The 72,089-nt window shown below is 40.7% G+C and overlaps 2 protein-coding genes across 7 annotated transcripts; both read left to right on the top strand.

Moving 5' to 3' along the window:
- The first annotated feature begins 19,396 nt into the window (after positions 1-19,396).
- On the top strand, positions 19,397-48,688 carry LOC131463682 (far upstream element-binding protein 3-like). 6 transcript variants are annotated; one of them, XM_058635566.1, is made up of 19 exons: positions 19,397-19,548; positions 34,892-35,000; positions 36,738-36,768; positions 37,013-37,059; positions 37,535-37,606; positions 38,025-38,082; positions 38,239-38,395; positions 38,483-38,581; positions 39,978-40,079; positions 40,200-40,302; positions 42,038-42,138; positions 42,506-42,644; positions 44,986-45,146; positions 45,461-45,531; positions 46,273-46,358; positions 46,830-46,898; positions 47,345-47,416; positions 47,731-47,828; positions 47,967-48,688. In XM_058635566.1, exons 1-19 carry the CDS (start codon positions 19,456-19,458, stop codon positions 47,973-47,975), a joined length of 1,677 nt encoding a protein of 558 aa, XP_058491549.1. In that variant the 5' UTR covers positions 19,397-19,455; the 3' UTR covers positions 47,976-48,688. The 6 variants fall into 6 exon arrangements, with proteins under 6 accessions (XP_058491549.1, XP_058491548.1, XP_058491547.1 ...); XM_058635565.1 differs by having other exon boundaries at positions 37,010-37,059; XM_058635564.1 differs by having other exon boundaries at positions 36,735-36,768.
- A 14,476-nt stretch (positions 48,689-63,164) lies between these two features.
- Positions 63,165-69,963, top strand: prdm12b (PR domain containing 12b). Its single transcript, XM_058636098.1, has 6 exons — positions 63,165-63,794; positions 65,096-65,161; positions 65,763-65,887; positions 66,779-66,934; positions 67,712-67,826; positions 68,312-69,963. The coding sequence occupies exons 1-6, from the start codon at positions 63,515-63,517 to the stop codon at positions 68,782-68,784; spliced, it is 1,215 nt and encodes a 404-aa protein (XP_058492081.1). The 5' UTR covers positions 63,165-63,514; the 3' UTR covers positions 68,785-69,963.
- Positions 69,964-72,089: the final 2,126 nt, after the last annotated feature.

Raw genomic sequence — 72,089 nt, 5'->3', positions numbered from 1 at the left:
TATCTGGGACAGTAGGCTAAATATTTGAAGGTTGGAAAACAGGACACTTGTGTAAGAGACTATAACGGGAATAACATTTAAACAACCATTGCTCCCAAAGATGAAAGCGTAAGAACTGACGTATTGTATGTGTGAGAACTCATTTTCCATGTCTGCTTCTGTTGTGCATTCAGTCAAGAAGAGCATCATCCGGGCGAATATGCTGCACAGGTCCAAATGCTCAAATGTGCATTTGGACATGTGGAAATGTGCTTCATGCCTTCAACCTTCTAAAATGATCTCCTTTTATTTCACAACCTAATGTAAGGCAGGTTTAAATGTTCATGTTTGACAAGTGGGACCTGAAATCATTTCAGCAAAGCACTTACATTTATTTCGGAAGGTAAATTATACATTGCACTAAAATAAATTTGGAAATTTGCTTCCATAATTACATTTTTGTTGTTACAATTGCACCTAGTAGCAAGTTAGGATCAAATCAAATTAAGTAATTTGTTAATTAAAGTCTCTCTCTATATAAAGTCTCTCTCTATATAAAGTCCTCACCAGGTTATAAAAACAAGAAACATACAGTCAGGTAACACACTGAGTGTATAATGATGGCAGGATGACAGCTCAGTGCCATGAATGATTTCCTCAGCCATTATCCTGTCTCACTTTCTTTATAGAAATACCTCCCCACGCGCACATGCACGCACACGCACGCACGCGCACGCACACGCACGCACACACACACACGCGCAGACAAAGCCTTTGTTGTTAGCAGCAGTTATTTATGTAATTTTCTTCCCCAGGATTCTTCTGTCATCAACACTCCTTTGTGATTCTAAACTCTCATTGACAGAAGAGACACACATTTTCAGAAGATGTTTATCAGACAGAACCATCCATCCAAGAAAGATTCAAACAACAACAACAATTACTGGCAGATTTTTTTAAATCATCAGTTAAAAGCCATGATCAGAAAACAAACATCACTCTTATAAGAGCTTCTTAAATCTGTCCATAGGCTACCATCGAGGGGGCGGAGCCCAGATGTTTAGGCTTCACCTTTAAGGAAGTTGTTTTTGGACATGAAGAATTGAGTCTGGACATGTTCCTCTGTTTCCAGTTCACTGATGACGTGAGAATGTGTCTGTCAGATTCAGGAGAATGTCTGGAACACCCAGGTGAAGTGGAGGAGCCTGGGTCAAGACTGCAGGAGGCTGGACGCTACCTCACTGTCAATTGCTGACTGGTTGGAGAAGTTTGATAGAATGTCCAGAGCAACTTTTGAGGACTTTTGTGTCCTCACATAACAATCTCAGGAAAATGTCGGGACTTGAGTTCAGGTGTAAAAGCACCTCTGTCTTCATCTTCACATGCTGGCTATGCTGGCTATGGCCCCTCACCATGTTATAGCACTTTATAGTTTGGCTTACTGGAAGCACTTACTGACTTCTAGCGTTTGTTTGTACCCAAATGTTGAAATGCACTTATTGTAAGTCTCTTTGGATAAAAGCGTCTGCTAAATGACATGTAAAAGACCATGTTGGGTCCACAGTGACTTACCTCAACGTGTCCCCTTCTCTCCTGACTGGCTGGTCCCATCTACTTACACCTGTGTACCTGCTCTGAACATACAACAGATTTTGAACACAGGGCGTGACAGTGACGTGTGAGAACAACAGGGTTTCATAAAAATGTGAGATTATTCTGTGATACACTTCGAATGATGCTGTGCGGCATTTCAATTATACTCTCCACATAACTGCAGCTTTTTTTCTCTCCGCTCCATGAAAAAGATGTAATTCACTGGCTCTGAGTGTTTCCGCTGTAAAACGGAGCTGTCATGTTACAACCTGCTGCTCAAATGAAGCACAAAGAATTCATTCACATTTAGAAAGGGAACAGCGACAAAATGATCCCCCTTCAGGCTGACAAGTACCCCTGTGGTTCACACACACACAGAGTGAGAGAGAGAAAGGTAACCTCCCCTCTCAGTGCAGCATTAAAAGGCAGCTGTCATTAAAGCCTACTGCGATGTGTAACTTTGTATAACAGTGTGTGAACATGTGTGTGTGTGTGTGTGTGTGTGCGTGTGATGCCATTAGGCACCCACCGTGGTGAGGCTCGGTCCACTTTGGCCCATGGCATGCTGGGAAAATCTTCAGCTTCCCTACCAGTCTCAGCCCAGAGCCAGAGAGCTAAATGACAGGGTTGACTCCTCCTGGACGCCCCGCACCGCAAATCCAACGCTCCTTCCACTGCTACCCTGCAATTAACGCACTGCTGAGAGGAGTCTTAAAGGTCTTCAAGACGATAATGAAGATTCACCGTGTACCTGTGTGTACCTGTGTAGACACATTCATACAGGGTAATGACGGGGTCTTAGGGTTAGTACTTACATTTAATACTGTTAAAGTCCTCAAAAGAACAACATTTTGTAAAAAAAACTATTAATCTTTATTATTTATTTACAGAGGTCTTATATCTCCAGTGCGGAACTTCTGTTGCCCCCATGAGGAAGTCTGAGTAATTACCAAAACACGGGCACCCCTCCCAATGAGGAGAAAGAGACAGCGAGAGAAGTAAAGACATTTTTCTGATATTTTCTCAGCAGACTCAAAAACATGCTGCTGGAAATAAAAATAGACATAAAGTAAGCTTCTGCAGTGAGTGACAGAGACACGCCTCCTGCAGCTCTGTGACACACACGACAGATGCTCTCTGCAGGAGTCAGCTCTTCATTAGGGCATTCACACCAGCATGGCTCCACAACAAATATCTTAGGTGGTGATTTGGGCAGCCCCTCAATTCTCGGACAATGAAGAAAAATAATCTCGCAAAAGCTCAACACGATCTGCCATGTTGCCACTGACGTGTTTACTTCTACTCACGTTGTGCACTGAGTGATGTCCCTGGAGGAAAAGCAGAGTGTAGAGTGAACACGGCCTGGTTCACCGAGTGCATCAGGGTTACTAGAGCTTAACCATGCTGGTTCTTGCCAGTGTAAAAGCACTAAATATGAGAATTAGGAGGAAACTTTCCAAACTGTCAATTTTTAGGTTGAAGGGATAGTACCCAGTAGCTGGTACTTTTTTAGTCCCTGCTCTGGCGAGGTTCCAAGTGAGCTGAGCCGATACTAAAACGTGATGACAACAGACTGATTGGTAAGAGTCGTCACTGGAGTCATGAGCATGACGTCCGACACAGCTGTGCTATGATGAACCCCCCCCACGCTGAGGAGGTACAATAGTAGAGCTAATATAGAGCTATTTATTTATTGTTAGTATTTAGTGCTGTTTAGTTTAGTATTTTGTTTTGTGAGTATTTAGTTGTGGTTATTCTTAATTATCTTTAATCAATTTTTTTGATTTAATTATAATTACCTTTTTGTTATTACATTACATGTTGTTTAGCAGACACTTTTATCCAAAGCGACTTACAAGGGAATTGAATACAACCTGCCAGGGGTGGAGTTGAACTTGCAACCATGAAGTCTTTGCACACAGGGTCTTAACCACAGGTGGTCTTAACCACTGAGCCACTACACCAAGAGTAGCACACTTTTTATTAGTATTCTAGTTTATTATTTGGGTTTTAGTTTCATTTGGGCACGTTAGAGTGGGACCTGTCGGTAAGGGACCAGCATGCACCTGGGTGGAATGATGGTTTTTTAGCATGGGACTTTCTTTTGTTCTTTGTTTGCTTGCACTTTTGGTTAAATAAACCACCTTTTTTGTTGACTTTGGATATTTGTTTGGACCTCATGTTTTTTCCGATGCGAGTACACCACAACCCATGCTGCATCAGTGGCCTTTTGATTGGGATAATTTGAAGTTAGATTTGATTTTCATTTGTTTGACAAACGGCTACTACAGTTGCCATTTAGATCAGTGGTCTCAAAGTTGCGGCCCGGGGGCCATATGTGGCCCTCCAATCAATTTCATGTCCAGTTGTAACGAGTCATTTCTGTATGTTTTTTTTTAATGCATCATAAATATGTTTTTTTTTTATTGTGAATATTGTTGCATATTAAAACAAGCACTTTTATTTTGAAATGATACAATCCAACTTTATTTGTAAAGCACTTCAAAACAAACACAGTGGACCAAAGTGCTGTAAGGAATAATGGATAAAAGACAGAATAAGTAAAAGACAGAAAAGGCAATGGAGTACATATAAAAAAGTTATCCATAAGGCATATTTATATATCATTTTGAGCTCATATCGTCCACCGTGACTGTTGCTTTTCCCAAAAAAAGTTGGCCCTTTTTTTTTACTTGACTGGCCCCCGACTGACCAGACGAGACACTCAGTGGCCCACGCGTCATTCGAGTTTGAGACCCCAGATTTAGATGTAATAGATACCAAACCAAGTAAAGTAGAGACAAGCCGAGCCATGTGTGTTTCAAAGGATTAAATAAGTAGCACTATAATCACTATAATCATTGTCTAGCATTTTTGAAATGTTCTGTGACTTTACTGTACATGGAAACTGTTGTTATATCCAAGCCACTATGTTCCTGTGCACAGTAAAGTGGAGCTACAGCTCATTCCCAACTGTATCTCTGTGTTTTCATTTGAATTTCAATATATGAATTTATATTTACATACATTTATTTTAAGTTTTAAATGGATTGATTTGTTACTTCATGTAAACATACTGATGTTGTTACATATTTTTAGGTGGTTGTATGGAAATATTTCTGTGAGGGTTTACAGCATATACTTGAGTTGTACCCTGTATGTAGCTGTTGTGTACCAAGTGTGTGCTTCTTATGTGTAATAGACCGAGCTTGAACTGGTTGTGAATTTGTTGGCTCTCTTGAGTGTGGGGTTTACCTGGTTTATACCTAAAAGGGCAGACAGACTGACATCATTAGATAATTATCCGATCAAACACGAACACTTGTCCATCAATTAGCTGTTAAGTGGCCTAAAAAGGCTGAGAGAGAGAGAACACGTCCACCCCCACCACACCAGCGGTGTGTGTGTGTGTGTGTGTGTGTGAGTGAGTGCGTGTGTGTGTCTCAGTAGGGGTTACTAATGGAGCAGGTAGGCAGTGAATTCATTACTGTGTCATTTATAAGGCGGTCGTTTAAATGACCGAACCCCACAGAGCAAAATTACTGCTCTCAGTCTGTCTGTCTCGCTGTCACAGTCTCTGAGTCTGTCTGTCTGACTCTCTGTCTATAAGATTGTTTTCCACTGGTCAAAAAAGCCTCACTAACACCTACTAACATCTGGCTTTTATGTGCAACAGCAGCATATAAAATCAGCTTTTACTTCCATGTCAAATGAATGTGTAAAAGACGCAGGTTCTTCAAACATAATACATCTGCAGGTCAGAGGGGTTTGCTCTTTGCTCGGGTGACAAAAATTGTGTGTGTGTTTTTTTTTTTAACCAATGGAAAAGGTTTAACTGCACAGTGAACACTAAGTTAAAAAACAAACAGACCGAGTACAAACACAATTGAATTTCTGAAGGCAGAGCATCGTTTCTCTTTCTCTCACACGCTCACACAATGGACTCAAATCACGACAGAAACAAAACATTCAATATGGCACCTTACTAAACCTCTGAGGGGGTGGGGGATTGCTGATGTGCTGAGTGCACATGTGTGTTTCAGACTTCACCCACATCCTGTTCTGATTGACAGGTGACCGCTCTCAGCCAATCATAGGCCTTGGTAAGATCACTGTCACAGCTGAACACTGAGGTCAAAAACACTACCTGTCACAGTGCAGCAGGGAGAAGTGTGTGTGTGTGTGTTCAGCTCTATGACTCACTGAACTGATCTTTCAATCTGGTTTTAAACCTGTAGGTTGATCAGAACTAACCCAGACTAACAAACCTTATTATATAAACCTTATGTAGTTTACCTGACACGTGTGTTTGTACTAAAGGGATACTGGTTCCTTATTGGTCAGTACTGGAGTATGACAAGTATCTGAACATACAATGCTGCTGTTATTTATATTATGTTTATTCTATCTTTGTGAGCATTTCCTTAATTATGATGAAGCTGCCAGCATCAGCTGATACCGTATACTCTATGTCTCTAACATTTATGTTGCTCTTTCAAAAGTGCATAATAAAATGTGACATGTGAATTTAAAACAGCACATTGTAATTTCTACATTGATTATAAGTATAAGTATATATAAGTAAGATCTCCATGCTGATTCTGTCAGGAGTAGGTGGAGACCAAACACTGATATAAAAGAAAAAAGACACTGGAAACAAACAAGAACCATAAAAAGGATCTGTAACTGAGGGATGTCTATCATGAAGGTGAGTCAAATGGTCAGTTAAATTTAAAAAACTTAACTTAACTTTGAGATATAGGCTACATCCACACGATACTGTTCTTTTTTTTTTATTGAGAAACACATTTACTCTGCTCTGTATATGCCTGGCATCCACACAACCTGGGGTTTTAGAGTCAGGCAAAAACAAGGGTCTTTAAAAATGTGAAGGTACCACCAGTCACTTCCTGTTGTTTGACCTTATCTAACCCTGAAACATCGAAACATAACAAACAACTCCATTTTGAAATGTCCTTCACAAAAAATGCCACAGAATCTGTTTCTGTTGTCAGATGATCAGTTCTGATGTTGGAGCAAAACAACAGGATGAGTTGCTGCAACAAACAAACAAAGAAGCATTTTCTGTTTTGTACCTTTCAATTCAAGTGATAATCACCTGACCATTATCACAAGATGCTAAAACTACCTCTGCTGTTTGTCGTCATTGTCATTTAGTCACATTCACAATGAAAATCAGACACAAACACACTCATTATCTCTGAAAAGATGTTTTTTTTCATGTATTCATGCCACTGCGACAAAAACAGTAGAAAATAAGCAATAAACAGATTAAGCCACACAAAACATGTCTGTATGAAACACAAGCAGGTCTTGTTATGTTAATGACAGCAGCTCTGAGTGATTCAAGTGGAGGAGATGAGAAGAAAAGAACAGATGCAGAAGAATTAGAGAAAGAGTTTCTGTTCAGGGTCTTTTCATTGAGAAACTGCAGCAAAATGAAGAAAAGCACACAACAAATGAAACAACAACATTTCATCATCTTAACAAAAGGCTTGACACAAAAAAAGCTTACACCAAAACACACACACACACACACAGAGAGAGAGAGAGAGAAAGAAAGAGGGAGAAGGAGGATGTGATGATGCCATCATCCAGACATTTGTCCACAGACTGTTTTGAGACAAAGTTTGCCCCATGTGTCCTACAATAGACTGAGAGGTTTACTGGTTTGTTGGTTCTTCTTGAAGTTGTCTGTGTGTATATGACATCACATGCACATAATTCCATCCATCCATTTTCTACCACTTTATCTTCCACAGGAGGGCCGCGGGGGCCGCTGTGGCAGTCTCAGCTGACATAGGTGATAGGCGGGGTTACACCAACTCCATCCCAGGGCCAAACAACCATTCACTCTCACTCTGACACCTACGGTCAATTTAGAGTGTCCAATTGACCTAATCCCCGTATTGCATGTTTTTTGTGTTTGTGGCAGGAAGTCAGAGAACCCAGAGAAAACCCATGCATACACGGGGAGAACATGCAAACTCCATGCAGAAAGGCCTTTGTTCCAACCTGGGCACAAACCCGATTCTTTTGGCTGCAAAACAAGAATTCTAACCACTACACCAATGTGGCCCTATGCACACAAACATCAAACAAATGAACACATGTTTAAACTAAACAAACGAAACCTTAAGGAGATATTTCAGGTTTTTAAAAGTGAGGTTGCATGAGGTACTGTCTCACAGTCAGTGCTCCCTGAGCTCCACACGCCCCTTCTGCCCTCATGTGCTGAGGCAACCATTATGAGATGCATGGTCACTCTCACTGAAAACATGGCTGCGAGGAAAGACACAAGGAAAGAACAGATTTTAGCCACAGAACAAAAACACACAACACATGTCTGCTTAAGAAGATGTTGAATATGTTTGCTACTTTGTCTCTGGATTTGTTGGTCAGCTGCTGCCTTGTTTGGCAAGTTTGTGTCACTTAGGTTAATCAGAATGAAGGATTTCAAATACCGAAGATACAAAACAATACATTTGAATGTACCAATGGAGGCGGAAGTGGATCAACAACTCCTGTGTGCTGGGATGTAAATTTGCTGATTTTCTCGGTAGACTTTGGTACAGATGAGTGAGTGTTTTACAGTGACACAAACTTCAGTTTACAGTCACAAAAGCTGTCTGACAGTAAGGTAAATTGAACATATTAATATATTGTAAACTTAAGACCATCAATTTCATTTGATGAGCCTCTTGTTAATTGGCCACAATATGTTTTCCTTGTTTGTCATGTTTTCAGTGAGAGAGAGCATAAGTCAGTCCAAGTCCCGATAATGTGACTGCGTAAACAGGTTTAGGTCCCCACAACATTAGTAATACCTGGACACACACACACACACGTACACACACACGCACATGCACACGCACCCCCCCCCCCCCCCCACACACACACACACACACACACTTCATGGTAACTCCTAATTGACTAATGCACATGAATACAAAACACATTAATTTGTCAAAAGTCACATAGACACATGGACACTCCAAATTGACCGTAGGAGTGAGTGTGAGAGTGAATGGTTGTTTGTCTCTATCTGTGTGTGGCCCTGCGATGGACTGGCGAACTGTCCAGGGTGTACCCCGCCTATCGCCCGATGTAGCTGAGATTGGCACAGCACCCCCCGCGACCCTCTGGCAGAGGATAAAGCGGTAGATGATGACTGACTGACTGACATAGACACATTCACACACATGTGAAGCTATCCATTGCATTAAATTCAATTTATTTGAACAGCCGAAGCAGAGCGTTATCTCTAAACTTAACCAGCTCGCTAGGACCAGGTTTTGGTTTCTGTGAGGACTACTGGTCCTGACAAAGAAAGGCTTTATTCCAGAAAAGGTTTTAAAGCGGTAACAAATGCAAGTACATTCACACACACACACACACACACACACACACACACATCCCCTCTGAGGCCACAGCTGTGGGAGTTCTTGCAAACAGATGGACACATTTTTACTGTCTGACCCTCAACACACACACACACACACACACACATGCGCGCACACCCTCACACACCCCCACGCACACGCATACACACACGTACCCACAGTCACAGGACCACAGGACAGACAGCAGCTGGTACTTGCTGCTGTGTTGTTAGACACGTCCTGATAGAAGTCACACAGAAGTAAAGGAGAAGTTGGAACAATGGGAGGAGGAGGAGGAGAACAGATGAATACACACTAATTAGTCAAGAGCTAACAAGGCTCTTGACATAACACTTCCACTGACAGACAAGCAAATGAAACACACATCAAAACTATACATCTCTGTATATTTGAACTCCCACTATAACAACACAGGTCTTTAAATCCTGTGATTGCATCATACATAAAACCAATTTTCTTGCATGACTGCAATTGTTGGATCATTTACTCACATTAGTAGTGCAAGTAAAGACAAACTGCAACGACTCTCCTGGGGTGACTGCTTGAGTCAACCAACCTACAGCAACAGTGCGACCTATATCTTGGATGAAGTGACACACACACTTATCTTGTTGTACAACTTCCTAGCTCATTTTCTGCCTTGCCCTCTTTCCCGATCTCGTTCCTCAACGCGCACACACTCAGCAACTGTCTTTCATTTCCGATATAACATTTGGACCGTCAGCACTGACAGTACACATATGTTTCACTTGACTTCAGTGGTTGAAGCAACTCAAGTGAATGACGCTAATTTCATGTCCTTACATGATTTGTATTGGCATGGCTGATGCAAAGTTCACGCATCTTTGCAGTGACTGTGCATGTGTATGTGTATGTGACTGTGTGTTGCCTTCAGTGTAAATCTACCACAAGTATTGTTTTCATTATATTATTCCCTTGGCCACCAGGACAGGGCTTTCTCAGATATCTGAATGACTAATAATTATAATGTTACTGTTAGGGTCATAAGGTCAACAATTTTCCATTAAGCGGCACACACACACACACACACACACACACACACATTCTGGTTTGTTCAGCAATCCTTTTAAGGACTCTACATTGACATTAGGACCAGGTTTTGGTCTCTATGAGGACTACTGGTCCTGACAAGGTCAGTGATTATACCAGAAAAACTACTAAAGAGGTAACAAATACAAGTACACACACGCACACACGCACACACTGGTGGTTCAATTCAGAAACTGATAATTGAATTTCATGGCCTGTCTTTGTACCAGACTCTCCACCTTCTGTTACTGTTATAGCACTCTAAGTGTGTGTTTTGTGTGTGTGTGTGTGCGTTGGGGGGGTGGGGGTTGCCCTCTATGAAATGGTTCTTTTGCAACAAATGGTTCTTTTCACTGGCTGTGTGTGTGCGTGTGCGTGTGCATGCAGGTAATAGACAAGCCTATATACTCTCAAACAATACCCCCCCTCCCCTGGTGGCAGTGGGGGGGTGGCGGAGGATCAAGGCCCTTACAGCCCATGAATTCATTACGGCTGCTCTCTGGCTGAGGAGGCGCGTTGCCTCGTCTTTATCACACTGAAATGAGCAATAAAAGAGGCTTAGGGAGGTGTTGTGAGGAGGAGGGGGGAGGCGGCTGTGGTGGGTGAGTAGAGTCGGTGGGGGGGGGCAGAGAGTGGATTTACAGAAACAAGAGAGAAACTTTTGTGGGAGAAGAAAGGCGAGGAGTGTGGAGAATGGGAAGTGACGGGTGGGCTAATCTGGCATCCATCTGCTGCTGCTGCCCCTTTCATGAATGCTACCCACCCTTAACCCCCCAAACGCATTTAAATGACACCAAAACATTGGACTAAATGTTTGTGGACAGGGGGCTTTGTCAATAACACCCCCTCACCACCCAGCCTGCTGGGACACAAAGAGCACCATCCCAATATACTTAGTGATTAGATTAAAACTTGAAAAAAATTAACTGTGTGAGTGAATGGAGGCAGTGAGCTGTCTGTCTGTCTGCCAGAGGTCAGAGGTCACACTGTCCACACTCATGTGTCTTTCTTTCCATTGTGACAAGAGAAAATGTGGAAATGGGACTGTGTTGGTAACCACTCTGTTTGTCGATGGCAGACAAATGAGTTTCATGGTAATGTTAGAAATAACAACAACTCTCACTAGATAACTTTTCATCATCAAACAAAAAAGTAAACACACTCATTCACCCAGTCATTAACCTCATAGAGTTCCTGAGTATTTAGAGTTTAAATAGCAAACTCATTTCTACATTGTTGAATGTAATGTACACCTCTGACTGTCACTGGAACAAACATCAGAGTTCCTTTTCATATTATATAAAGTCATATAAAGTACTCTGCTTTATTGTTGATGTTATAATTAATGATTCTTAGTTGAATAAACAAGATGACAACAAGCTTTGCAGTACAGATTAGTCAGATGGTCGACATTTGTTCAACATCATGAGGGAGTTGATTATTATATTCATATAACATAAATTCATTAATTTGTAACTATATTGATTCAACACACCATTCAGCACTTTTTTAATGTAACCTTTATTTAATCAAGACCCTCCTTTTCTAAGGGGTCCTGGTCATCATGACGGACACAAAACAAAACACTGAAAAGTTTGATCATTCATAGATTCATGTTAATACATTAGCCCGACCTTTTGCCTGAGCTGGGTCATACTTTCTGGGTTCTGCATCTGTGGACAGGCGCTTCGCATGGGACCCACTGCCTGTTTTAGACGTTGCCCTGCTCCAACACACCTGATGTAGACCTGATGTGGAGAAACACTTCACTTCTACATCACTCTAGCATTCCATTCATGCTTACTTGGTACCAGCAATTTTTCTCTACCTGTTATAATACAGGTAAAGGTATTTTCTTTACCTGTATTATTTGAGCCTGGTGTTGTAAATGTGGGGGTCCCACCGTCCCAGTAGGACCTGGCCCAAAGTTCTGTTCTGTTCAGTTTCTGTTGAATTCACGTGGATCCAGACAAATGATGAGGGCCACAGTCCTCAGTACTGAGTGAAGCCTGTGAGTCTCAGATTCGTTTACGCCAAACTGTCATGTGGTCAAACTGTGTCTCACGATAATCTGATGATCTGAACACAATGTCAATCACTCACATTATTGAGTCTCCCACAGATGAAGGTGTTTGTCTGATAAATACAGCTGAAATTTAGAAGCACAGAGCTCTGTCTGAAGGCTGTAATCGTGTTGTTGTTGTTGTTTTTGTTGTTGTTGTTGTTATGAGACTCAAAGATGATCGGCTGCAGTGGAAGATCGAAAAGGCAGAGCAGACAGAGCAGAAGTGAGTTTTCTCAGTGGGAGGTAAAGACTCTGATACGACCCAGACAGGAGGTGAAATCAGGCTGTTTGTATTCAGTCTATCAGATAAACATGACTCCTCTTCATCCTCGTCTCCTCATCCTCACACACACACACACTCTCTCTCTTAGATTGCGTCTTGTTTGTCTCCCTGTTGTCTTCTTCTTCTTCTTCTTCTTCTTCTTCTTCCCAGAGGGTGGAAACTGTAGAACATGTGAGTGCAACTGAACATATATACATCCATGCAGTTGGATTTTTGACTCCTAATCGCATTATCTAGGTGACTTTAAGGAATATGATTTTGTACAATTTCAGTCAGACTAACATGTTTACAGATAGTTGGGCAAACATGAACCAGATCTGATTGTTCATTTGTCATTATACATAAAGGAAAGGATCTCTATTTTCATTATGCAACTGTGATTGCAGAACGAAATTGCGAGGTCAGAGCTGCTGCCACAAGGGACCAACCTGAGCAAATGTGTCTAACATTCTAACTTTCATAAATACAAACTGGAGAGCCCATGCAAGAACATACAAACTCCACACAGAAAGGTCCCACCTTCTTGCTGTGAGGCAGCAGTGCTAACCACTACTCCACTGTGCCGGTAGAAAAAATACATTGGAGGAAATAAGTATTTGATCCCTCACTGTTTTTGTAAGTTCACCCACTGACAAACAATACTTTTAATTGTAGGTTTGTTTTAACAGGGAGAGACAGAATATCACAATTATTTTGCAATTCACTGAGTGAAATAAGTATTTGATCCCCTATCAAAACATTACTAAGTTCTTGGTGGAGAAACCCTTGTTGGCAAGTACAGAGGTCAGACGTTTCTTGTAGTTGATCACCAGGTTTGCACACATCTCAAGAGGAATTTTGGACCACTCCTCTTTGCAGATCCTCTCCAAATCCTTAAGGTTTTGAGGCTGTCACTTGGCAACTTGAGGCTTCATCTCCCTCCACAGATTTTCTATAGAATTTAGGTCTGGATACTGGCTAGGCCTCTCCATGACCTTAATGTGCTTCATCTTAAGCCACCCCTTTGTTATGCCGTGGCTGTATGTTTTGCTGGAAGACCCATCCACTACCCATTTTATGTTTCCTAGCTGAGAGAAGGAGTTTGTCACCCATGATTTCACGGTACAAGGCCCCATCTATCTTTCCCTCGATGTGGTGAAGTTGACCTGTCCCCTTAGCAGAGAAACATCCCCAAAGCATAATGCTTCCACCTCCATGCTTGACAGTGGGGATGATGTTCCTGGGGTCACAGTCTGAACTCCTCTTCCTCCAAACACAGTGAGTCAAATTGATTCCAAAGAGCTCGATTTTGATCTCACTTGACCACATCACATTCTTTATTGTTGGTAGGGGATCAAATATGTATTTCACTCAATGAAATGCAAATAAATTAAACACATTTTTTTTAAAATATGATTTTCTGGATCTCTCACTGTTAATAAACCTACCATTAAAACTATAGACTGTTAATGTGTTTGTTAGTGTAGTGGGCAAACTTACAAAATCAGTGAGGGATCAAATAATGATTTCCCCCACTGTATATATAATACATATTTCCTGTTCAAACGATATGGCCTGTTCTAATACTTATAACCAAACATGGCTCAGATCAGAGCAAATCCCAACACAGCTGATTTATTATTTCCACAAATGGAAAAAAAAAAAATCTATTATGTGAGGTCAAAAAGTGTACTGATACTGCCTGTTCCACACTTGCTTGCTTGATACACAAAAGACTCTCTCCCACCTGATAATCATTCGGTCAATTACACCTGAGGACTTGGACATGTCAAACACTTCAACTACACTGTTTATAAATGTTAAAAAAAGACAACAGAATAAGAGAAGAATGGTAAGGTGACAACAACATGACCCCTTACCCCAGGCTCTCTCTTCCTTGACTTTCAGGTGCGGCTGATAGTGAGGTCAAAATAAAAGTCTATGTTTCTAGTATCAGCTGATGTGATGTGACGAGAGACATGACAGACGACATGTTAGGGCCAGGTCATACTGATGTACATGATTATGCATCTGTGGACAGTGTTGCTTTAATGTGATCTCAATCTCCCATATTTAGTTTTTAGTAGAACTGATTTCTGATCTGTTTGCTTGCATTCTTTGAGCACTGGGTTGTACATGTGGCCACTGAAAGGCTTCCCCATATAACCTCTAGCATGTTTCCATGGTTACCATCTTCTCTATTGTGTTTTTTGACCGAAAACAGAGCGTACCACCAACTGGACTGGTGAGTGTTGTGCTACAGGGAGCATGTACAGTCGCACAGACTCAAACTGGAGGTGTTCTTGAGTGGATGATAAAAAGATTGCTACATGGACCCCAGTGGACCTCTGTGCACACATGACCCTTATGACCCAACCAACTGCAATAGAGTCCTTTTGACCTTGAAATTTCAATCAGTTTATTAGTGAGACAATATTTATGGTAGCCAGAATTTTTCCCCAAAGGTCAAGTCAGTGTTCTTAAAGTGTTTTTTTGCTTTTTTGCTTTTTTTTTTTTTTTTTTACAGAATATTACAATGCAAAAACGTGAAAGCCTATTGTTTTCCTTACCATAAATATAACCATCAACTATCACCTATCTAACTATCATCAGAGGTGTGGTCCTGTTCCTCAGAGAGGAAATTAAGTGACATAAAAGACCATGTCAGTTGTTATTGTAACGATCATATCTGACCAGTACATCTCCAAGAGACTGTGGACCTAAAACAATATTATGGGCTAAAGTGTTGGTGTCTCTTGTAACCTTCATCGTCAGTGCTTAGTGCTCAGTGGACTGAATGATCCAGAAGGAAAGTTTGCAGCTCCATACATTTAGATGTGCTGGGATGAGAGTGGGCGTTTCTCTGTCGTATCTGTAATGTGGGATGGATTCAGACACCAGGAGGTTGCAGTAATGAGTCGTCTAAAAGCAGCAGCCTGTAGTAATACTCACACTAACCTCCGATAATCTGTCTGTCTGAATACACCTGTCTGTCTTCACCAACCTCCGCTGTGTGGTCAGATTTCTATTTGTAGTCTACATGGCCAAAAGTGTGTGGACACCACCATCATAGCAGTTTGTTTTTTTCCCCATTTTTTCAAAGTGAAAATGAAAACATTGCAGAACACAACTGACATTTCAAACCAGCATCTAACTGAGTTTTAACCAGCAAAACCAAGGTTTAGAACTCTAAGGTTTTGAAGGGTTTGTGAAAAGGACAGATGTGCAGTATAAATCCATTATCATTTGTATTAAGGCTGTTTTAAGTGTGGTTGGTGGTATGAGGTACTGGAGGTTTGCTGCATCTCTAAATGGGAACATATGGTCAAGCTATTTCCCAATTTTAGCCATGCAATGCAACACTGTGCCAACAAAATCTGTGCCAGTTTAAGAGACAATATCTGAGGTTACCACTTTATCTTGCATTTGTCAACATTTTGTGACTTGAAACTGAAGTTTGCAAACTGATCCCTCCCCAGTCCAATGTCCACAGGGAAAATCAGCAGTTGTTGTCCACTGCTGCCTCCTGTGGGGAGTTTGTGGCAGGTAAATCAGAAGGATTTCAAACACCAAAGTCACAAAATTAAAAATGTTAACATACTGATGGAGGGAGCAGTTGATCACAACCTCTGTGTGCTGATGTAAAATAGTTGATTTTCTCTTTATGGACAGTGGTGCAGGGAGTGAGTGGTTCACAAACTGTCTTACACAGCAGTTTTCCATCGGAAAAGACTGTCTAATGGTAAGATGAAGCAGTAAATACATTTTGGATACTGTACACTTAAGGTAGTAAAAGTTTTATTAGGTGAGCCTTGAGCAGCCATATTTTCATTGATTGTGCCAGCTTGTCCCTTGCAGGTCCTCAGCGATGGGAGCATGCACAGCTGACCCACAGTCAGTGCTGTGGGTCAGTGCTTCATACTGGTGCCAATCCCAGCTGACAATGGGGCGAAAGGAGGGGTACACCCTGGACAGGTTGAAAACCAGAACAATTTCAATAATATTAATTAGTAAGGATCATTTAAATAAGTCACATCCTATGCAGGATTACAATGCTACATTCGGCCAACATACCTCTGGCCACTTTGTTGTTAAATGGCAGCAGCTCAGTGTGTGTGTGTGAATGCATCTCATTTTGGAGCCCAGTGGGTGAGTGGGGGGAGGACATTAGAGTCAAATGGTCTGTGAACTGAAAGGCTTATGTGTGTATGTGTGTGGATAATTTGTGTTTTTTAATTCTATTGACCCAGTGAATTGAACTGAAATGATTTAAAGGACATTCTCTGAACATGTGTGTTCCTCAGCTGAAAAGCTGTGGTCTGAAGCCTCCATACAAGGGCATGATCCTTCTGTTCTCTCACCAAACTTTTCATTCAATGCACATTTTAAATGATGTTTCTATGTTTAATAAAAGAAACAAAAACATTATTATTATCATCATTTTCATTAATGATGATAATAAAAACATCCACAGACTTCTTTTTTTCATGTAAAAAAAATCACATATAAAGAATATTTTTGTTTTTCTCAGGTTCTACTCAGCCTGTGTGTGTGTGTGTGTGCATTTGTGCACAAGTGCGTGTGTGTGTGTGTGTGTAAAGAGGTTTGCGGAGTGGAAAGTAATGGCTTCTGAAGAGCCTGTTTTTGGACGTCAACAGGAAACACTAACAGCCTTAAGTGGCATTAAAGACCTATCTTTGTGTGTGTGTGTGTGTGTGTGTGTGTGTGTGTGTGTGTGTGCGTGTGTGTGTGTGTGTGTGTGTGTGTGGTGGTAGAGGGGGATGATGAATAATTAGGGGTCCTGTTTGTTTGGACCATATGGGGTTTTAGTCATTCTATTTTATAGATAATATAAGGACTGGGTGTGTGTATTTTATTTGCAAATTCTCTGACTTAACGTAGCCACAAATCAGTTTGTATCAGTGTAAACTGAACCAGTGACATCAACTCAGTATTGAACACTGTAAATAACATGTATTTTGAATTAAAACATTTGACAGGTTCAAGAAACATCAAGTGAGTTTCCTTTAGTTAATCAGCTCCATCAATTATCTGACCATCTGACACCACCTGACAGGTGTGTGTGTTGGGGGGGAGGGTCATCTGACCTCACAGTGTGGTTATAGTGAGGTCAGTGCAGGTCATTAGGGACCCCTGAGTTCAAGCCCCAGTTTCCGGTCTGTCTCCTCTTTGAAGGACATTGAAATGTGGAGTAATGTTGCCAGAGAAGGAAAGAAAAACTTTTATCCTCCTGCTACTGGTATAATGACCTCTGACCCTTCATGACATGTTACTCCAGAGCAGCTACAGCTCCAACAGTAAATCCTCCATCCCATTACTGGTGTATCTGCTGCTGTTACAGAAGGTCTCACTTAATTAATGAACAACAAACAACAAATTATCTCAGGGTTCATAGAGTAGTTCATAAATGTAGAAACAGATCAAATCTGGACCCAATTCAATTCATGATTTTTACCCCACGCCTTACCCTTGCCACGTGGAAATGAATTATAAGGGGTAGTGGTTAAAATGTAGTCACACAAAAAGGGACAGCCCTTCAAGAACATGACCCTCACTTAATGCTTGTTGTGTCCTGACGCCTGACAGAGAACGTCTTCAACATTGGGGTAAATAAGAGGACCTCCTTGTGGTATGTACACTACACTGCAAGTTGGTATAGCTTGTTTTTGATGGTAAGATTAGTTTTCATGGAGTTTCTTAATCTAGGAATTATCTCAAAACCCTCTGTTTAAAGTGTACCCCTGAAATATCTCCATTTGAAGGGCCAGTTTGCCCTTACCCTTCACCCTACCACACATGCATTTGTGCAGCATTCTAATTGAGGACTCTCATCGACATAATGCATTGCCTAGTTCCGTACCTTAACCTTAATCATCACAAATAAATGCATAATCCTAACCCAATTCTAATCCCAACACCAGGTCTTAACCCCCCAAAAGCACTTTAAAGATGTGAGGACCAGCCAAAATGTCCTCACTTCCTATGGTTTATAAGTTTTTTGGTCTTCACAAAGCAACACATATAAGAACATGCACACATTTTTATCAAACACCCTAAATAGATAAATAATAAACTTACAGATATATTCAGTGTCTCTAACTATTTTATGAGATTTTGATGGAATTTCTCTATTGTTCGATTATTTAATTAACTAAACACTCATTTCACTTTATGAACAGTCACATTCACAGAATTCAAATGTCAGAGGTCATGGAGACAAACACCGCTGTGACGTCGCACAGATCAGCGGAAACTCCTCACAAACAGCCGCCGATCGTTCCGGTCACTTTTATCGATACCATCAATCTGATCTGCTCCTAAAACTTCACTCTACTGTCCACCTGTGGAGCTGGCTGAAGCACGTGACTGAACGCGGAAGCGGAAATGGAGCAGCAAGTTGCCAACAGCTGAGCAGCGGCAGAGATCCTCTATGAAAGAGAGGACCCAGGCTGTTGTTTAAAAACACCCCACCAAAAGGACACAAGTGCCAAAATCCAAAGACTATAGTTTTGTGTTTTACAATTGTCTTATTCGTCAAATTAACTGTTTTGTGAAAACATGTTTTAATGTATCTTCACACATACCTTTCTCAAAACTGATTTATGATTTAAAATATCAAGTGGGAATTAACTGGGTAGTTGGCAGTTAACTATTTGTCAATAATACTTTCAACCAGGAAGATTTATACAAGTAATGGAGTATGTGTATGTCTCAGTTCTTCTTCTGACGCTGTCAGCTGTCTTGTAAAGTGCTATTTTTCTGTCATTTAATTCATATTTGTCAGTGACCGAAGAGTAATATGTTTGCCACCAAATAACAACACAAATATACCCAATGATACGTACATATTATACAAATACATGTTCAAAAGTGAGTGCATATTAAATACACTCACATCGTATTAATGGTGCCAATATATCCATCTATTTTATAGTTCCTGATAAAAGCCATCAGAGTGAGACATCTCGTCTCTGTACGACCTCTGACGGTAGCTTCAGCCCAGCTAGCAGCCCGAGCTAATACGGCTAACAGCTAAAGGCTAACGGCTAGCTAGTGGCGCTATGATGGCGGAGCTGGTGCAGGGACAGGCCTCGATGAACCAGCCGGGGCTGAAGTCAGACGGCCTGGCCGATGTTTTACAGAGGGCCCGGCAGGTAACAACTCCCCTGGGGGTCCGCACACAACCTTTCCGGGTTGAACCGAGATGTTTTGATCGAGCCAAATCACTTTTATTCGAACTCTCTCGTGTTGTGGTTCTGCTGCTCCGAACTTATGCTCCGTCAACACACACTCTTAAAACACACTAGTATGCTAACTAGCTCAGAAAGCTGCTCGGCGTTGGACTTATAGTCGGTTTTGCACACTTTTTGTGGGCTGACACAGTCCGTGAGTTAGTTTAGGGGGACTTTGTGAAGCTGTCACCCGTATGGGAGCGCAGTGGGACCTGGGAAGGGGGTGTTGGTGGTAGTGTTGGGGGGGAAACAGAAGTTTGGCCACACGTGTCACTGAGGCAGCAGACAACCTGTTGGGTTGCGGTACAGGAACACGGTGCACCGGGGTTTGTGTGGGCTAAACGGTAGTAAATGTGTTTCCGACTGCGTTAAAGACTTATCTACTTCCCTGCAATTAATATAAGAGTTTGACACCCAACCATCAAAGACCCCTCCCTCCCCGTATAGTCTGCTGTTTACGCTAAGTTGGTTAGAAAGTAGGTTAGGGTTATGCAACAGCCTCCACACCATATACAGCACACGAGAGGTGTGTCTGTTCCTATAGCCAGATATACACGCAGACAGAGACGGGTTAAAAGACCAGAGAAATCCTCATGTCTGTGTTAAAATCAGGACCATTATCCTATAGGTTTAAACACACTGGATTTGGCTCCATACGGGTTCTGCCAACTATGGCAGGTCCATCCGTTCTTCAACCTGTCGTTCAGGTCTTGATGACAGACTGTGAACGAGATTCTTGTTTTAGGACCATCTGATTGACTTTACACTATGCTCATTTGACTGTTGAAGGATAGTTTTGGTTCTATGAATTACTGTGACAAAGTCAGTGCCAACTGTGCCCTGTTTGTTCCTGGTGCTGAGAATATGCCTGAGACATGGAGGCTCACTGTCTCTAAATATAAGGCTGTCAGAGGGAACACGATGCTTTATCTTGCTGTTAGGTGGCCTTTTCTGACTTCAAACTGAAGGTTGTTTCACATTGTAAATTGCTCACTCGTCCGCGCTTATAAACTGCTGCCCCGTCAGTAGGTTCAAATGTGTTATTTTCCTTCCTTAAATTTGACAAAGTGGCACAAACAAAGTTACACACTTGATGCGCTGTGTGTGATGTCAGCAGAGCTGCTCTGCTGTGTCTCGTGCACATCTGCCATTCGCATCAAGTGCATGTCTCATGCTCAGCTTTTGCTATGTTTATCATAGGCTTTGCCTTTAAAAATCTCAATACATACTTTTAAATACTTGAAGAAATACTTAAGCAATTTGCATTTAGCTTTGTATTACTAGAATAAGGGTAATATTTTGAAAAAAGTGTGCTTCCCAACCTCACGAGAAAGAGTTTAGTACAATCCATACAAGTTTTGCATCATTTCTGCTTTTTATCCACACACAACTGGCATTTTGGGAGCCCTAAACACCATTTTGAAGAACGGGTCCCAGAGTGAAAATATATCAAAACACCACCCTTGTGTTTTTGTGTAATACCCAACTTTGGGAAATTATGATGTCATAGCGCCACATTTCTCTTACTCTTGATCAAGTATACATTACAATGTAAAATTGATCAAATAAAGTTTATTTAAAAAAAAAAAAACAGTTGTACACAGCATGCAAGCTATGCACATGCTCCATGTCTTCTTCACCAGTTTGGTGAATTTCTGTGGCAGCGTTACTACACCACATACAGTACATGCCATATGTACTACAGCGTTTAGAGTCTTAAGGGGTTGTGTGTGGATAAAGCATTAATATGAAGCTGCGCCTTACATGCACTGCACATATTTAACAATTCAACTTCAAATATGGAAGTGAATTGCTAGGCTAGCTTTTGCCTTGCAACAGGAAGAAGACGTGTTGTGTTTGTGATGTGACACATGCTGAAACTGTGAAGAAAGATAATTTTCACTTAATATTTTTGGTGTTTGGTGCGTACAGCTCATTGACTTACAATCAAAGTTTCCAGTCAGAAAAAAGGTTTTTATAACAGTGAGATAAGACAGTAGGGCTGAACAATTAATCACTTTCAAATCAAAATTGCAATTTTAAACAACACAATTACAAAATCACAGCGGCTGCAGTTAATAGGTTTTAATTGATCAAAAAAAAAAATCATTATGAAGATCTCTTTAAAAATAGATGGTAAATATTTGATGGTGTTGTGGTAATGCTCCTTCAAATTTATTACAGTACATTTTGATTTCAAGCTGGATTGTAAAAATCATATTGCTGATCAAATTGCTGTTGCAAAATCTGTCTGAAAAATTACAATTTGGTATTCCTAGAATCGTTCAGCCCTATAAAATGGCAAACAAATTCTGAGATGTCATGGATAGAGTGAGCCTTATGTTAAGTGATTAAAATCAGTTATTCCTTGTGTGCCAAAGAAACAGCTTAACAAGCTTAAATACATGCAAGATGCACACACAATAAATGCACCAATGTAATTACAACTGGCTGACCAGATTTGCCTTTATGATAAGTTGCTCAATAAATCCAGAGGGACAATCACATGGTTCTGGAGTCTTGGGAGAGGAGCGCTAGAATAATTAACAAAGCAAAACAGGGAAGAATTTACATGTACTCTGTCAAACACTCTGAGACAGAGATTTCCCACATTTATCAGACATCTGTTTTACTATTTTAATGTAACTTATTAGATATGTGGTGCCTCATGTACGAGTATGCTTTTGGCTGGTACTCAGTGTGTGTAAGGTCAACACTGACCATCACATCACTGATATATTAGTGCTTCTTACAAAAACACTTCAAAGTACCTCACTATAAGTTTTATTAAATTTGTGATTTTTTTTTTTGTAATGAGTTACTCACAGTAAAGGATTCATTAATCAAGCCTAGATTGTTAGACCACCGCCAAGATGTATAAGGTGTATTAACCAAGTTTATTAGCTAAAGTTGAATATACTACCCATGAGTAGAGATGCACCGAAAATTCGGCAACGAAACATTTCGGGTGAAAATGCCTTTTTTGGCCATTTTGAAAGACTTTTAACACCGAAACAGGTTGTTGTGATGACGCATGAGAAAATTGCAGCCAGCGCAAGCCTGTCTATGCCCGCTTAGAGTCTGTCCAAGATCAGTTTGGAACACCAATAAAATGGTTCCAACAAGATGTGAGTTAGTTCCAACTAAATGCCAGAAAATCTCTTCGCGCAAAACTTGGCTGCATATAAAGCAGCACGTTTTGAGTATTTTAGGCTTCTTAATGGCCTAAATAGAAAAACCAGCCACAACAGAATACAAGCTTACTATGCACGCAAAAAAGAATGACATCTTTTCTGGTAGAAAATAAATCGATGGAGGATTTATTTAGAATAACTACGTAGGAGCATTGCATTCACTTGGAAATGTGAATGCAATTTTTTCATGGTTGGTTTTTTGGAGGAATTTTTCTGATTTACTGAATTTTTTTATTTCTGAGTTTAGAGAGCATTTTAAACAGTGAACACGTCCATTCCTTTATTGAGAGCTCGATTTAATTGTAACAACATGGACAGCTTGTTTAGTTTAATCAAGTTGTATGAGCCATTTCTGTGTTTGGGTGTGTGTCTGTGAGGGGCCAGTAGGTGTCCTCAGTGCACCAGGAAGAGGGGTTACAAAGGTGGGAACTAGTGTTTCCGGGTGCAGGTTGTTGCTAGTCGGAAGAGCTAACAGTTTTCGACCGCTCTGCTCCGCCACGCTACGGCAGGCGAGTCAGTATTGGGAAATGGTGCATGATGGACTTTTGTTCACACCGTTAATGGATGTTGCGTATGATCGTTATGGTGAGAAAAATAAAGCAGCATGCAAAGTACCAAACCAGGAAGTCGTCTGTCTCCTTCAGTGGCCGGCAAGCGCGTCAATCTCAAGTTAACCTGTTCTAGCAGCCCTCAGTGGCTTTAAGCTTTAGGTTTAGCCTCTACATTTAAGTCGAAAACTCGCTAATGATCGTGCTTCATCGCCCTGGAAAGAGAAGCCACAAGCATCTAAACACCGAACATTGCACCTACGTGAGCCTACCTGTTGTCATCCGAAGCGGCGAGAGGGCGCCGCTGCATGACAGGCATGAAGTCGACATCCGCTAACGCCGTTAGCACCCAGCACTCGCTTCGTTTGGAGCCACGCCAAGGCGAGGACACCGGGGACCGACCAGAGGACGCCGTCGCATGCTAACGCTGTTAGCCACAGCATCTGCTTTGTTTGGAGCCACGCCAAGCCAGCGCGAGGACACCGGGGACCGGCCAGAGGACGCCGTCGCCTGCTAACGCTGTTAGCATCCAGCACCTGTCGCCGTTGGAGCAGCTACACCGAGGACACCGGGAGCCGAGAGCTCCATACGCCGGCAGCGCAGCACAACCACAACGGGATCACCATGGCGCCCACCGCAAGTAGTAGCACTACAAATTTATGAATGGCCATTTATGTTTTGCGCACAGCTGTTTACTATAGCCCCAGGGGCGTAAATCCAATGCATTGGTGGTCAAAGAGGGAGGGTAATTAACTCGAACTTAAAAACTTTGTTTCTTGGGGAAAGCATCATGGATCAAACATCGGAAGAGCCCATTGAGGCCATCATGCATCCAGCTGAAATAAACATTAACAGTGATGGCGTTGGTGTGCTAAAGGACAAAGAAAAACGTGTTGTAACATTAACTGTAAAGGCTTTTGCCGAAAAACTCGAAAGGTTGCAAAAAACTCGGAAAGCTAAACTAAACAAAGCGGGTAGATTAAGAGAAGATATGCAAATGCTCATGCAAAACAAGGATACAGTAAAGGTACAATGTGTTCTTCATGATCTTGTTGATTTGTGTGATGAAGCCAAGGGTATTCATGGTTCTTTGATGGGTATTTTACCAGAGGATGAAAAAGAAAAACATGACATATGGTTCAAAGCAAAAATGATATGCAATGTTGAATTTATTTCTAATGTGAACAAATGGTTATCAGGTGTTGAGCAAACATTACCAGGTGCTGCTCATACATTAAAGGTTTACAATGATGATGACAAAGATGATGTGAACCCAGAGGACAGTATTTCAAATGTGGCAAGCAAACACTCAAGCAGAAAAAGCTCAAGAAGTGGAAGGTCAAGCACCGCCTCTTCAACAAGAGTTAAAGCAGAAGCCGAAAGAGCTGCGTTGCTCGCTCAAGCTGCAGCATTACAGAAAATGCATGCTCTGGAGGAACAAGAACAACAGCTCAAAAGGAAAAGGGAACAGCTCGAGTTGGAAACCAAGCTAGCCGCATCCACTGCTAAGCTAGCAGTCTTGCAGGCCTCTGACATCCAAAGTGTTTCTAAGTCATCAACAAATGCAATGAATTCCTACCTGGACAAGAAAACCAAAACGACACTTACCAAGCTCAACCCAATGGCCAAGGCATACGGACCTGTAAATCAGAATAAACAGCCGTCAAAGGATTGGTCATTGCCAACATTCAACCCAGCACCAGCCGCTATGCTAGCAAGGGAGGCTAGCCAGCAATGCACCAGCGGGTGGATGGATCCAAACGTGCAAGATGTTTATTCCACAACTCCATTAAATGCATCTACACAGCCTTTGGGACACACACTGTTGAACGCTCAGCCACTGGAAGAAAGGCAATTTTCAAGCATTTGTGCTATAATGGAAAAGCAGAACGAAATAACATCAGCCCTCGTATACCAGCAACGTTTAATGTTATTGCCAGCAAGAGACATTCCCGTATTTGACGGAGACCCTCTTACGTTCATTTCCTTCCAGAGAGCATTTGAGCAAGGTGTGGAGCAGAAGGTCAGCAGAGGTGATTGTCTGTATTACCTCGAACAATTTACAAGAGGACAGCCACGGGAACTGGTTCGAAGTTGCCAGCATATGGCCCCAGAGTATGGTTATTCTCAGGCAAAACTGTTACTTCAACAACACTTCGGTAATGAGTTTAAGATCGCCACCGCATACATTGAAAAGGTCTTGGCCTGGCCTACAGTAAAGGCAGAGGATGTAAATACACTGCAAAACTATTCTCTGTTCCTGCGGTCATGTTGTAACGTCATGGAGAAGCTAAAGTACGTTCGAGAATTGGATATTCCAACTAACATGAGAGCTGTCATGTCTAAATTGCCATACAAACTGAGGGAGCGGTGGAGGATTGTCGCACATGACATATTGGAAAAATCTGGACAAAGAGCAATTTTTAAAGACCTGGTTGCATTTATTGAAAAACAGGTTCAAATCATATCTGACCCTCTTTTCGGCGACATTCGTGATGTGGCATCTGGATCATCTAGCATTAAAGCCAGCAGCAGGATGAAATCGCAACCACTAAACAAAATCAGAGGAAATAGTTTTGCCACCACAATTGTACCTGTGCAATCAGCTGAGAGCTCCAGGGATTCAAAGGGAGGTACATCATCACATGGCTCTTTAATGAAGTCAACCTGTGTGTTTTGTTCTGGAAATCATTTATTGGAAAAATGTCAACAGTTTACAAGAAACAAGCACAGAGATAGAATAAGCTTCCTAAAGGAACAGGGGCTTTGTTTCGGCTGTTTATGTGCTGGGCACTTGAGCCGACAGTGCGACAAACGTTTGGTCTGCAGGGTTTGTGGCCAGAATCATCCCAGTGTGCTCCACGTCGACAAAAGGGACAAAGACAGAGCAAATTCAAGGTTCAAGGAGCCTGTGACATCAGCATCTCATCAAACATGTGGGCATACAGGGGCCGGAGACGGTCGCTGTTTTCTTTCCATCCTTCCAGTCCAAGTTAAGTCTGTCAAAGGTGATCGTGTAATCAGCACATACGCTTTTTTGGATCCTGGCAGCACAGCCACCTTTTGTTCGGAGCACCTCATGCAAAGACTCAACATTGCTGGTCGACGAACCAGTTTTCTCCTTCAAACCATGGGACAGGAAAGGGTCGTCCCAGCTTATTCACTGTCTGGCCTGGAGGTATCTGGCTTGGAAAACAACCTTTTCTATAAACTGCCTGAAGTCCTGACTCAGAAGAAGATGCCTGTAAGTCTGGACAACATTGTGAAGGAAGAGGATCTGGCAAAATGGCCATACCTGTCAGAGGTAAAAATCCCCAGTTTAATGGCTAACGTCGATTTGTTGATTGGTAGCAACGCTCCCAGGATGTTGGAGCCCTGGGAGGTCGTAAATAGCCATGGGGAAGGCCCATACGCTATAAGAACAGCGCTGGGTTGGGTCATTAATGGTCCTGTGCATGGAAACAGCAGCAGCTCGGAAGTCAAGCACCCTTCAGTAAGTGTCAACAGGATTTCGGTGAGCAGGTTGGAACAAATGTTAAGTGAGCAGTACAACCATGACTTTAACGAGAGAGCCACAGAGGAGAAGGGACTCTCAAGAGAGGACGTTAAGTTCATGGAGATGGCGGAAAGTTCTGCATCGCTCAACAAAGGTCACTACAGCTTAAGGCTGCCCTTTAAGAAGGACGTCGTGTCTCTGCCCAACAACTTCTCTGTGGTGAAACAAAGGTTGCTGAGTCTGAAGAGGAAGTTCCTTAAGAATGAGGAGTTTTATGAGGAGTATAAAACCTACCTGGATGGGATGATCAGCAAAGGTTATGCAGAACAAGTACCTGCACAGCAGCTTGAAAGGGCCAGTGGCAAGATTTGGTATCTCCCCCACCATGGCGTATATCATCCAAGGAAGAAGGCTCTGCGGGTGGTTTTCGACTGTGGTGCGGCATTCAAGGGAACATCACTGAATAAGCAGCTCTTGCAAGGCCCCAATCTTACAAGTACATTGCTTGGAGTCCTCATAAGGTTCAGACAGGAACCAGTGGCAATTATGGGCGACATACAATCAATGTTCCACCAGGTCAAGGTCGTGGAGGAGGACAGAGATTTTTTGCGTTTCTTGTGGTGGCCAAACGGAGATTTAACCAAGCAGGTGGCCGAGTTTCGGATGACTGTTCATCTGTTCGGTGCGGTGTCCTCTCCAAGCTGTGCCAGCTTTGCTTTGAGAAAAACAGCAGAGGACAATCAGTCCGACTTTCCAGCTGCGGTGGCTCAAACAGTCAAGGAAAACTTTTATGTTGACGATTGTCTGAAGAGCATGGGCTCTGAAGAGGAAGCCAGTACCATGGTCAAGGATCTGATGTCGCTCTGTCAAAGGGGAGGTTTCACACTCACCAAGTGGACCGGCAACAATCGCACCATGCTGCAAACTCTGCCAGAGGAACACAGAGCTAAAGAGCTGAGTGAGCTTAACCTGGATAGGGATAAACTTCCAGTGGAGAGAGCCCTCGGCCTGCAGTGGTGTGTTGAGACAGATGCATTTAACTTCAGGATGGAGATCCAGCAAAAGACTTGCACCAGAAGAGGAATGTTATCTGTCTCCAGTTCAGTGTACGATCCTCTCGGATTTCTTGCACCAGTTGTTTTGCCCGCCAAAATCATGATGCAGGAGCTTTGTAGGAGGAAAGTTGGATGGGATGAGACCATACCCCAGGACATTTTGCATCAGTGGACTAGATGGATGGAGGACCTGGATGCGCTGTCTGAGTTTAAGGTCGAGAGGTGCGTTAAACCTAAGGGCTTTGGACATCCTACGCATGCTCAGCTACATCATTTTTCGGATGCCAGCAAAGCAGGGTATGGAGCCGTCACTTACCTCAGGATTCAGAACAACAGAAATGACGTCCATGTTGCATTCCTACTGGGAAAGGCGAGAGTTACACCTTTAAAGACCATCACTATTCCTCGGCTGGAGTTGACTGCTGCAGTTCTGGCGGTTCGTGTTGACCTCATGCTGAAAGCAGAGTTAAAGCTCCAGCTTCAAGAGTCAGCGTTCTGGACGGATAGCACCTCGGTGCTGAAATATATCAGAAATGAGGACAAGCGCTTCCATACATTTGTGGCCAATAGGATTTCGGCTATCAGAGGAGCCACTAAAGCTACACAGTGGCGGTATGTAAGCACTAAGCAAAACCCCGCCGATGTTGCATCCAGAGGGGCAAGAGTTGGAGAGTTCATACAAAGCAACAGTTGGATGAAGGGTCCAAGCTTCTTGTGCAGACCGGAGGACGAGTGGCCAGCAAACATTGTAGAGACTGCGATAGCTCTAGACGACATAGAGGTAAAAAAGGAAGCCATGGTGAATGTCATCCATGTGGAAGATTCGCCTGGGGCCACTGGACGGCTGATGGCATATTTTTCAGATTGGATGAAGCTGAAAGTGTCTGTCGCCTGGTTTCTTAAGCTGAAGGGCGTTCTCTTGGGAAGGCAGAGCAGGAGACAGGCAGACGCCTCCAATTCCACCAAATCAAGACCTCAGTCACCAGCAGGACAAGTTCTGTCGGCAAAGGATCTCTGGGAGGCGGAGCTTGCTATCATCCAGTACTCCCAGCAACAAGGATTTGCAGAGGAGATTGCTGCACTGTCATCTGGTGGAGCTACTGTGAGCAGGCAGAGTGTCATCTACAGGCTGGATCCATATCTGGACAAGGGGGTTTTGAGAGTTGGAGGGCGGCTGACGAGAGGCTCCTTGCCGGAGGAAACAAAACATCCACTTATCCTCCCCAAGGATCAGCAGGTTGCCACTCTCATTATAAAGTACATTCACAAGCAGCTTGGTCACAGTGGCCGTAACCACACGCTGTCCACAATGAGAAGAAAGTATTGGGTCACAAGCGCCAACGCAGCCGTGAGAAAGGTCATAACGGAATGTGGTGTCTGCAGGAGGTACAATGGAAGAGCGATGGAGCAAAAGATGGCAGATTTGCCAAAGGAAAGGATTCTGCCGGACCATCCACCATTTACCAACGTCGGGGTCGACTATTTCGGACCTATTGTTGTGAGTAAAGGAAGAGGAACAGCTAAACGTTATGGTGTGATTTTCACCTGTCTCGCCTGCAGAGCTGTCCACTTGGAAGTGGCTAATTCTTTGGATACAGATGCATGTATTAATGCCCTTCGCCGTTTCATCTGCAGGAGAGGTCAAGTCACTCTCATTCGATCCGACAACGGGACCAACTTCATCGGAGCAGAGAGAGAGTTAAGGGAGGCTCTGGCGTCATTGAATCATGGGCAAATTCAAGGAGCTTTGCGGAAAGATGGAGTTAATTGGTGTTTCAATGTACCAGCAGCTTCACATCATGGTGGAGTCTGGGAGCGGGTTATCCGCATCATGAGGAGGATTTTGAGTTCAGTGCTTAAACAGCAGAGATTGGACGACGATGGGCTTCAAACTGTAATGTGCGAAGCTGAAGCCATTTTGAACGACCGGCCCATCACCAAACTCTCGGACGATCCTAACGATCTGGAGCCGCTCACTCCCAATCATATTCTGCTCCTTAAAGGGAAACCGTCTTTACCCCCTGGACTGTTTGAACCACATGATCTCTATGTAAAAAGAAGATGGAGACAGGTTCAATACATATCCGACCTTTTCTGGAAACGATGGGTACGGGAGTACTTACCTTTGTTGCAGGAGAGGCAAAAATGGAACCAGGAAAAGAAGAATCTCAAGCCTGGGGATATTGTTGTCATAATGGATACTACAGCTCCACGAGGTTCATGGCCACTAGGAAAGGTCTTGGAGGCTTTTCGTGACAAGAGGGGACTGGTGCGCTCAGTGCGTCTGCAGACAAAGTCCAGTGTTATTGATCGTCCTGTGACAAAACTTTGTTTGCTGCACGAGGTTAAAGAGTAATAGGTTTATGGGCTTGAATGAGTTACAGGAAACTATATTGGGTAAATTGTGCTTATTGTATTCATTTTTATGGCTCATTAATGTGTATTTGGAAAGAATTGTATGTCTGTTAGCCATTACAATAGGGGCCGGTATGTATGAGCCATTTCTGTGTTTGGGTGTGTGTCTGTGAGGGGCCAGTAGGTGTCCTCAGTGCACCAGGAAGAGGGGTTACAAAGGTGGGAACTAGTGTTTCCGGGTGCAGGTTGTTGCTAGTCGGAAGAGCTAACAGTTTTCGACCGCTCTGCTCCGCCACGCTACGGCAGGCGAGTCAGTATTGGGAAATGGTGCATGATGGACTTTTGTTCACACCGTTAATGGATGTTGCGTATGATCGTTATGGTGAGAAAAATAAAGCAGCATGCAAAGTACCAAACCAGGAAGTCGTCTGTCTCCTTCAGTGGCCGGCAAGCGCGTCAATCTCAAGTTAACCTGTTCTAGCAGCCCTCAGTGGCTTTAAGCTTTAGGTTTAGCCTCTACACAAGTTTTACTACTACTTTGATTGTTTAAGACACTGGGAGATAGTGCTGTCTTTAAGTCACATAGATGGTATTACCATTAGTTTGTCGACTTTACGCAGGCACCTGAGAACTTTGCGGTTGTTTAGAAGGAAAGCCCATTTAGATCTGCTAGACATAGCAATGTTTCTCCAGGATCAGTTGGACAGATATGGCATGCTCTACAGATACAAGATGATGCATTTGAAATGCATTCAGGCTGGTGACTCAAGAGACGATCAGGAGACTGCATGGGGTATGTATGTGCAGGCAGGAGTCACCGTAGGTCCATGTGAGTCACTTGCAGGTTGGAGATTCTCACGAGATTTCGAGGTATCTCAATAATTCAGAAAAAAAATTACACCGAAAAACTGACTCAGACTCAGAAAAACAGGAAAATAATGACCCAGAAAAAATAGGGAAAAAAACAGGAGAAAAAAAATTATTCAAAAAAACAAACCAAAAAATAAATTACTCCGGAGTTTGTTTTTCTTTCAAATGAATTCAATATGCTTCCGTAAATAACAGCAGTAAGAAGTTTGAAAAGTCAATAGCTGATTAAACAGTCAACAAACCCCCTACCCTAGTCCTCAATGGGAAAAAAATAATTGAAAATAATCTAGTCATGTTATTCCTAGAAACGTTGGAATTACAATATTAAAAAGAAGGAAAAAAGTGAACAATGTTTTATAAATGATAGCACTGATACATTTGTACTTCTCCAGTGACTTACTGACTACCAATAAGTTGTGCAAGGTTTGGTAAGTGGACTGCATGTGTAGTTGAGGAAGTAATGAAATTTACAAGGTTCATTGAAATCACCTCTAAACTCAACATGTTGTGGACTCTGACTCAGCATTATTTACCCTAGTTATCATGGTTTCCTGGACTCAGCAATTGTCTGCATTGTTTCAATTAACCCTAGAACACTAACGTTGGATGATTTTCACCCACACAATTATGAATATGTATTGCTGTTGTCTGAGTTGCATGGGTCCTTGTGTACCTTCATACTGTTTACTGATGATATTGAAGATGGGAGTGTTTCCCTGACCATCCCTGTTTTTTTCAATAGGCATGCGTTTGGCTGATTTTCACCAGATATTAGTCACTCCGCTCAGTGAAATGTAGGCCCACTTGATGTGATACAAAGGATCTCTCTGCCAGATCAGACCAGTTGTTATTGTGAAGGATTTTAATATAACTTGCTGGAGATGTGTTAATATCAGTCACTTTGTTAAAGCAGCAATTGTTTCATCTTGTGCAGGGAAGAAAAGGTGAAGCAGTGATTTAGTCACTCTGTGATGTTTAGTGTGGGTTTGCTGAGAGCAGCATTCATTGTATCTGCACTGTTTTTTATGGTTGCTCTTTTCTTTGCTTTTCTGTATCATGGAGATACTCAAGGTTACATGCATTTGTGTGTGTGCTTTGCAGTGTGCACTCCAGCCAAGGTGAGGTCAGCTAAGAGTGAATAGCTGTGAAGGAGCTGTAGAGCTCTTGACTCGGTGGCTCTGCAGTCAATATAGACAGAGGAGAAAAACCTGAACAACTCTGAGGAACGACCTCAACATTTCTTTTACAAGTTGCCAGAAAACTGCAGGTCTGAATTCAGGAACCTCTTTCCTAAGGAATGTTTTTATAATGGTTATTCTGAAGGGACTGATCACTTTACCAACCCTGCTATTCTAGTTTTAATGCTTAATAATTAATTGCTGGGAAATTATGGATTTTATGTAATATCAGTTCAGGCTGTAAAACAAAAAAAGTGACTATTTCTAAAGGTATGATGAATTTCTATATGCACTGTAATGTTACTGAGCCTAGACCTGACAAACTGCAGCAGCCCCAGATCATAGCACTTCCCCCAGTAAATTAGTTAAGTATAAAAACAAAACAAATAAAAAAACAAAACCAAACAAACTAAAACATAGACCACCACACTAATATTTCTCAATAAATAATCACAATTAATCATTGACAGCACTGCATTACCAAGGCAACCATTAAATTACAGACAGCCAGTCAGTGAAAGGGCTCCATGTAAACATTAATTCCAGCTTGTCCAGTATGACACCCTCTCAAAAGCAGCGAGCTGTGCCATTGTTATAGTCCATTCTTCATAAGGAGGTGGGTATTTTTTCCCTCCAGTGTCTTAGTAGTATCCGTTTAGCTGTTGTAAGAGCCAGGATAACACAAGAAATCATTGTCCTAAAGCTCAGTGGTTGATCCCAAAATAGACAGTTTTGCAGAGATTCAGAACTTTATGTGCAGGACATCAAATACAATCTGATGGATGTTGTTCCACCAATCCTTAAGTGCTGGACATGTCCAGAGTATATGGAGTATAGGCACCACTCCCGTCATAGCACATTCTTAGCTTAACTTAAGCTAACAGCTTGTGATCACGCAACACTACCAAGCCAGAGAATCGCGGCCAAGATTTATGCACCGGTAATAGGAAATGGCATATATTAAAACATTTAAGAATGTTATCACTCAATGTTGGATTTTCCAAATAAATAATAATATAAATAAATATCAATTGGAAAATCAATTTTTCCAACTGCCCTATGTTCTAGCCTTCTAGAGTTTATCTGCTGTTACTACAGTGTTGCTCCCTTGTACCATCAAAGCTTTGGATATTTACTGTCTTTGCTGTCAGAGCTCAACAAAGAACATTTAGGACAGCTTTAATAATTGCAAACCAAATGCTTTATTAACAATTTAAAAAGTAGTGAAGTAATGAAAATAATTTCGTACTAAACCCAAAACATTTTTACTTTATCTTTTTGACTGTTGTATGGGTATCATCCATCTCACTGAACACACAGAGAACACAGTATAACAGTAAACATTTGTTATGTTTTGTAATAGTCATATCCATCATAGTGTCTCTTAGACTAAACAATTGTGCAGCACTCAGTTGGTCTGCAGCCAAACAAGGAACCTTATTAGGAAAGTTCCTGTTAAAGAACATGGAGGGAGGAACAGACTGAACTGAACTCTGTTGGAATAATAACTGGCATTTACTGTGACTATAACTCTCCTCTTTGTCTGTTTGTCATATCATTTTCCTCTCAACATCCTCCTGTTATGTTTGGTTGTTTATTTAATCCAACACATTTGACTAAAACATTTGTCCTAACTTGGGCCATAGTGTTACTTAAAGATCCTTTAAAGCAAATGCATATTCTCTCTTCTTTGCACATGATATGTTAGAAAATAGTATCTTACAACATGTGAAAAACATGACAACATGGAGTAAGAAATTATGGACTAAGGACTGAAAACTTTAAACAAATCAGTCTTCTGTTCAGGATTTTTAAGATGTGTCTAAAATATAGCACAATGACACACAGCAGCCATAGCTAGCATAACTCCTCCGATATAAAAAACTTTATTAAAGGTTTACCCATTCACTGTCAGTACCTGCATCTGCTCTTACCCTATAGCCTACGGTTCTGTGTCTTTGTCTCAAACAGATGACTGTTCTGACTTTTTTATCATTTAAAATTTGGTATGGTGGCCAGTAACACATCCAAAAGACGTATTTTTAGCATTATCTATCACTTGTCTGTTTTATTAGTTCCAAAACACAACATGCATTATTCTATAGCACATATCATCCTGATGTATTTGGTCTTGTCTTGGAGTTTGGGTATATACTTGCTGGACTTAAAAACCTCAGCTTTAAGCGTATATACAGTTCTCATACTTTTACTCTTAGACTTTTAATTTGGTGACCTTGGTCTAGTTAAATCACTACTTTGGATTTGAGCTTGGACTTGGAATGACATCACATATGGTTAGGTGCATTTGAGTTTCCACAAACTGGCAATGGTGGTTAACTGGTGGTGGTGATCAGTATATTGCTGGGTTTGTTAACTAGCAACAGGCAACCCAACTAATCTAGTCCATTTGATAAAAACAATACACAGTACTGTGTGTTTGACCTAGTACCTCGAATACAAAAGACAGAACTGCTAAAAAAAAAAACAGTAAAAACCATAACTTTCTCACTGTTGATGTCTGTAGCTTGAATAGTGGTATTTTAAGGTATTTCTTCTGTTTGTGTTTCAGATGGTGGGTAAGATGGGCGGAGAAGCCATTTCCCACCTCAACAGCTCCTCAGGAAGTGTTGACCCATCACTGTATTACCCTGGACAGAAACGACCAGGAGAGGATGGAGGTGAGGAGAAGGCAAAGGGGAGATCTATAATTATGAGGACTGCAATGATTCCTTTGATAACTCAACTAATGTCAACTATTTTGATAGTAGAGCTCCAACTAACGATTATTTTCATAATCGATTAATCTGTCGATTATGTTCTCGATGAATCGTTTGGTCCATAAAATATCAGAAAACCTTAAAAAATGTTGATCGGTGTTCGTCACATCTGGGCATGATGATGTTCTCAAATGTCTTGTTTTGTCCACAAACCAATATGATTGACTCTTAATGATTTCTTTGTTATCCAGAGCAAAGAAATTAAGAAAATATTCATCTTTAAGAAGCTTAAACAATCAAAAATCCTGTTTTAATAATAAAAAAGCTTCAAACCGATTAATCAATGATCAAAATAGTTGACGATTAATTTAGTAATCAATTAATAATCGATTCATCGATTCATCTTTTCAGCTCTATTTGATAGTCAACTATTTTCAGCTTCTTAAATGTGATTTTATGATTAACAAAACAAAGAAATCATAAATGAATAAATAGAAGTGTGTGGACAAAACAAGACATTTGCGATCATCATCGTCATTTTAAGGTCTTGGAAATACAGTACCAAGCAACATTTTTCAATATTATTTGACATTTTGTGGGCTGAACAACTAATCGATTAATCAAGAAAATAATCAACTGATAAATTGATTATGAAAGAAATAGATGGTTGCAGCCCTAATAATTACAACAATTTTCTACATGCTGCTTTGACTGTGACTTACATTTTAACAGGATCTTAATTGTGTCCAATCTGTGTTTATTACAATAACAAAAGTGTACAGTGACTGAAGATATACAACTCACTCTGTAGCCAGAAAACATGATTTTTTTTTATTTTAATTTTTTTTTAATATTGCTTTTGGATTTTTCAAGGACTAGTGATTTGTACAGTGATGGCACTCCATAAAAATACAGAGAGAAGATGAACATACAATAACAGAACAATAGAAAATGACCAAGTGATTAAATCTTCGTTGATAATAATAATAATACTATTTGGAAATATTTAGTTGATAACACATGTCAGAATTAAGTGCATCGGATAAGGAAGGATGAGGTGTTCACACACAAGGTTGCTCAGTTTGTCTGCTGTTAGCAGAGCTAGCAATAGCATTGGCAGCTATAATAACAGCACACTACCCTGAAATCCAAAGCTTTTAGTTTTTCGCAGGCAGTTTGTCTCAAAATATCTTAATAAAATATGTAGTAAGTTGAGTTGTTACATAATAATTCCAGCAATACGGACAGCAGCTCAGATGAGCTGTGTATTAGTGTCAATATTATTTCTCAGTTGTAAGTGACTGCACGTCTTTCTTCACTACCTAAAATGTATCTTTGGAATGGATCGTTGGATTTATACTCGGGTGCTTAATAGACACCTGAGTATGCATGTCTGTCTTTACTACCTAAACACTGCCTGTAAAAGGCTGCACTTGATGTATTGTTCTGGTTGCACATTAACTAGTAAAACAAATTTTTTGCTAAACACAATGTCAATTTTTATTTTTCAATGATGCATCAAGCTGAGGATATTTGAACAATGTGAAGATATTTAGATAATGGTAGTAGTACCATCAAAAATCTAAAACCACTTTCATTCATATTTTGTACTGTTACTATTAAGTAGCCCAGATGTGGTCAACAGCTCCACTTAAACTGCAGTGAAAGGTCCATTCATGTCTCTCTGTCTCTCAGTAGGTAACCAGCTAGCAGCCATGGGGCATCAAAGGTATGAACAGCAATTCATATTGATTAAACACACACACAGCAGGACTGCACACACAAGGACTTTCAGCATCATATTCTTGTTTGCAAATGTGTGTGTGCGCACGCTGGGGTGTAACGGTAGATAAGTGTGATAGATCTGTCCTTCGACATGAACATAATCACTTATTGACACTCAAACACTGTGGTTGTGGCATTTCAGTGTGCCCAGTATACTGATGTGTATTTGTGTGTGCGTGTTCCAGCAGGGTAACCACAGAGGATTACAAGGTCCCTGACAGGATGGTGGGCTTCAGTAAGTATGACTTCTGACCTGTTGGTCAGGTGTGTTGAGGGCTTTAATGTGGGCTTTTAACAGTAGCTGAACTGATGATTAGAATGTGTATCACCCAGTTCAACATTTAATTACTTTTTCTTTTGCATTGTATCTGTTTTTGAAATGAGATGCTGGTTAAACATCTGATACATGTTATGGTATGAGTGTAAAAAAATAGAAAAGTAACAACCCAACTGAAAACTGTGACCCCAAAACCACGAAATTGACCGAACCGTGGCTTTTGTGAACCGTTCCACCCCTAACATTTATTTAAAAGAGGTAATACATCTCTCTTTCAGAGAGAAAGAAAGATATTTTTTCATAATAAACATTTAAGATGAAATAGTACTAAAAAATAGAGCACATTGAGGTTTTTCCATGACTGTAATGTTTTTACAGGAAGATTTACTTTACTCATCACATTTCATTATTTATTCTCCATCTTCTCCTTCAGTTATTGGTAGAGGAGGAGAACAGATCACCAGGATCCAGTTGGAGTCTGGCTGCAAGATCCAGATCGCTGCTGGTGAGATTGACCATTGACCTCCTCTTCATCCTTTTGTTCATTTCATCTTCTTTAATTCCTCTGTCATCTCTATACTGTACATATGCATATATTATGCACAAAATGTAAATTCTAAAATGTAGATTTTCATTCATCATGGTCATAATTCTCCAAAAGTCTTTTTCAAAAATGAAGTCATGAACAGTGTTTGACATTTTGCGTTTTCACTTTAAAACAACTGCAGTTCTGAATTTACTTCAGGGCTCCGTGTCCATTAAACTTTTTTTAATGTTTTTTTCTTTTTCAATTGTGTAAAAGGAGAATTTGTGAGGGGAAAAAAAATCTATCACATAAGAGGCAATGTGTAGAGATGCATGCTGTTATGCTGTAGGCCAACCTGTATCACTCATCCTATGTATCTGTGTGAATGTGTGTACAGACAGTGGAGGTCTGATGGAGCGCCCCTGTTCTTTGACTGGAACCCCAGAAAGCATCGAGTGAGTCTCACCTCCTCATTTGAACAGCTCCTCCTCCACCCGCTGCTTAACGTGTGTGTGTGTGTGTGTGTGTGTGTGTGTGTGTGGTGTGTGTGTGTGTGTGTGTGTGTGTTTGTGTGTGTGTGTGTGTGTGTGTGTTTGTGTCTGTGTGTGCAGGCAGGCAAAGCGGTTGCTGGTCCAGATAGTTGACCGTTGTAGAAATGGACCAGGTTTCCATGGCGATGGCGAGGCTTCTGTGCAGGAGATGCTGATCCCCGCGAGTAAGGTTGGGCTGGTGATTGGCAGAGGAGGAGACACCATCAAACAGCTGCAGGTACAGTGACAGAACAAGCCACACCCACAAAGGCATCAGTCCCTTTAAGTATCTCTGACACGTGTTCGTCATGTTGCTCTGTGTCAGGAGCGAGCAGGAGTGAAGATGATGATGATCCAGGACGGTCCAATGCCAACAGGAGCTGATAAACCTCTACGTATTTCTGGAGACCCGTACAAAGTGCAGGTACACACCTTTCATTTTGAAATTGGGAGGACCTTCGTTCACATAGCCTGTTTCCTAAAAGCCTCAACCTTATTATTGATCAAATCAACCCTGATCTAATTCTCACCAATCATAAAACCCTCCTTGAGATTCTCATCATGTACCCTAGCTAACAAACTTAATCCCCAAAGTGAAATATACTCAAGTATCCATTAATATACTAAAATAAACCATGCCTGATATTAAATACATATCATTTTGTGTATTATATTTACTATAAAATAGAAAACAATATGTATTATACAATATTCAAACCACTGGTCGAGATTAGACCTTGTGTCGCTCCTTGACACAGTTGGGTTGGATGAGACTATTGCTAAAGGTGCCTCTGAAGGGTTTTATGGAGGGAGTGTGAGGCATTGTCCATTATTGTCCTCAGGTTTGTGAGAATTCTGTCCTCCCTTACCTCCTCCAGAGTGGGGAGTTTCATTCCTGCCAGATGACCAGCCTTCATTATCAGTATATTTAAATTGTTACCATCCTTTGCCTTGACCCCAGCAGACCACAGCAAGGGTGTGCTGGCAACAAAAGACTGCTATAGCTAGTTGAGGATTTTGTTACAGATGTTAAAGAATGTGACCCTCCTGTGGAGATAACACAACTCAGAGTTGTACTGAATGTCTCATGTGTACACAGTGAACAGGAAGGTCAGGAGCATAGTGGCCTGCTCACCACCTGATCAGACAGCTCTGGAGACTCGCTTATTGTGGTCTGCCTGTCAGGTCATCCTCAAACCAGTAGATCATAGGTGACCCAACATTCATGTCCTTTAACTTCTCCCCCATGCAGTCTGGGCTGGATAGTGTTGAAGACGCTTTAGAAATGAAAGAACATGATGCCCACCACAGTGTTGGCTCTGTCCAGGGAGGAGTAGGCCCTCTGCAGTTCATAAATCATTGTGTTGTCTACTCCTAAATGGGGCTGGTGTGCAAACTGTAGTAGATCAAGGGAAGGTTGCACTAGTGCCTCTCCATAACTTTCACAATGTGGGAGGTCAGTGCAATTGCCTGTAGTTATTTAAGACAATGGGGTTCCCATTCTTGTTCCATAGCACTGGGACCCTGTGGAGTTAAGGGCTCAGGATTAAGTGTTCAACACACCAGAGCTGCTGGTACATCCATTCAACATTCTGGGGCTTAAGTTGTCTGATCTAGGAGCCTTTCCGAAGTCTCTGTAAGGGACTGTCCACACGAAAACGAGGATACATGAATCTTCCAAAGTTTGTTTTTTAATCATATTGGGAGCCCTGAAATGGTATTTCTGGAAAGTAGCTAGTATTGTTGACAACAGGAACACACACACACACACACACACACACACACATCTAACGTGACTATGTTCCTGTCTCTTCCTTTAGGCAGCAAGGGAGTTGGTGTTGGAAGTGATCAGGGAGAAGGACGGAGATTTCAGGTCGGGACGCAACGACTTCAGTGCCCGGCTGGGAGGAACCAGCCTGGATGTATGATACCCACTCACTCATATGCTGTTAGCAATTGTTAGCAATGTACAGTATAACTCTTTATTAATTAAATAAATAAATAAATATTACATGTATATGTTATTGTTTTGTTTTTTTTAGGTTCCAGTTCCTAGGTTTGCTGTTGGCATTGTGATCGGCAGAAATGGAGAAATGATCAAGAAGATCCAGAATGATGCAGGAGTCCGAATCCAGTTTAAAGCAGGTCTGTTTACACTTATATAATCCAGTTTGACCCAGGCATTTTTACACTACTTTTACACTAGTTTGAAGCAGGGGCTTGTTGCGCAAAACCAAGATAAGGAATTAAACTAGGATATATTAGTTATCTTGGCTGAACTTAGCCTCTTGTCTGTTGCACAATAGCAGTAGCACATACATTATTATGGGAATGTATTCTGTGCAGATAGCCTAGAAAAACAATCTCCAGATTTGTTAATCCTGCTGCTCAATGTCTTCTGTCAGATGTCGTTCTTATAGAAATTAATGTAATTTGCAGTTATTCATGATCCTCTGGATGCATTTTACCTCAGTTTTATTAGCCTACAATAAAAAATTACAGACAAATTGCGATTCAGTCAATGTTATTTTAATTGTGATTCATTATATTATCGTTATTAGATATATATAATATTAGATTATATAGATTTAATGAAGACTGTATTTCTGTCAGAGGCTTGATCAAAACCTTTTATAGCCTAACTATACTATAGCCCAGTCTGGGCGTAACTAACATGAGTGAAAGTTTCACTTAGGATGCAACATGCATCCTTTATTAACAGTGAATGTGAAAACACAAAATCAAAGTGCAATAAACAGAAACTGAGTTGAGAGCATTAAACATAACTATAATGTGCCAAAAAAGCTCTATAATTACTTCTATATCTAAATCATATTGCACAACATGTGGGGAAACTCCACCCACAAACCCCCAACATACTACAGCCTTTATATTGGAGTATAGTGTTTAAAGTATTTTAGTGACTGTTTTGCCCTTTTTTACCATCAAGTATTTCACCCCTTCATAAGTTTCTATTATCAGCCGTCGCTTGCTTGTGAAAGAAATGCGACTTTATGGAATTAGATTTGTGTCAATATTTTCAAACGACACTTTTCAGGAATCAAACAACCCTTTTTAAGAAGCAAAAACGTATTCATTAACTCATTCAAAAATATTGTATTTTATTATATATATGTATATATATATATATATATATATATATATATATATATATGTAAATGTGTGTATATATATATATATATATATATATATATATATGTAAATGTGTATATATATATATATATATATATATATATATATATATGTAAATGTGTATATATATATATATATATAATAAAATACAATATTTTTGAATGAGTTAATGAATACGTTTTTGCTTCTTAAAAAGGGTTGTTTGATTCCTGAAAAACAACCCTTACATATACATATATATATGTATATGTATGTAAATGTGTATATATCTGCATCATTGTAAGACCCGATTGTAAATCATTCGGGTCTACTTTAAAAAGCTGTGAATATGCACTACCAGGATTAGTTACATCTGCCTTGACCAAGCTGTGCCTTCTCATCCTGGTTTGGTGTTTGTGCAAATGACTAAGCCAGGACTCGGTAGCATTGTTTAAGTCCCACTTTCTCAGATATCCTGCACTTCTTATTTCAATTTTTTGTGCAACATCCCACAGGTCTTTTTACACTATTATAATCCAGCCAAAGCAGGTTTGTTATACAATAGGATATCTAGTTTGAAAAGGGTCCGTTTAAAATCCTATAAATCGGTTACAATAGCTCTGTTTATACCAGTAAAATCCAGTTTTAGGTAGGTCTGTATTGAGTTGTATAATCCATTAAATTTTTATCCTGTTCTAAATTGAAGTTCCAGTGGAAAGCATTCTGACTTCTTTGTCTGTCTGTCCAGATGATGGCATCAGTCCGGAGCGTGTTGCCATGGTGATGGGACAGCCAGACCGCTGTCAGCATGCTGTCCACCTCATCAATGAGCTTGTCCAGACTGCACAGGTAACAAACATACATTCTTGTACAGCATCCTTAGTGTAAACATAACGCATTCCCCTAGCCTCTTACCATAACCATCACAACTAAATGCCTAAACCTAGCCTTAACCCAACCCTAACATATACTAATTCTAACCCTAATCCTAAAAAAAACAAGTCTTAACCCTCAAAAAGCCTGTTATAGTTATGAGGACTAGCCACAATGTCATAGGGTCAAATTGGCCACACAAAGATAGATATGAATAAAATTTCCTCACACTCTACTCCTACACACACACACACACACACACACATATACATACAAGTATATACACATACAAATACATGCACAAACACTGACCTTCAGAATAAATTAGCTATTTTTTTTGTAGGAGCGTGATGGTTTTGGCTCTGCCCTGCGGGGTGGGAGGGTCAGAGGTCGCAGTGACTGGACTATGGGCTCACCAGGTCCTCTACAAGAAGTGACCTACACCATCCCTGCTGACAAATGTGGCCTGGTCATCGGTAAAGGTAAGTGTCAGAGGAATTGGTGAATAGGGAACATGTTTTTAAACATGTAACTGCGGCTGAGCTTTTACTCCTTTCATTTGAAGAACAAAACGGTAATGAAATTTCCATTAGTTAGTGTTAGTCACACTCAAAAATCATGACAGAGGTTGCTGCGTCTTAAAGAAATGTATTTATGAAGTCATCGGTTTTCAAGCAAATGCCTTTTAACTTAATTATGTCCCATTGTTGTTTTGAATCAAAATAGAGCAAATAAGAGACATTTGCACTGGCAGGTACCACTGACAGGTACCCATTCCATTATTTAAGAAAAGAAAAAAAACAACAAACAGATTATTTTTTTCTTTCCAACAAACAACGGCAAAGATTTAGAATGAAAGACAGCCCCCATTCACGGTCCATTTAGAAACCTCATTAAAACATCAGCCTTTGTGTGTGTGTGTGCACTTGTGTGTATACTGGAGGTCAAGAGGGTCTAGGAGCAGCAGCTTTCAAAATAAAAGCAGCAATGCAAAAAAGATGTCAAGTACCCAATGTTTAGACACCGTGTGTGTGTGTGTGTCACTTAATGCTGTTGGTGCAAATTGTCATTTTTAAATTAATGGCCAAAACCAAAAAAAACACAAATCCAACTAAAATGTACTTTAAATAGAAACATGATTAGATAGCAGACAATTTTAGTTTAATTATGTGAGAAATACAATATAAATTGTTCTAGCTCATTTGTGTCATCGAGACAAACTGAGACCAACACATTTATAAAAAACTGAACTATGAAAATAAGACAAAATTAGAAGTACTAATTTAATGATGATGTTCCTGGTTTTAGTACTGTTCAGTTGGTACTGGGGTATTGGGATGATGAGTATGATGTTCCACTGGATGCCTTTCTTTTGTCTTATGGCTAGCTTTGTGTCAAAGGTCTCTGTCCCCTGTAGTCATAGGTCTTGTCCTCTGATATGGCAGGTCTTGTCCTCTGTTATCACAGATTTTGTCCCCTGTAGTCTTAGGTCTTGTCCTCTGTTGTCGTAGAGCTTGTCCTCTGTTATTGCAGATCTTGTCCTGTTATCTCTTTTATTGTAGGGCTTCTGCACTGCTGCATAGGTGTTGTCCATTTCTGTTGTAGGTCCTCTATTATAATATCATAAGAATAAGTGTTATCATAAGCCTTGCCCTCTGCTACAATGAACTGCTCATTTCTTGTTTATTCCTCTGTTCCTGTGACAGAGGCCCCCTTTACACCTGACATTAGAATGCATTGTCAGTGATCAGATGGCGATCAGATAGTGCTTCACCACATGGATTTACACCTGGTAATAATATGCGTCTCCGGTTTCCACAGCAACATCCAAATGATAACAATCCATCCTCGGGTGTATTTACACCTGTACTTGCAATCCAATCACAGAAAATGCATTTTAATGTCAGGTAAAGTAAAGTAGGGCTGTCAGTTTTCCTCTATAATCCCATTCGAATTCTATTCCTTATTTTTAATATTAAATTCTTTTTATTAATTTTTTTATACATTTTAACTTAATATGTGGTTGTTAGATGTTCTGTCCACTGGGCCATGTTTGGGACACTGGCGGCCTGCAGGTGCCTCTTCACGTCGTTAATATAATTAGCTGCGTTGTCCGTGGTGATGGAAAGCAGTGACTCACGTTCTACTCACCCGAGTGGGTCGCTGATGCATCTGGCAATGTTTTTGTGTCAACTCTGTCGTTGATGTCGCGTGGCTAGGAACCTTGTACCTCAAGCTCTTGGATGAGGTCTCATGTCTTTGCAAATAACGTGACGGGCCGCTGTAAACCCGGCGATGTGAAGGGAGGCAAAAAATACGTAATTCTTGCCTGCTCGGACTTAAACTCAGCTTATTTGCCAGGATGCAGTGTTGGCAGGTGTCCTCTAATGTTGCTTGTTGCCGAGTGATATTTCATTTTCAACATTGCAAACTTTCCACACGTCGCTTTTTAGATGATCAGGAGTGGTGATTTCTATGGGTGTTTTACCGCCGTCTGCAATTTCTGACTGAAAGTGTGATTTTTGTGATTCAGAAGTCTTGGAACTATTGTTCTGCAAGGGTTATACGTGAGTCGCCACGTTTTAACATGTGTATTAAAAAAATAATAATACACATTTACAGTAATAACAACATTTGATTATTATTGATTTTTTAATATTCTAATCATATTTGACTCCAGAAATTCGTTCCAACAGCCCTAGTGTAAAGGCAGTGATAGATTGCCTACTGTGTTTCATGTAACAATGAAATCCAAACTTGAAGATTTTGTCAAGACTAATAAGCCATTTGTGTGCATTTGCCTGTGTGTGTGTATGTGTGTAGGAGGTGAAACCATTAAGAGTATCAACCAGCAGTCTGGAGCTCACGTGGAGTTGCAGAGGAACCCTCCCCCCTCCACTGACCCCAACACCCGGGTCTTCACCATCAGAGGCACCGCCCAACAGATGGATCTGGCCCGCCAGCTCATAGATGACAAAATTGGGGTAAATAAATAAATACATCTTTATACAATAATACCAATTTCAACTTTGTTCTGACCAGGCCTGATTTAAAAACAACATTAACACAGTAGTGTTCTGTTAAAAAATACAACAGATTTCTCCCCTCTCTGGTTACACATTTGGCCCAGTACCAGATGTGGTCAACGGTCTCCACTCAAAAATCAAAGCAATCTCAAACTGAGGAAAATTTAACTGGTTTTATGATAATTGCACTGAAATACAATACTTAGTGATGACTATGAAATGGAGTATTTGATGTGGAGAAACTAAAATAAACTTTCTCTCTCATCCTTCAGGGTTCAGGTATAATGAGCAATGGAGGTTTTGGCTTCAGTCCCTTTACCCAGGGCCCCACTACACACCAAAAGTAAGTCTATGATTTTGGTTTCCTCAATAGTTGGATTGTGGTCAAGGTCCAACAAGCCGCATTGTCAGAATTTGGGCCCAAATTGTAAACTTAACAGACACCACTTGCTCTCTGAAAGAACGACTGCTTCACCTATAAAATGTATCTGTGCATCAACCCTGACTGAATGAAATAAGAAATCCATTTCTTATTTCATTCTGGAACAAGTTAAAACACAGTTTAGCATCTGTCATGGTCACCAAACTTTTAGGGCTGCTATAATTTATCGATTATTAATCAAATTCTAAATTAATCTCCAACTATTTTAATAATTGATTAATTGCTTGTGATTTTTCAACTTAATGTGAATATTTTCAAGTTTCCTTATTAAAACTAATGATGTTAATTTACATTTAAGTGCATATTTATTTATTCAAAAAGGGAAACATGTTGATCTTTTGCTCATCCAGAAACCTCTGTAAAGGCCATGAAGGAAGGAAATGAAGGCTTCTTTCTTTCACTGTCAGATTTTCTTTGCGCATTTTCAAGACATCATGGTAAAATAGTGACAGTATGTTAAAATCAAAGACAGATAAAAGTAGAAAATTGTAGACTCATTGGAAAGGTTGCATTTAAACTTGCTTGTGTTGTTGGGAGATGCAGCAACAGTCATGGTGGACTGTTTGCTTCAAGTGCTTCCAGCCTGTCTCTATATAATGTTTGTGAGTAACTGTCACTAAGGAGGTTTGTGTCTATGTGCAGCTGTGGCAGTGGTCAGACCTTCCTCACTGGAGTTTGGGGAAACACCTACCAGACGAACTGGCAAAACCCTGGACAACAAGACCCCAGTAAAACACACACACACACACGCTGGTTTTGCATTCTTTGTGTGGACCCTCAGACATAATGCATTCCTTAGCCTCTCACAACTAAATGCATAACCCTTACCCTAAACCTCATTCTAACCCTAAAATCAAGTTTTAATCCTCAGAAAAGCCTGTTTTGTTGACCAGCCAAAATGTCCTCACAAGGAGTTTCTGTTGCCTCTAACATCAGCATGCAGAAATAAAACTGATGACATTAACAAACATGTCAATGAAACAACCAGGGCAATATGGCGTGTACATGAAAAGCAACGTTTCCTCGGAATTTCATTTGAGAAGTCGCCATTCAGACCTGTCTGAATGGCAACCTGAGCAATGAAGATTTATTCGCAGGCTGATGCTAACAGAATAAAGATACTTGAGCAGCACTACACAAACAAACACACACTGTATTTATCGAGTCCAGCAGTTAAGGCTCTTTTTGTGTGTGTGTAGGTCACACTATGGCTCAGACAGGACAGATGGACTACTCTAAAGCATGGGAGCAGTACTATAAGAAGCTCGGCAAGTCCACACACAATCGCAGATGTGCAGACACAGCAGGGCGATATACAGATTTTAAAATCTACTTCCTCACATTGATGGAAGTTTGTCAACAACACATTTTTTTCTAGGAGCAATGAAGATTTAGTAATGGCGTCTAATGACTTTTGCCTAGACTGTCTAAAGTAACAGCCGAATTGAAAGACAGCTGCTCCAACAAAAGTATGTTAAGCCGTCCTCTACCGTGCCGTGTTTCTGATTGGTTCGCTTTTTAGGACATCCTGAAGTACGCCAACATGGCGTCTTTGCCAGACGTATCTGCAGAACCAAACCTAATTGCTGGCAGACTCGGCTTGGTTCACCCAGGCTAAGATATATCTGAAGGCTTTTTTTGTGGTGGTTCTCAGCAGTTGGGATGTTCTAGTGTCGGGCTCACTGTTTGTCTCTTTGTTTTGGTGTATTTGTAGGTCAGCAGAGCCAGCCTCAGAGTGTGATGGCAGACTACAGTAAGGCCTGGGAGGACTACTACAAGAAACAGAGTATGACTCTCTGTGTTTGTGTTGTCCCCTCAGCATGAAAACTAACATAAATCATAATAGGAAAAGAAGTTCTTTTATGATCAACATCATGCTTGTCAATTCAACAACACACGTTAGCTACTTTCAGACCTTCCCCGATGTCTGGGTGTGTGCTTCTAAATGTCCAGAGGGCTGTATGTGAGGACATAAAAGAGCCTTCATGTTGTTCTGTGACTGCTGAATATGAAGATCAGAAAATAGACAAAGCAACTATGATATGTCTGAGCTGTGACTCAGCTGTGACGAGGTTTGACCCCACTGTTTTTTCTGTGTAGGTCAGTCGTCTCAGCAGAGTTCAGTGCCAGACTACACTGCAGCATTAGCAGAATACTACAGACAGCAGCCCTACCTGTGGAACCCTGCACAGATACAGGTAACACATAAGGAGCCATCAGGAAGCTGCTTATGTCACTGTGATGTGGCCTGTCCTTAAACATGGTCCCTACATTGGAACACAACTTATTTGTTGTCTCTACTCTTTTGTTGACAATGCCGTTTCCTGTTTCTTCAGGATCACTAGAGGCTCCACCCTCCTGGTGAAGGCCTCGGATGGTCGTCAACGGCAACCAAAATCGGGGTTTCCTAGCAACGCTCCGCCGCTTCCTCCTTCCTTTTGTAGAGAAAAACTAAGGATTAACTGAAAAATCACGGACTCTTCTTTCTGTTTTTTAACCTTACAAATTGATATTTTGTCGGGCAGATTTTTTTGGACTAGCCTCTGGTCTCTCCAGTGTAGACCTGGTTTTTCTTTTTGTTTTTTATCAAACTTGAACTTAAAGATGTATCAGTGTGGCTTTGAACAAAAGAACATCCAGTATAATCTATATTTTGTCTAGTTTTATTTTCCAATAAGAAAACGGTATAAGGCTTAGCAGTCTTGAGTAAGAAAATCTGATATATTATTATTATTTTGTTTATGATGATGTTTTAAAGCATGCGTCAGATTGTGTGTGTTGACTCTCAGTTATTTTTTTTTATTTTGGCATAGAAATATTTTAATAGCGTCGGATGGAAATGTATTTTACAGTCGGAGACAAAACTGTTTTTGTACTAAATTTGTGCTCGCTGGGTCTGTTGTTTGCAATCTAATTTTACCTGTTTAGTCGCCATCTTGGAGGTGCAATGACGCGTTTTTTGTGTTCTATTTGGTTTGATGATAGTTCTTATTCCTGTACTCTATAGTGATTCTTTAGTTTTTATGTTGTAATGATGAATAAATGACAATTTATGTTGCGTTGTCTAAAGCCAGATCTCTCTGTGGTTAAACACTTTGTCCTCAAAAAGGATTTAACCTCCAACCGACACCACGTTTCTCCGCCTCAACTTTCATTACAAAAAGCAGGAAAAATACTATTTTCTTACAGAGTGAAACTTAATTATTGTTGTTGTCACTAAGTTCTGCATTTCTACTTTTGTGATTTGTTGGTAGCAGAAGTATTATGAAGTTCTTGATTCTGTTAGCGACATGTCAGCTGAATGAGCTTGTTAGCTAAATGCACAAGTTAGCTCAACTTGGTAGCAAAAACGGTGCGTTACCTCAACTGTGTTAGCTGGATGAATGTGGTGGTCGTTTGTTTGTGGTTTTTTGCGTTAGTTGTCTTGTGTCTTAACGAAATGTTAGCAGAATAAAAGTGGTTGTTGAAGTGTTTGTTAGATCTGAAAGTTGTCTTGTGATAGGATATAAAATTTGTTAGCTAAACACTGAGTGCTAAAGTTAGCTTCACAGTATTTTCTACTGAACACGTGTTGGACGTTTTTGGTGGCTCAACTGTCTAGTGTGTGGTTTTCCAGACATGTAGCTATTGGCTTACATGTGTTAACACTCACAACATATTGCACAGGCAGTCAATACCAGCAGAGCAACTTACTCTTATTTTCTTTATCGATTGATCTGCTCATCAGAAAATTGTAAAAAGGCTTTTTTACAATTTCCCACTGAGATGTTTTCTTAAATGTTTGTTATTCAGTGATCAACAGTTTGAAGCCAAAGATGCTCATTTCACTATGGTACAACCCAGATAAAGGTCAAACTTCCACCTTAAACTAGAACCAGAAAATTAAAAAAAAAAGTCAAATTAAATTCTCCAAATGAATCAGGTAGGGAGAAAAGGGGTTCAAATGATGGATGATTAAACACCAAAGAACTAATCAGTTGGCTGACTGATCTGATCACAGCTCTACTTGATGCTAGTGAAACGGATGTTGAACACTGTCCATATCTAACTTTGCTTAAGAATGAAATTCCTTCTTGTCCACTTACTTGTAACTTTGTGGATAGCAAAATCTAATCTCTACTAAATTCCATTCCTTGAAAAGTGAAAAGAAGGCACAAACTGTTTTTTTATCCAAATTAAATTTGATCACTTCCAAAAAAATAATATAAAGTAGTAAATTCATTTAGCTGTAATATCCATTGCACATAATAGTGTTTCTTATTCTGTAGACGTGTGAATGTTAGTTGGCTGAACAGAGTGCTTAAATACTTACATTTGTAAAAGTGAAGAGTTTTCTTATTGGCACTTGATGTTGGCTAACAGGTGTGTTGTGTGAACATGTCTAAACTTCTGTGTTTGTTAGCGCTGTGCGGGTTTTTCAGTTGATGTAGATTTATGCTTGGTGGCCTTGCAGGTCATTGTAGACACTTTTATTAGAGTCAACAGCTGTTTTGGTAATTCATTTATCTGTGACCAATTTTAATGTGGCGAAATTCTCTGGTTTCAGCTTTATGTTTGATTGCTTTTCCTTTGTGATAGTAAACTCAGCATGTTTGGATCTTGAAGTATTTGTCAGACAAAAAGGCATTAGAAGAAATCACAGTGGGCTTCAGGAAATTGAGTTGGATGGATTTTATTTCTATTTTTTGCAATTTTTTGACGATGATGACAGATAATCAATTTCAGAAAATAATGGACAGTTGCAACAGTTTTGTTTCATATTTGTATGAATATGTAGGTATTTTTTCTCATTTTAACACAATTTTTTTTATCTGAAATTCACATGTATCTTTGCAGAGGTTTAATTGCAGCCTTAACTGTAAAGTGTGTATGTCCTTTGCGATAATTGAGTTGTGTGTCAGATACATGTCATGTGCATGTGTAAGCTGGATTATGCCTCTGGAAGATGAACTACTTTTTTGTTATTTCATATTTGTAGGAACTGTTTCAAACCCACTTCCAAAAAGAACTTTGAATCTGCCAATAAGCTTGTTTAATGCTTGTTATTGTTGTGTAGATTAGTGTGAATCCGTTTCTTTGTAAACATTCAGAGATGTGGCTTCGTAGGTGTAATTCCAGCCTGGGCTGTATTTGTTCTCTGTCTCGTGTTTTTGCCTGTTGTTGGCTGAATGTTTAATTGTTAGCTGAATGTGTGTCGGACCACAGAGAGGTTGCCTGGTGTTGAGGGAGATCTGGCTCTTGTTTTGTTGACTATTGAATCCATGGTTCTGCTTCTTGTATGTGTGACGATGAAGATGATAATGACGATAATAATAATGACAATAATAATGAGTTCTCCTGTACAGGAGTCTATTTAAATCTGTTAATGGAGTTATGAATATTCAGTTTGTCGTAAGATAATATAGTTTGTGTAAATTTCCACTCTTGCGGGTGCTCTCCAGTACAAAATGTACTCCTGTTAAAAAACATTATGTTGTTTAATTCACATGTGTCTAACGTTTTGCAAAGAGAAGCTGAGTGTTATATTCTCAAGACTGCTAGGCTAACTGTCCCTATCTCTTCTCCCTATTTGTCTTTCTCTGTCTAGATGTTGCCATGTTAAAAAGTTGGACTGCTTTGATGCCTTTCATCACGTCTGTAATCGGACCATGTGATTACAAAAGCCTCACAACCTGAGCATTATTGTCACAGGCGTGTTGAACAGTCCACAACTTGTTAGCGTGGCAGCTTTGAGGCGAAGAGAGCTGTAGTAACGGGGTATAAAATCCCCAAAACTTAACTAAAGAAAACACTGGACTGGATGGTGGCCTGGTGTCTGGACCCGGTTCTAGGTTTAGTCAGCAAAGTCTCACCATGCCTCCTGTTGTCCCAGAATCAGAACTGGACACGACATAACCAATCCACTCCAGCTTAGATCTTCCTAGTCCTGACCCCTCGTCCTGAAGAGGGTGACCAGGAGCTTTTTGGTTTCATGGTTTCATGGTTTCTGTTGTTTTTCTCATGGACACATGTCCTAACTGTAACCTGCAGATTTTTCTATTAGATTCTATTGACAGATATGGTTGTGTATGAACCCGAGCCACAAGACTGTTGATGTCCGAGGAAGAGGAAGGATGATGATGATGATGATTAACATGAGGGCTAATAAACAGGCTCATTCTTTCTGACTGGTTGTGTTATTAGAATCTGTTTCTGTCCCAAAAGTTCTGTTTCACTAAGATTTTAAATGTGTCAGTTGACCCTGGGGGGGGAAAAAAACAAATGTCACATGAAAATTCATCTAGATAACAGAATCTGCATAAGACTTTATAGCATGATCTTACAGCTATAAACCTCCTGGTTTGACCAATCATATTAGAACAAGCTTGTTTTCACATCTTAAATGGTTTGTGTAGAAAGTAAAAGGCTGGACACATGGACTGAAAAAATGCCTTGGCTTTGGGCTTTTTACTAGACTGGCTGTTACTAGAGATAAGCCAAACACTTGCTAGTTGTGGGGTAAAGCATCTGGATATAGATCTGTTGTCTGACCACACAGACAGGGTTGCCCCCAGAGGGTAATTTGTCACCAGATGATGTAGCCAAACAGTTCCAAGATCACATTATACCTAGATCTACTTCAATTAATGTCCAGGCTGAAGATCCAGTTGTGTTCAAGCTTGACTAAAGTTAAGCTGTTTTCTGGATCTAGACTAACATGGTGGTGGGGTATTGTCTGGTCCAGATGCCTTTATGTGACAGCAGGACAGTTTCCATAATATGAGTGGAGTTTGCAGATACAAGATTTCCCTGCTGGTTTCTTGCATTCTCTGACATTTTTTAACACATTTCACTTCACAAAATGTTCACACTTCACTTACGCCTCAAGATAATCCAATACAAATGTAACTATGGACAGACAAGGTGTCACATGTAATCTTCCTGAGGTGCATTGGAAATGCACCATTCTAGATTGCAATTAACACCAGTGTGGAAGTGTATGAAACCTATGTTCTATTGAATGGCCAAGTGTATGAGAAAATGATTCTACTTTTCACCTGATTTATTGTGTCAGTGAATATTTTCCTGTAGTTTATGGTCTCAATCACTAGTTCTTTGTGTGCTTTTCTTTAATAATCATAGTGCACATTTTATAAATGGTCCAATTTACAGTCAGATGGACCATAAAGAAACTTAGGTTGATGAGCACTCATTCAGTCTCGTCCAAATACAGTCATGGTTTAAAAAAAAAACAAAACAAGACTGCTCGACAAAATATTAAACTTTGGCTTCTAAATGCGGGTTCATAAACAAATGCATGACGTCACATGAGACCTGGTGAATCTGAGTATAGTGTGTGGTTATGTTGACTTCTTTCTTTAAGGTCATTTTACATTAACAGAGAAGCAAATAAGCACCACAACAGTGAGAATAACATGGCAAGTAAATGATACCAGCCAGGAAAAAAAACATCACAGGAAGAAATGGATGGAGTTGATGATCAGTGGTTAATAAAAAGGAAAAGAAGAGAAATACCGTGACTGAGCAAACACTCTGGAAAGTGAGATCAGTTCAAGAGCTTTACCACATACCTCGCTGCTGGATTTCTTTTGGACAGTGTGAAGATTTTATACTCATGATTGTTTGCAACCCAGCTTAATTTAATAGTTTTAATATCAGGTCATCAACCACACCTACCAACGGTTCTAAAAAAGTGGACTTGGACTTGATGCAGGTTTGTCAAATATAAAGATGCTAATCAACCACACAAATTTAGTTTGAAATCATCGTTGTGATAACTGGTCTTCAAAGGTCAGCACAGGCATCACACAGGACTTTGGGAACAATTCAATCAGAGGCTAATCCACTGATAATTCCTTGTTGTTGGCACTACATAGACATACAACTCATTTTCTGCAGCTACAAATGAACTCCTTGGCAAAAATGGATTTATTCTACTTGGCACAATCTCATCCACCACTGTCTAGTTTTGAATTACATAAGTCAATCATGAAATTTAGCAGCTTTGCAACAGACTCATGGCGTTGGAGCTCATTGGAGGTTTTCCATCCATGTTATTGTTTTAGTTGACTGAATATAGCTGACTGCAGTATATGAGGTTATCTCAAAATTGTCACTGCTGTGGACTAAATGTAATATAATGTAATCAGCCATTTTTGGGGGCCCCTTCTCATCTTGGGGCCCCAGGCAAGTGGCTGCTTTGCTTTCCCTATTGCAACGCCCCAGAAGGTTAGATAGAGCTAGGTTAAGTGTTGGGGTTTAGGGGTCTGTCCTCACAACTGTAGTAAGACCAGTTTGTGTTCAGATGGACTGAGCTGTCATCACAGCATCACTTCATGTCCTGACATGAAAAGTGGGGTTTTATCATTTATTCATGTTCCCACGGGGAAGACAGATGGTCTGTGATGTCATCTGTCATTAAGACATTAATGTAATCACACATACAGTATACACACACACACACACTCTCTCTCGCACACACACACCTCCTGTCCTCCAGGGATCAATGAAGCAGCTCTGAGAATGGGTGGTATGGATGAGAGGAAGACAAGCTGTCAGACCTGATCCCACTCTCATGTCTGCACATTAATGTAAAGCAACATTCAGCACCTTGTTAGCCTAGCTTAGCATAAAGACCTGATCTCAGCTGATCAACATGTTGTCTCTATGCAAACAAATTGGGCAGTAAAGTATCGAATGGTTTTGTGAGACAGTCAGTGGACAACCATGTGTCACCACTGACTGCACCATGAAGGCTGGGAAACAAAAACTAATGAAATACACACGGTCAGTCACTCTGTGATGTCTTAAGACTGTTATAGCTCACTGTTGACTGAAAACTGATGTAAACTGCTCACTCCCTGCACCAAAGTCCATATACTAAATAAAGGGTTTTACATCACCATACACAAGAATCCACTCCTGCCACGTTAGGAAAAACTATATTTTGTGACCTCAGTATTTGAAATTCTTTTTTTGGATTTACTATTGTAAGTAATTCAAATCAATTTGATTATAAACAGCACCAAATCACAACATGCATTATCTAAAGGCTCTGTACATAGTAAGGCAGAAAAAGAAATCTCTGACAGAACCAGACTCAAAGACGTGCAGCCATCTGCCTCGACCGGTTGGGGTGAAAGGGAAAAGGGGGAAGAGTATCCAGCCTTACCAAATGAGGCAGTAATAGACCAGCAGCTGTTTCCAGTGAGAGCAAGCGTTTGTATCTAAAGAGGCTGTTCCCTGACACCAAGTTGACACCACATTCAATGAATAATTCAATTCAATAATTTGGAATGTAGTGAATCATTACCTGAACTACAAGACTGTTCTGAGGCAAATGTAAATGATTGCTTCATTGGAACATACTGTTCACTGTTTATTCCCTGCAGGGTCACATTCAGGTTGTTATAATTATTGCACAGGGGACAATGAAACCAAAAAGTAAATAAAAAACAGACAAGTTTTACTTTGACAGAATCCAAATATGATGAGAACAAAACAGTCTCACAAAGAGAAAGAAGGACTTTTGTTTTGAAAGAGATGGATGAGGAGGGGAGGATACACTAGATGAGAGAGAAATAATGGATACAGATGATGACTGATGGAGAACAAGAACCGAAGGCTGCACTATTACTGGCAGGGTGTGTGTGTGTGTGTGTGTGTGTGTGTGTGTTGTGGTGTAGATCAGAGTGCTGGTGGTCATAAAGTACAGGAAAGAGCTCTGTAAGTACAGTTGAACTGTGTGTGTGTGTGTGTGTGTGTCAGCCATGATTAAACATTAAAGTAATGGTGATTGGGATCGAGTCCAAATGTTTCCTATGAAGCTCAGGGACCAACAGGGGGCAATAAACTGTCTGTCTGTCTGTCTGTCTGTCTGTCTGAATCAACCACACTTTAAGGCCAAAACTAAGTGTACAGCCCTAACATACATGACTAATGATCTTTATCATGCTGCTCTATCTTATTCTTATTCACTGTGGGTGTAAAAGTATGCATTGAGTCTGTCAGACAAAGCTGTACTACAAGGAAAACCTGCAGTCTCACCTGCTGCCGAGTGAGGCTCCGGACGCACAACTTTCAATTCAATTCAATTCAATTCAATTCAATTCAATTCAATTCAATTCAATGCAATGCAATGCAATGCAATGCAATGCAATGCAATGCAATGCAATGCAATATTATTTGTATAGCTAGTACCTGGTACCAGGTACTTTTTTTAGTACCTGCTCTGGCGAGATACTATGTGTCACGTCGCCAGACTGCTGGTCACTGATTGGTCAGAGTGCCGTCACAGGAAGAGACGTCCAACACAAGCATCGAGCAGAGAACCCCAACAATTCACACAATGAGCAAGCACGAGGCATCAGTGGAGAGAAAAAACTCCCTCTTAACAGGAAGAAATCTCTGACAGAACCAGGCTCAGAGATGTGTGGCCATCTGCCTCGACCGGTTGGGGTGAAAGGAAACATGGGGGACAGAGGAGAGGTGGGGCACAGAAAGGGGGGAGAGAAAGGACAAGAGGGAGATGAGGTAGAGACAGAAGAGGGAGACCAGGAGCAGATATACAACAACTGTATCATTGTCTACTTTCTGATGTGTCCTTGGGCAAGACACTTAATCCCACGTTGCTCCTGATTCTCCACGGACCCATTCAGTGTGTGAATGGTATGAAAGATTTGCTGAGTGGGTGAATAGCAAAACTGTAGTGTCAAGCAGCTTTGAGTGGTCATCAATACTAGAAAGGTGCTAAATAAATACAAACCATTTACCGTTTACAGTTCTGAATGAAAGCAACAGAACACGATCATTACATGACATGATTTGTGAACAGCTCACCTTCCCGACCTCTGCCCCCTTACACTGCACCAACACATTGCTTTGATGCAGTGTGGTGACTGTCATGACCAAATTAGTAGCAAGAGTTGTAAGTGTTACCAAAGCAAAGACAGTGTCATGTCCACACTGTCAAATACAGTCCAAAAAACACTGGCACTGCTGAGAATCTTTATCTAAGAGCTGCATTTGGACATTGTACCACCTTTTGAGCTCAAGCACATAAACATGATCTGTGCTGGAATATTTACAACATGTGATTTGATTGGCTGGTGCCTTCACTGCCACTAGGAAAAGTTGAACATTTCTCTGAAACTGCAGTTCACCACCATCTGATGCCAGCCCATTCAAAAGAAGATTGTTTCATTTGAAACCTCGGACGGAAGCATCTATTTCTATGTTTTTATATCAAAACATTAAAGTTATGCACAGGACATGTTAGAGAATAAACATCTCCAAATATTAGGCCAAGTTTTTTCATAGGAAACAGTGGCTCCTGTCCTAAAGATTCCGATTGTAGTCAGATTGGTTGGATTAGATTGCGGGAATATCTTTGGCGACTGAGATATCTGTGGTGCCAGCTGTAAAGCAGGAGCAATGACGGACAGTTGTGATGAAGAGGGAACTCTTGATTTAACAGTTGCTCTATGTTCTACTTTATTCTAACCTTCAACTGGAAACTGTGGGTAGTGATTGAAAGAATGAAACCAAGTGCATGGTATTAGGGCTAAAGAATGAAGGGTTAGGAAGTTCCACACTTAAACCAAGAAACTGCTTCTTGGTGTTCTCTCCTTTGTCTGTTAAGGTACAGTCATGTTGAAACAGCATTCAGAAGCAACCACGAAGCAACCAATATCAGGGCTGTCTCCACACATAGTAAATCTCTGAGGATGAAGCCTGCTGATCCTGTGAACCACGATCAGGTGCTCAGATTTTCCTTTGATTTTAAGACTTCTTATTTTTCTAACAAGATGAATGGGATCAGTTGGTAGGTTCATTTTCTGACTTTGTTCAGGGTTTCACTATGGGATATTACCTCACTGTGACTAACCAGGGAAACTCCAAGGACACCACTTCTACCACAGCCAACCTGGCCAGACAAATCATTCTCACTTTCTTCCCATGGAGAAACTGCAGGAATCTCCCTTAGTGCAAGGATTTTGTCGCCATATGCAGTTCCTGGATTTTCTGAGTAACTACTTTGTATGAAGTATTTTCCACATATATTTGGAGCACTGTCCCTGTCAGGCCAAGCTGTTCTGCTGGCTATTCTGTATTTGGACACTTAAAAATAGCATATTTACCCTCAGGCTTGGGTACGGTTAACATTAGCTTATTAGCTGCACCGGTTACCAAGAGTGAAGCTATTGTGTTTACCGCTATCTAACTCTACCGTGCTTAGGTTGGTCATTGAGCTCCATGTGCTAGCAGGCTAACGTGCACTGACAAGCCTGGCACGACCAAGTAGTTACACAGTTTTTCCCTTTTCAGGTGCCATGTGTTTGACCACAACTCCTGCCAAAGGGCTGGCTGTGAAGGTCAAAGAAGCTGCATCTCGCCTGTGCCCTACACCATGCATGGGTGCTTACCACACTCAGGTGTCACTGGCTGACCCCCAGTCATGCTTTAGCAGTTTTGGAAATGAGAGACACCACCGTGGCCAAGAATTCCCACATCATGAGCTTGCTGAACTTGATGGATGAAGAGGACCTGGACTGACCTCCACTCTTCCAGGAGTTCCCCAAAATGAAGCTGGGGGAAGATGCTGAGGGCAATGCCACCTCAGACTTATGGAGAATGTGGACGACACCACCACTCTGCTGCATTGGTCTCGTCCATCCAGTGCATCTGATACCATTCCCCCAACAGACAGCAACTTGTATGAGGTCTGTGAAGCCTTGTTTTCATCATGGTACAGTAAAGCCCTCGGTCAGGTGAACAATGACCTTGAATATGACACAATGGACAACAACGGAGGACATCCATCAACTCTTTTTTTCCCTGCTCAGTTTGTGGCTGTTTGTCAAGCTTTGTAGAGTATAGTCGGAGTGACACTTTTCTGGCCCCCAATCAGCTGTTGTGGGTCTAGCTCCACCCTCACATTGCTCTGGTACCCCAAGGGAAGGGTATTGAAAAATGGAATGGTTGGGGCCAGTTATTTTGGTACTATTCAGAAACGCAAAAAATACATACCATACTGAACCGCTCCACTCGGAAATGGAACAGCATCCAAGCTGGAAATACAGTTGCATCAAAAGGGACCCCTATCAGCAGCTAAACACTTATGGCGTGTTTCCAGCGGCTGTACTCAACTCGCCTCGCCACGGTTAAGTAGCTTTTCCACTAGCATTGTACCTGGTACCAGGTACTTTTTTTAGTACCTGCTCTGGCGAGATACTATGTGTCACGTCGCCAGACTGCTGGTCACTGATTGGTCAGAGTGCCGTCACAGGAACAGACGTCCGACACAAGCATCAAGCTGAACAGTGCTGAACTGTAGCTCAGTTAAAAAGATTTAACAATCCTAAAAAGGTGGGTTAATCTCCAATAATTACCAGGGTAATGTCTAAAATCTCAGTATTAAACTAAAGGAGTCTGGTGTATTTAGCAACAGCACTGCTGATCGCGACCAGCATCACAAACCCTGCCGCTGTATTTCAGTGTCTGTGTCAGACGGAGTCTGTGCTCCGGTCATGGAGGAAATACTGAACAAATACAAATAACAAACAACTGCTTTAACTGTCACTAGTCACTCGTTTGTGTGTGTGTCGTGTGTAAAACAAAGTCACCGCAGTTTCCTGCAGCCGTGCAGTGATGACTCCGCCCACGTTGAGTAGGTACTTTTTTTGTTCTGGAGATGCAACCTAAACTGTGCCGTGTCCTGCCGTGCCGAGGCGAGGCGAGCCCATAGTGGAAAAGGGCTATTACTTTCAGTCGTGCCTGCATGCATGAAGACAACTATACTCACCACCTTCACCCAGATTGCCTCTCTGTCTCAGCCTCCGCCACAGTGGCAGGAAAAGGTTCTACAAAAATGAATGGCGCCAGTGCTGGTTTCAAGCTGTCAGAGTTCACTGTGCACTTTAGATCCACGGATGTCAAACAATATATCACAGAAATTGACAGATTGAATATAACTGACCATCACAATGCCCCACCTTGCTTTTCACAAGTATGGAAACAGCTGGAGTGGATGTTATACTAAACCTGCAGAAACCGTAAAAATATTCAACTGTTGACCTCATTCTTCTCTGGAGAACACTTAGACATCAGAATAAGAATAATGTAAAATAAACACAACATTGAAGTTAGTTAGCATTAGATTCTGTGTCTGATACGAAGTGATCACTACATAAGCAGAATCCATTGCCTGTGGGTTCCCATGGCTCCCTCTGACTCAATTCTGCTGCTCATCCCATAAATGCAGGTTTTTCACAAATGTGGCACCATTTAATAAGGAAATAAACAGCCTTTCCAACAGTATAAGCATTGTTATAACAAAGAAATAATTGAAGTTTAATTAAAATATAATTTAAAACTTCTGTTCTGGTTTTATTCACAGTCTGATTTAAAGAAAGAGATAGAAAAACATATATATTTACAATTCAAACCACGCACACAGAACCTGTTTTTATCTAATATTCAGGTTTCTGTTCTTTTTTTTGGAATAAACTAAATAGCAAAATAGTTTTGCTTGAACTTGAATGTGGTTGTTTCGAAGTAACAGCTGCTCATGAACCACTGGTCAGCAACCACACTATACAGCATTGAACAATAGCTCACGATAGCAATAATATAAATCCACACATCCAATCATATCTTTAATAATAAAGATAAAAGAAATGTATCACGTGTTTTAGAATAAACCACCTGTGTCTCCTTAAACCTCTCTCTCACATGTACACTTTAGTTTCTGTAAATGTAAGTGGAAATACTAAACATGTCTGATAAACTAAATCAAAACGCTATTTTTCATTCTTAACTCTTATAATAACTCGATATAAAATAACGTTTATAAAAACGTGAGGTGTTTATGAGGCTGAACATTATGGAGCTGATGAAGAAGAAGATGATGATGAAGAGCGGTGAGAAAGCTGCTGAAAATAAAAACCTTGAATAACAACAATGAGGAGGAGAATACGGAGCGTTTGATTTTGATTCCCGGGCAGCTGATGATTATTAAAGGCCTTTTAAAGGAGGATTATTAGCGTCTGCCCGGCCCGCATGAATACTAATGAGGCCGCGGTGCAGCGCTTAATCGCGTTAGCGGAACAATATTAGTGAGCCATTTGGGCTCATTCCCACCACCACCACCTCCTCCTCCCCCTTCACACTTGTGCTTTCACCTCATCTCCATCCTCGGATCATCCACCGAACTCTTTCTCCTCTTGTCTTTACGCGTGCCAGTCACCTGCCGCTCCCTCCGCCTGACGATTTCCCGTCGTCTTTTCGGGGCCAAAGTGGTTTCTTATTGGCTGCGCAGAGAGGGTATAAAGGCGGAGAGGACACCGAGACACACTCACTGGGGGCTTTTTGTTGTAAAAAGCTCATTAAAGCGTATCCTCCTTCAATAAAAACCTAGCTCTCCATTAATAAACTCCCGCTCGGCCCGCGTGCGTATAGCGGCTGCAGCCAAACTCTCTTCATAAAGAAAGAAAGGAAGAAAGAAAAAAAAACTCCACCTTCATTGAGTCAAATCAATTGAAAAAACATTTGAAAATGTGCCATTATTCCCGGATTTTCTCCCCTTTCTTTCTCTTTTCTGTCTCGGGACAAAAGCGCGCAGCCATGGACCTGTTACGTACGGAGCTCCAGGAAACCCGGCGGCGGGAGAGGAGCTAAGAGCCGCCTGCAGGAACCATCGAGCCGCTCTGAGCTTCTGTAGCCGAGACTGTAGCCGAGACTGGGGGAAAGTAAAGTAAACCTTTACCGAGGAGGAAAAATACACACATATATTTAGATTTCAATATATAGTTGTTGCTTTAAAAAACAAAAAAAGAAATAAAGAAATTCAACCTCTCCACATTTATTTCATAGGGACATTTAATGTATTTATCACATTTGTACAGGTGAAACGTGACATTTGCCAATTAAAAAGAAATAAAACATAGCACCAAATAACTATATATGTAGATATTAATTATTTATTTATTTATTTATTTCCTTCTTTCTTTCTTTCTTTCTTTCTTTATTTCTTTATTTCAGTTTATTTTAACAGGTTCTTGATGAAAAGTTTTACTGTATACGTGAGAATCATATTTCATAGTTATTTCAACTCTCTGTCTGTCTCTCTCTCTCACACTGTCTCTCTCGGTGTGTGTGTGTGTGTGTGTGTGTGCGTGTTGCCTCACGAGTGTCGACAATAAATGTTTAAAAGCTCATAAATACAGATCAGAGTGAAAGAGAGAATAATAATCCTGTAGAGAGACGACAGGAGGGGGTGGAGGTGAGGGGGAGGAGGAGGACGGGCGGTGGCGGTGGCGGTGGTGGAGGTTTTGGGGTGATAGAGGCAACTATTGTCTTGATAATCTGTTCCGTAATCTGTTTTCCTGCTCTGTCACTCACACTGCTGCTGCTGCTGCTGCTGCACCTCCTCCTCCTCTCTCTCCTCTCTCCTCCTCCTCCTCCTCCTTCTCCTCACATTCCAGCGCTGCTCCAATTAAAGTCACCTTTTATTACGAAAGAATAAAAAAATCAGATCAGATCTGTGATGCACAGACTTGAAGTGAACACAGGTGTGTGTGGTGATCCTCGTGACTGCACACATTCACACAAACGTGTTCTGATGCTGCAGGACATAAAACGGTTCCTCCTTTGGAGACCAGGACCAGAAGCAAACCTGAGACCATCACTGCAGGAGGACAAGGTGGTGACTGATTGAGACGTATCTCCACAGGTGTGATGAACAATCTCAGGCTGAAGTACAGCACAGGTTATTGGATCAATGCAGCGATTCTGCCACTGCATGATAACTTCAGTCACTGTATGTAACACCGATAATGTTCCAGTAATGTCACTGCACATTATAGTGCAGTGATGATACTAATGTAGACATGCATCATAGTGATAATACAGGTAATGTGCATATTAACTGACTTTACGTGAGTAAAGTCACTGAAAGTAGTGCAGTGATGAATGTACAGCAGCATTAATAAAGTCACAGCATGGTAACACTGTGATGGTGTCAGCACTGATACACAGCTGCTGTTCACTGCTGCGGTTTTGTTTTTCTGCACAAACTTGGGTGAAGTTTCATATCAGAGAGGCCTGACCTGATAGTCCAGTTTGTCTGACTGCAGGGAAAATCGTTTGCTGAGTCAGACCTGGACAGATACGATATTTCCTGTAAGGAGACCAGGTCCACGTGCACCTGAGACCTGAAACAGATCTCTAACATGTCAGTCAGTGATTATTTAAATCACAGATGTGGGTCTTTGCTCCCCCTCTGTAGGGGGCGGGGTCAGGTCTCCAACTGCTGTTCTCAGGTCGGTTATGTTGTTGTTTTCTCATTAAGTCCTAATTGAGTGTTTCCTTTGAGTCACGAGCTGCAGACCGGCGCCAACAGCACGTAGCTCTCTCTCTCTCTCTCTCTCTCTTCTCCTCCTCCTCCTCCTCACCCCCTCACCCTCTCTTTATAGAAATGTTGGAGGAGGTGATAACAGCTCATTACAGACAGTCTATATAGATCCCCTCCCTCTGTCTCCCCCTCCTCACCCCCTCTCTTATAGAAATGTTGGGAGAGGTGATGACAGCTCATTACAGAAACTCTGTGACCAGCAGCAGGTTTATTTGTCTCACTCCTCTTAACTTGTATCGACACATTTTTATTAACATTTACCTTTTTATTGTCACGTTTAATGTTTCTTCTTAAACAAATAAGAAACATTAACTTGATTAACTTTATTTCTGATAAGAGAAAATAACAGGAAACACTCGTTTTGATTATTTTATCCTCAAGGATTTTTGATTTAAAATTTGAAATCATTTTTCGGAGGACTCTTCTCCTCCGCTCCTCTTACACCGGCCTCCTCCTCAGCCTCCTCCCGCCATGGGCTCCGTGTTGCCCGGCACCTCGCTGGCCCTGAAGCCGGGCTTCAAGCCGCAGCAGCCGCTTTCGCTGGCCGACATCATCACCTCGGACATCCTGCACAGCTTCCTGTACGGTCGCTGGAGGCACGTGCTGGGCGAGCAGCATCAGCACCACCATCAGCAGCAGCAGCCGCACCTGCAGCAGCAGCATCACCTGCAGCACGAGGAACGCACCGCCCCGAGCGCGAGCCCCAAGACCGCGTTCACCGCCGAGGTGCTCGCGCAGTCCTTTTCCGGAGGTGAGTTACAACATCTCATCAGCCAGAAATTACAGTTTATTATTTATTATTTTATATATTTATTTAAAACCGCATTATCACGATCATCATTCTTATTTAACGAGTGCGTTAATTAAAATATTGACTTTTGTAAGCATCAATGTTATCGGCAACAACGGATTAATTTCATAACCCTTAATTTATAAAATCATTTTTTTAATGTCATCTGTTTTCCTTCCGCCATTTTCATAGATGTTTCTGTTAATTGTTGGATTTGATTATTTGTGCAGACTGAACCAAAGTTTACCTGATTTACCTGATTGAAACAAAATTAAAACAGCAAATCCTTTTTCATCTACTCATATTATCAATTTACACACTCGCTGCGTAACCTGTTGTAGAAAACGAATTTAACTTTTTAATGTGTAAAATTTAGTCATAACCTGGTTTCATTTAATTGTCAGATATATCAATAACTGATCAAATAGTTGGAACATTGTTAAATCGGAAAGTTCCACCACCTACGCGCCGCCACCGAGACGCAACAAAACCAATTTAAACTGAATCATCAATATAATTGATATATATAATGTAATCAAACTAATTAATTAATTAATTAATCGATCGTGAGTTTATCTATCAATCAATGATCAATGCTCATGTTTTTCTCAAATTTAAATAATAACTAATTTTTGATGTAAAATTCGATTTGTTTTTTGAGAAAATTCGTTCGAAACAATTTCAGAGAATGCGGCGACAGCTCGAACCCAGGTTCCCCACGCGCCCGTTTAATTTAAAAAACGGATTTCTTTTTCCCGTTGACTTCGCTGCGCAGGAATGTGAACTTGGCTCGCCCTCTCCTCGTGGCATTTATGAGTTTTTGCTTTTCTTCTTCTTTGGTATTTAATTCGGATTATCCCCTGCACCTTTTTATCTCCATTACAATCTCTTTTCTCATTCATGTCAAAGCCCGTTTCACGCTTGGGTCCGGAGCGTGAAAACGGTTGTGACATAAAGGAGAAAAGAGGGTGTTTTTTCCTTTTTCCTTCTTTCTCTTCATTTGTTACTGTTATTTCACTCGGTTTATTATGTTTTTAACTTATTTATTTGTTTATTTTGTTATTCTAGTAATAAGATCCCTCACACCTTTCCTCTAACTGGTCATGAATTTAGATTTCAGTCCATGTGTGTGTTAACTTGCATGTTCTGTTTTCAAAAAAAGTGCTGCAGTTTTTTCACTGTGAATCTGAACAGAATATAATGAGGGCAAAAAAGAAGACAAATCGAATAAACTAAAGCATCATCTCTGTGTTTGTGAGCAGAGGTGCAGAAGTTGTCCAGTCTGGTTTTACCCAGTGAGGTGATCATCGCCCAGAGCTCAGTCCCAGGTAACATATCTTCTTTCTGATTTTATAGAGCATGACAATGATAAATAAAATTTAAAAATAAATCTGCTTGTATTCACTTCAAATCAAGTGCTTTAACTTCAGCTCATAATAGTGCCATGTTATTAATTGTATAAGATGCAACTAAACTATGTTCTATATACACTGAATAATTCAGCAATTCAATAATACAATAATTAAAGAGTAAATGTCATCCAAACTCTGATTTTAAATATTGGACATTTCCTCTGAAACACAGTGTACACCTGTTGCACATAAATGGATAAATGTGAATTATACAATAATTCCACTGATACATTTTAAAGAATAACTGTCCTACATTCCAGCCAACATTATAGGTGCAGATTTAGTGTCAAACATTTCAATAGCGTCTACCTGACATCCGGATATATTACATTATATATATATGTATATATATATATATATATATATATATATATATATATATATATAGTCTTTCTGTATTTTTCATACTTTTTGATACTTGTGTGTAGTTAAATGCACAGATATGTGAGCAGCGAGTGTAATTCTTCCTTCACTAACACTACTGTGTTGTTTTATTTGTTGTATTCTCGATGTACAGGTGAAGGTTTGGGTATTTTCTCTAAAACTTGGATTAAAGCAGGAACAGAGATGGGACCATTTACTGGACGCCTCATCTCACCTGAGCACGTTGACCTGTACAAGAACAACAATCTCATGTGGGAGGTGAATATTATTGCTTTTCTATTTATATACAGGAGACTTCATGTTTTTAATTGTTTTCAGTTTACAAACTAAATGTGCATAATAATACTCTAACTACCCATTACAACTGACTGGCAAACTGACTAATAGCTAGTGAGCATGCTGACAACTTGTAAATAATTTTCTGTTCCACTGACTGCTATAGACCTAATCCTAACCCATAGCCAGATTAAGGGTTATTTTCATGGCAGACTTTTGGCAGGTCACAATAGGGAATGGTATCGTGTACACCGCATTGCATCATGGGCGTGTTGGCCATGTTTGGGGCTAACTGAGTTGTTGTTTACGTTGTTGCTGGTCCATCGTTACTCCATCTTTTATTGTTACCTTACTGTTAATTACATTTTCGCAGCCCTTTGTTTCAATAGTTTACCGTGTTACGTGGTGCAGCAGAAAAAAAAAGAATTTGTCTGCTGCGCACAACGGAGACAGAAGGCCCAATCACTGCTCCACCCTGCACTGGTGATTTCATACAGATCCAAATCCATTTGTAACCTGTATTTTTTGACAGATACAGGTCCCTGGCTTCACGGTCCAGTCAGTGTCTTCTGTAAATTCCCCTTCCCTTATCAGTCCAAGTGACTTCACAGCAACAACACAACTTTTGTTTGTTAACCTCGACACCACTACCCCCCAAACATGAACGACACACCCCACGAGCAAATGACTGTGGAGGTCAAAGAAAAAGAAACAAAGCAATAATTAAGTAAAGCAACTTTAAATGTGGTGTAAAACATTACAAATAACTTGCAGACAATCTGAAGGGATTGTTTATTGCCAGTATTTAGTGTTAGTTATCAAGCAGACAGACATAATGTCATAGGAATTACATCTTTTTTTCCTTGTCCTCAGGTGTTTAATGAGGACGGGACTGTCAGGTATTTCGTCGATGCCAGTCAGGAGGACCAGAGGAGCTGGATGACGTACATTAAATGTGCAAGGAACGAGCAGGAACAGAACCTGGAGGTGGTTCAGATCGGCAGCAGCATCTTCTACAAAGCAGTGGAGGTCAGTTAATGCATCACCTTTTCACCACCAGCCTATTCCATTAGTAACCACAGACCGTGTTGTTGAGAAAGAAGTTCAGATCCTCCAAAGAAATTCCAAGGTCTAATTATGCTAAACTGAAATAACAACCCAAGTTTAGTAAAGTGGAGAAATATAATCAACAAACTGTACCTATTCTTCTTCTTCTTCTTATAATAATAATAATAATATAATCTTATTATAATAATAATAATAACAACAATAATAATAATAATAATAATAAATGTTATTGTTATTATTATTATAATACAAGGCAGCAAAATCAAATCAAGCAAATATGAAATCCAATTCAAAATGTGTTCAGAATATTAAGACAAGCCAGAGACAAAAATAATGAAAATCATTTTCAGGAAAACGATAAATGAAGATAAATGAGTTAAGAATTCAAGTAAATATAAGTAAGTGAATATATATATACTGTATATGTATATATATATATATATATATATATACAGTATATATATATATAATTGAATCAGTGGACTGATTTCCCTCTAATTACAATGAGTACATGAAATCATCAATGGAGGATGAAGAGATTATATGATTTAATGTGATGTCTGTGTTACCCTCTCCTGGCACATGGATGGCCTGTAAAATCCAGCTATATTCAAATAGACATTCAGATTATCAGTTATAGATTGACAGTAAGTTTGTTGTCTTGGTTGAAGGACATTTCCTGAAGCTTGGTGATTATGAGGTCAACAGATGTTTAACCTTTGTCTTTCTCTTTGCCAGACGATCCCTCCGGACCAGGAGCTGCTCGTCTGGTACGGAAACTCCCACAACACCTTCCTGGGAATCCCTGGGATTCCTGGAGGAGATGAAGACCAGACCAAGAAGACCAAGACTGGTAATGATTGTTTATTCTTGTTCTGTAAGCACATGTGAAACATAAACAGAGATAGAGACTGATGTTTCATTGGCTCTTGCCTAACGTTTAGAAAAGACGGTTATTAGAAGATTGAGACAAGACTCCATAGGAATATGTTTCTTGAAGTGTGATTTCATGAGGCACTAACAAACAGTCAGTGCTGACTGCTCTGTGTGCACCTTCTGTGCTGAGAACCACCCTGAGACATGGAGGCACACTGTCACTGAAAACATGGCTGCCACCAGGGACACAAAGTCAAACAGATGTTTAGAATAAGTTTGCTGTTTCATTTCAAGAGAAGTTCTAGAACAGCGAGTAAAACTACCTTGAGGTGAGATTATTTTGTCACAAGGTCAATGTGAACAAAATCAAAGTCCACATGAAGAGTGAAAACAAAGTCCTCATTTAAAAATAAGATCATAGTTTGAATTGACCATGTAACCCTGTGCTCCTCCTCTTGACAGATGAGTTCCAGACCTGTGAAGGCTCCTCTTCTTCCTCGTCCTCGTCTGCATCCTCCTCCCTGGGCCGCATGCGATGTGTTATCTGCCACCGCGGCTTCAACTCCCGCAGCAACCTGCGCTCCCACATGCGCATCCACACGCTTGACAAACCGTTCGTCTGCCGATTCTGTAACCGCCGCTTCAGCCAGTCGTCCACTCTACGGAACCATGTCCGACTGCACACCGGCGAGCGGCCGTACAAGTGTCACGTCTGCCAGTCGGCATACTCGCAGCTGGCCGGCCTGCGGGCACACCAGAAGAGTGCCAGACACCGGCCCTCAGGAGATGCTGCGAACCAGGGGGGAGGTGTGGTAGTGGTGGGAGTTGGAGGAGGAGTGCATTCAGCTCACTCACCTCCTCCTCATCCACCACAGCTGACCACCATGCCTCACCCAGCATCACTGGTTCATCATATACCAGCCATGGTTCTGTGATTGGGGGCAGGAGACAGACAGACATACTGTAACTTTAATTTAAATGTGAGCTTAATGACACAGGAACCTGGTCCCAGACAGATGTACCCACTTTCGCCTTCAGATCTGATTGGCCACCTAGACCTGTCGTCAGTATCAAGACTAAATGACCACAAAATTGAAACAAGTCAACAACTCTTAAAGCTAGGATGGGCTACATGTTTTTGTCAATAGCATGACATGCATGATACAAACAATCTGATCTGAGAGAACTACACTTTTCCACCTCCTATTCCGGCTGTTTCCATCTTCTGTGAAAGAAACTGGAAGAGAGTCTGAAAGAGAGCGAGCGCACTCCTACTGGCTGTTCTGCTAGTACTGTATGTACATGCTCCGTCAGTGGTAAGGCTGCTGGAGATGAGACTCAACAATCAATTGTCTTATAGAGAATATGCCTACCCGAGCTTTAAACCAGAGTCACATCAGTTTACCTTGTTTACTGACAGTGACACAGACACAGTGCTGACCTTTCTGAGAATAATCACACTCCTATCAGTGACCTTTGGTGATTTCAAAATAAATGATATATCTGCTCTATATATATCACGTGTTACAATGCATTCCAGTTGCCTCAGAGGTTGGAACTGGTAATGCTGTCACACTGAGTTAAATTTGAGCTAGTTTCCACAAAACAAAACAAAACAGTCAGATAATGTTAGCGTTATAGCTAGGTTTGCTAACTAGCATCTAATTTAGTCCATTTTAATTAAATTAATTAAGAGTACGACTGAGATTATAAGGTTTACTGATGCATGAATTTGACAGATTATCAATACAAAGCCGTTCATGGTTAAAACACACTTGCATTATATTTAACCAGAAAAGAGATTTTCAAGTGTTCAAATAAGTTTTTCATGAGCAACATTTCCTCCCTGAATTTTGTTCTTATGAAGGTTAAATTATGAAGAAAGTTCCATTTAATTTAATTTGGTCACCGTTGGATGTTATAATTATAATTTACAGAGAAGACGCCAAACAAGCAGGCGACAAATGACAAGTGACATCATTCGAACACTGCATCAGTGATAACAAATAGTGACTGTAGACCTCACACCATGCGGGGAGGTATATTATATGCATGCAGACACAAAACATAGTTACATGCCCTCGTGTGTGCTGGTTAAAGTCTCTTAATATAATGAATGTTTCCATGGAGACGATGCTTCATATAACAGCATGATTAGACAGTGTTGTCCTGTGATTCCAGATGTTCATGTCAGCATACATCATCAGCGTATGTGTGATGGTGATGCGCTTTAGTTTGCATGCTAACGGTCCTCTGTTACAAGTGTAATGGGTGTGTTAAAAAACTAGGAAGCACAATAGTCACAATGCTGAGGCTCCTTCAGTGGAACCTATGGGTTCTTCACATTTCCTTCACGTCTCCTCGATCCTTCACGCACATGTCTTCCTTGTGTGTGGCACAGCCGTATAGCTGTCAAATGGACTGGTCTAAATGTCACATAGAATAACTTATTTAAGAACCAACATATTTAAAAAGAACTTTCATAGATGTAGTGTAGTATAATTATTGGAGTTTTTAATTTTTGGATGGGTGTGTGTGCTAAGTAAATCACAATCTAAAAACCCACATCCCAATCTGGCCAATATTTTCATGTTTGTAATAAAGCAGGTACCTGTTATTTAAGTACAGTAATTATTATTGAACATTTACTCTCACCATATCACATGAGGAGGTGGGATATTTATACATGACACTACTCGATGAAAGAGTTCCTCGTAGAATACACAGTTGTATTTTCGTTCCTCCTGGAGCCTCCTCTTCCCTCCCAAGTTATAAGATTTCTGTATGATTTTTATCTTTATTATTATTATTATTATCATCAATAGATTCAATTGCGTCATATTTATTGTTCCATATCAAAACAAACACTTTTATTTTGAAAATGATTTGAAATATCATCATAAGTCTTTTTTCTCAAAGGGTTGGACCCACTGACCAAAACTACTGACCAAATTAGACACTCAGTGGCCCCCAGATCGTTTGAGTTTGAGACCCCTGATTTAAGGCATTGAAAGATCTGCACTTACAGACAGTTATCTTTATGTTTACACCTCGCAGTGTAGTGCAGTTCAGCTCAGTACGGTACGGTATGGAACAGTAAACCCTGATGTGGTATTTCCAGTACACTGGAGGAGAGAGGAAGCAAGGACACATACAACTGACACACAAAGAGCACCGAGGAGTTAGTGGTGAATTGGTTCCCATGCAAATATGATAACAGGTTCCAAACTACAGCAGCTCGGACAGCACATTCATAAATTACAGTGGCAAATCATCATGGTGTTAAACACCAAATATTCAAAACGTATGTTTTGGAAAGATGGAAAAAAAGAATCATCTTACAAAACGTCAGATGCTTCAGATTGTTATTTGGATGCTAACATGTTAGCAGGAGTCCTTACAGTGTTGAAATGGAAGTCAGCAGGTTTCTCTGAAGAAGCACTTCTTACAAAAATAGCCTAAAATTTAAATATATAATTATTAATAATATTCCTAATTTATGTCTGTATTTCTTAAAATTATGGTTGAGACCCAAACTGGGTTAAAATCACTGTCATTTTAGAAAATGTTGAATCTAAATTTCTAATCTTTGTAACTGGTATCTTTCCTGCATGGCATTAGATTTCTGTATAAATATGTTGTGAAATAATCAAACTAATCAGAATGAAAATAAAGCAGTGATGAGTCCCTGTAGCTGACAGCTGTTCCTTTTCACTTGATGTAAATAAGTGCCAAACTGTTCAAGAAAATGATGTAAATATTTACATGAAATGTGCTTTATGCCCAGAATGTATTCCAGCTGTCACTTTATCTCTATATATGTATATGTACAAGGTCATATATGACATGTGTATCAGTATATGAAGTGTGCTTTGTTGACTTCTATAAAGGACATTGTATTTGAGCCTATACACCATAATAAAGTATCATTTATCATATATGTGAGTGTCACACATTCAAGGATCCCCTGTACTTTCCATCGCCTGTATAATCATGCATAAAGAGTGCGTGGAAAGACAAAAAAAAGCAAACATTTGTTGTCATATGTCTTAGTATTCTGTGTCCTTCAGTGACCTCCAGATGAAGGAAAATATAAACCTTATACAGAGTAGTACCACTTAGATATTCCATTCCATGAATATGATTCATGGACTGTAAGTAAGACAGATGACATGACAGCTCCCAAACGTGAACCCAAAGGTGGATCTAGATTGCCATCTGATGGCTGGCTGCAGTATAA

This window comes from Solea solea, chromosome 8 (assembly GCF_958295425.1).
Source record: "Solea solea chromosome 8, fSolSol10.1, whole genome shotgun sequence".
Classification (NCBI taxonomy): domain Eukaryota; kingdom Metazoa; phylum Chordata; class Actinopteri; order Pleuronectiformes; family Soleidae; genus Solea; species Solea solea.
This window is presented reverse-complemented; position numbering and strand designations above follow the sequence as displayed.

Coding starts and splice junctions, on each gene's coding strand:
- LOC131463682 (XM_058635563.1), top strand. CDS start 19,456: ATGATGGCGGAGCTGGTGCAGGGACAGGCCTCGATGAACCAGCCGGGG. Junction 38,582..39,977: donor GAGACCCGTACAAAGTGCAG/GTACACACCTTT, acceptor CTCTTCCTTTAG/GCAGCAAGGGAGTTGGTGTT. Junction 42,139..42,505: donor AGCTTGTCCAGACTGCACAG/GTAACAAACATA, acceptor TTTTTTTTGTAG/GAGCGTGATGGTTTTGGCTC.
- prdm12b (XM_058636098.1), top strand. CDS start 63,515: ATGGGCTCCGTGTTGCCCGGCACCTCGCTGGCCCTGAAGCCGGGCTTC. Junction 63,795..65,095: donor CGCGCAGTCCTTTTCCGGAG/GTGAGTTACAAC, acceptor GTTTGTGAGCAG/AGGTGCAGAAGTTGTCCAGT. Junction 66,935..67,711: donor TCTTCTACAAAGCAGTGGAG/GTCAGTTAATGC, acceptor TCTCTTTGCCAG/ACGATCCCTCCGGACCAGGA.